At 44.7% G+C, this 71,705-nt stretch overlaps 4 protein-coding genes across 4 annotated transcripts in view; 2 read left to right on the top strand and 2 right to left on the bottom strand.

Annotated features, from left to right (window-relative positions):
- Positions 1-15,695: 15,695 nt before the first annotated feature.
- Positions 15,696-18,300, bottom strand: LOC123068342 (protein DETOXIFICATION 32). The gene is made up of 7 exons (XM_044490917.1): positions 18,023-18,300; positions 17,370-17,914; positions 17,192-17,278; positions 16,726-17,021; positions 16,512-16,630; positions 16,233-16,319; positions 15,696-15,989 (listed from the first exon to the last, which is right to left on the bottom strand). The coding sequence occupies exons 1-7, from the start codon at positions 18,221-18,223 to the stop codon at positions 15,831-15,833; spliced, it is 1,494 nt and encodes a 497-aa protein (XP_044346852.1). The 5' UTR covers positions 18,224-18,300; the 3' UTR covers positions 15,696-15,830.
- Positions 18,301-26,477: 8,177 nt separating this feature from the next.
- Positions 26,478-30,523, top strand: LOC123067198 (putative disease resistance protein RGA4). The gene is made up of 5 exons (XM_044490102.1): positions 26,478-27,393; positions 27,439-27,515; positions 28,101-28,277; positions 28,407-30,224; positions 30,503-30,523. Exons 1-5 carry the CDS (start codon positions 26,478-26,480, stop codon positions 30,521-30,523), a joined length of 3,009 nt encoding a protein of 1,002 aa, XP_044346037.1.
- A 10,480-nt stretch (positions 30,524-41,003) lies between these two features.
- On the top strand, positions 41,004-42,998 carry LOC123064469 (transcription factor MYB62). Its single transcript, XM_044487951.1, has 2 exons — positions 41,004-41,602; positions 41,704-42,998. The coding sequence occupies exons 1-2, from the start codon at positions 41,419-41,421 to the stop codon at positions 42,573-42,575; spliced, it is 1,056 nt and encodes a 351-aa protein (XP_044343886.1). The 5' UTR covers positions 41,004-41,418; the 3' UTR covers positions 42,576-42,998.
- A 24,338-nt stretch (positions 42,999-67,336) lies between these two features.
- Positions 67,337-71,705, bottom strand: part of LOC123068341 (mannose-6-phosphate isomerase 1) — a 4,701-nt gene continuing 332 nt past the window's right edge. Inside the window, exons 1-5 of the mRNA XM_044490916.1 lie at positions 71,598-71,705; positions 71,317-71,484; positions 69,089-69,301; positions 68,127-68,393; positions 67,337-68,008 (exon numbers count right to left, since the gene is read on the bottom strand). The exon at positions 71,598-71,705 is cut by the window's right edge and continues 332 nt beyond it. Coding sequence (XP_044346851.1) covers positions 67,616-68,008; positions 68,127-68,393; positions 69,089-69,301; positions 71,317-71,484; positions 71,598-71,705 — 1,149 coding nt within the window. The 3' untranslated portion in view covers positions 67,337-67,615. The remainder of the gene's footprint in view (positions 68,009-68,126; positions 68,394-69,088; positions 69,302-71,316; positions 71,485-71,597) is intronic.

The raw sequence follows: 71,705 nt of genomic DNA, 5'->3' as shown, positions 1-71,705 counted from the left end.
CTCCTCATTAAACCGCCGAAGAAACTGCTTGACCAGCTTAAATTTTGGATCAATATTGAGAGTGTGCTCAGCGAGTTCTCTCGGTACACTCGGCATGTCAGAAGGTTTCCATGCAAAGATGTCCCGGTTCTCATAGATGAACTCAATGAGCGTGGTTTCCTATTTGGGATCCAGATTAGCACTAATACTGAACTACTTGGATGACTCGCCGGGAACGAAATCAACAAGCTTTGTGTCATCGGACGATTTAAACTTCATTACTGGGCCATGCTCCATAGTGGGCTTTTTCAAAGATGTCATATCAGCCGGATCAACATTATTCTTGTAAAACTTCAACTCTTCTGCTGCACAGACCAACTCAGCATAAGCCGTGATACGTCTCCAATGTATCTACTTTTCCAAACACGTTTGCCCTTGTTATGGACTCTAGCTTGCATGATTTGAATGAAACTAACCCGGATTAACGATGTTTTCAGCAAAACTGCCATGATGTTGTTTTATGTGTAGAAAAGAAAAGTTCTCGGAATGTCCTAAAAATCCACGGAGGCACCTTTTGGAATTAATAAGAATTTCTGGGCGAAAGAAATACACGAGGGGGGCCCACGGCCTGTCCACGAGACAGGGGGCGCCCCCCTGTAGGGCGCGCCCCCTATCTCGTGGGCCCCCTGGACCTCCACCGACCTCAACTCCAACTCCATATCTTTTGTCTCGGGGAGAAAAAATCAGAGAGAAAGTTTCATCGTGTTTTACGACACAGAGCAGCCGCCAAGCCCTAATCTCTCTCAGGAGGGCTGATCTGAAGTCCGTTCGGGGCTCCGGAGAGGGGGATTCGTCGCCGTCATCATCATCAACCATCCTCCATCACCAATTTCATGATGCTCACCGCCGTGCGTGAGTAATTCCATCGTAGGCTTGCTAGACGATGATGGCTTGGATGAGATTTACCATGTAATCAAGTTAGTTTTGTTAGGGTTTGATCCCTAGTATCCACTATGTTCTGAGATTGATGTTGCTATGACTTTGCTATGCTTAATGCTTGTCACTAGGGCTCGAGTGCCATGATTTCAGATCTGAACTTATTATGTTTTCATGAATATATGTGTGTGTTCTTGATCCTATCTTGCAAGTCTATAGTCACCTATTATGTGTTATGATCCGACAACCCCGAAGTAACAATAATCGGGATACTTCTCGGTGATGACCGTAGTTTGAGGAGTTCATGTATTCACTATGTGTTAATGCTTTGGTCCGATTCTCTATTAAAAGGAGGCCTTAATATCCCTTAGTTTCCACTAGGACCACGCTGCCACGGGAGGGTAGGACAAAAGATGTCATGCAAGTTCTTTTCCATAAGCACGTATGACTATTTACGGAATACATGCCTACATTACATCGATGAATTGGAGCTAGTTCTGTGTCACCCTATGTTATAGCTATTACATGAAGAATTGCATCCGACATAATTATCCATCACTGATCCATTGCCTACAAGCTTTTCACATATTGTTCTTCGCTTATTTACTTTCCCGTTGCTGCTATTACAACTACTACAAAAACCCAAAAACTATTATTTTTACTTTTGCCACTGTTACCATTACTATCATACTACTTTGCTACTAAATACTTTGCTGCAGATACTAAGTTATCCAGGTGTGATTGAATTGAAAACTCAACTGCTAATACTCAAGAATATTCTTTGGCTCCCCTTGTGTCGAATCGATAAATTTGGGTTGAATACTTTACCCTCGAAAGCTGTTGTGATCCCCTACACTTGTGGGTTATCAAGCCGCGTCTCCCTCTTCACATTCCAAGGCTACCTTCCGACTGCCATGAACCATGATGGTTGATGTCTACTACACAACCTTCTTCTTGTAGACGTTGTTGGGCCTCCAAATGCAGAGGTTCGTAGGACAGTAGCAAATTTCCCTCAAGTGGATGACCTAAGGTTTATCAATCCGTGGGAGGCATAGGATGAAGATGGTCTCTCTCAAACAACCCTGCAACCAAATAACAAAGAGTCTCTTGTGTCCCCAACACACCCAATACAACGGTAGATTGTATAGGTGCACTAGTTCGGAGAAGAGATGGTGATACAAGTGCAATATGGATGGTAGATAAAGGTTTTTGTAATCTGAAATTATAAAAACAGCAAGGTAGCAAGTGATAAAAGTGAGCGTAAACGGTATTGCAATGCTAGGAAACAAGGCCTAAGGTTCATACTTTCACTAGTGCAAGTTCTCTCAACAATAATAACATAATTGGATCATCTAACGATCACTCAACATGCAACAAAGAGTCACTCCAAAGTCACTAATAGCGGAGAACAAACGAAGAGATTATGGTAGGGTACGAAACCACCTCAAATTTATCCTTTTTGATCTATCTATTCAAGAGTTCGTAGTAAAATAACATGAAGCTATTCTTTCCGTTCGATCTATCATAGAGTTCGTACTAGAATAACACCTTAAGACACAAATCAACCAAAACCCTAATGTCACCTAGATACTCCATTGTCACCTCAAGTATCCGTGGGCATGATTATAAATATGCATCACACAATATCAGATTCATCTATTCAACCAACACAAAGTACTTCAAAGAGTGCCCCAAAGTTTCTACGGGAGATTCAAGACAAAAACGTGTGCCAACCCCTGTGCATAAGTTCACAAGGTCACTGAACCAGCAAGTTGATCACCAAAACATACATCAAGTGAATCACGTGAATATACCATTGTTACCACAGATAAGCACGACAAGACATACATCAAGTATTCTCAAATCCTTAAAGACTCAATCCGATAAGATAACTTCAAAGGGAAAACTCAATCATTACAAGATAGTAGAGGGGGAGAAACATCATAAGATCCAACTATAATAGCAAAGCTCGTGGTACACCAAGATCGTGCCAAATCAAGAACACGAGAGAGAGAGAGAGAGAGAGAGAGAGAGATCAAACACATAGCTACTGGTACATACCCTCAGCCCCGAGGGTGAACTACTCCTTCCTCGTCATGGAGAGCGCTGGGATGATGAAGATGGCCACCGGTGAGGGATCCCCCCTCCGGCAGGGTGCCGAAACAGGGTCCCGATTGGTTTTTGGTGGCTACAGAGGCTTGCGGCGGCGGAACTCCCGATCTATTGTTGTCTTTGGTGTTTTCAGGGTATATGGACTTATATAGGTGAAAGAGGTTGGTCGGGGAACGCCCGAGGGGCCCACGAGACAGGGGGGGCGCGCCCCCCACCCTTGTGGCCACCTCGAAGCTTCATTGACTTCAACTCCAAGTCTCCTGGATCACATCCGTTCCAAAAATAACGCTCCCGAAGGTTCCATTCCATTTGGACTCCGTTTGATATTCCTTTTCTTTGAAACACTGAAATAGGCAAGAAAACAGCAATATGGGTTGGGCCTCCGGTTAATAGGTTAGTCCCAAAAATAATATAAAAGTGTATAATAAAGCCCGTAATCATCCAAAACAGATAATATAATAGCATGAATGCTTCATAAATTATAGATACATTGGAGACGTATCAGCATCCCCGAGCTTAATTCCTGCTCATCCTCGAGTAGGTAAATGATAAAAGAAAGAATTTATGAAGTGTGAATGCTAGCAGGTGCATAAGTTTGATCAATGATAATTTCAATCACCTTTTCTAGCATGTTTATATGTCATAAAAGTAGTTCATCTCATAAAACTTCTCAAGATCAAGTGACAAGCTATTCACATGTTAAAGCATAGACCATAAAATTTCTTGAAAACTAGCAGACTTCATTCTCAATCATCAAACAATTACAATTCATCTTATTTTCAGGAAGGGTCTATGTCAGAGCTTTGATTTAGCAAACTCCACATACTCAACTAGCATATAGTCTTCTACAATTGCTAACACTCACACAATAGTTATGGTTATGAAGTTTTAATCGAACACTGAGAAAGATAGGGGCTTATAGTGTTGCCTCCCAACGTATTCACCTTTGGGTGATGTCAACAATAATAGTTCATGCTAACTTACATCCAATTGGATATATATATATATATATATATATATATATCAGGATCTTTCCAATATGAGGTGCTTGCCAAAGGATAAAATGAAAAAGGGAAAGGTGAAGGTCACCTTGACTCTTGCATAAAGTAAAAGACATAAAGTAAAAGATAAGCCCTTCGTAGAGGGAAGTAGGGATTTGCAGAGGTGCCAGAGCTCGATTTTGAAATAGAGATAAATAATTTTGAGAGGTATGATCTCATTGTCAACATAACAACCAAGAGTTCCCAATATCTTCCATACTACATACATTATAGGCGGTTCCCAAACAGAATGGTAAAGAGTTTACTCCCCCTCCACCAACAATCACACTCCACGGCCATACGAAACAACGGGGTACCGTCCATACCAACAACAGTCTTGGGGGAGTTTTGTTTGCAATTATTTTTTATTTGATTTTGATCTTTTTGATCATGGGACTGGGCATCCCGGTTACCAGCCATTTTTCTCGTGAATGATGAGCGGAGTCCACTCATCTTGAGAATAACCCACCTAGCATTGAAGATACTGGCAGCCCCTAGTTGCTACATGAGCGATTCGGGCATACAAAACAGATTATTATTTGAAGGTTTAGAGTTTGGCACATGCAAGTTTACTTGGGATGGCAGGTAAATACCGCATAGTATGGTGGACACTCATGGCAAAAACTGGGTTTAAGGATATTTGGAAGCACAAGTAGTATCTCTACTTGGTGCAAGGAATTTTGGCTAGCATGAGGGGGAAAGGCAAGCTCAACATGTTTGAATGATCCATGACAGTATACTTTAACTGAGATGTGAGAAAACATAACCCATTGCATTGTCTTCCTTGTCCAACATCAACTCTTTAGCATGTCATACTTAATGAGTGCTCACAATTATAAAAGATGTCTAAGATAGTATATTTATATGTGAAATCTCTCTTCCTTCAATATTCTTTCAGGAATTGTTCAAATGACCAATATAATGCTTGCTAACCTTCAATAAATTTACAACCTCTACTTCTTAGATGTGAAGTCATTACTCCCCAAGGGATAAGCAAATGAGACATATATAATTTCAGATTTATGACATTCAACTCATTCAACCATTTACTCATAGGATATAAGTGAAGCACACGAGTAAATGACAAACTACTCCAAAAAGATATAAGTAAAGATCAATGAGTAGTTAAATAATTATGTAACTATGCGAAGACTCTCTCTCATTTAAGAATTTTAGATCTTGGTATTTTATTCAAACAGCAAGCAAAGCAAAATAAAATGGCATTGCAAGGATATCACAACTCATGTGAAGAAGCAAAAACTTAGGTTCAACCAATACTAACCGATAATTGTTGAAGAAGAAAGGTGGGATGCCTACCGGGGCATCCCCAAGTTTTGATGCTTGAGACTTCTTGAAATATTATCTTGGGGTGCCTTGGGCATCCCCAAGCTTGAGCTTTTGTGTCTCCTTAATTCCTTTTATATCACGGTTTCCCTAAATCTCAAAAACTTCATCCACACAAAAATCAACAAGAACTCGTGAGATAAGTTAGTATAAAACAATGCAAAAACCTTATCATTTTCTACTGTAACAAATTACTAACATTATTATTCAACGTTGCATACTAAATGTATCTGCATATTTAATACTCCTATCCTCAAATAGAATCATTAAACAAGCAAACATATGCAAACAATGTAAGCATAACAGCAATCTGCCAAAACAGTATAGTCTGTAAAGAATGCAAGATTCATCATACTTCCATAACTCCAAAAATTATAAGAAAAATATTAAGCTGTAGAAGATTTATCATATCTCATTATGCAAAAAGATTCAACATTATATCATTCTCTGACTTTTCTAGGGAATTTTTGCAACAGTGTTAAACTTTCTGTTTTGAAACAGCAACATGTATACTTGCAAAATAAGCATGGAAAAGGCTATCCTTGACATTTTTATTGAAAATATAGATGCAAAACATTATTATAAATAACAGAAATCAAATACTAACAGAATAAAATGACGCTCCAAGCAAAACACATATCATGTGGCAAATAAGAATATAGCTCCAAGTAAAGTTGCCGATGAACGAAGACGAAGGAGGGGAAGCCTTCCGGGGCATCCCCAAGCTTAGGCTCCTGGTTGTCCTTGAATATTACCTTGGGGTGCCTTGGTCATCCCCAAGATTAGTCTCTTGACACTCCTTATTCCATAGTCCATCGGATCTTTACCCAAAACTTGAAACCTTCAACCACACAAAACTCAAAACAAAACTCATAAGCTCCGTTAGTATAAGAAGACAAACCACCACTTTAAGGTACTGTAATCAACTCATTCTTTATTTATATTGGTGTTAAACCAACTGTATTCCAACTTCTCTATGGTTCATACCCTCCCATACTACTCATAGATTCATCAAAATAAGCAAACAACACAATGAAAACAGAATCTGTCAAAAACAGAACAGTCTGTAGTAATCTGTATCAAACGTATACTTATGAAACTCCAAAAATCCTAAAAAAATAGGAAGTCTTAGGAAATTTTTCTATTTATCTACAGAAAAAATAATCAATGCAAAAACACGTTTATATGATTTATTGATTTTTTTTTTCGTGAGCGCAAAGTTTCTGTTTTTCAGCAGAATCAAATTAACTATCACCATAGGTTATCCTATAGGTTCTACTTGGCACAAACACTAAATAAAACATGAAAACACATCTAAACATAAGGTAGATGCAAAATTTATTACTAAAGGAACGAAAACAAAAAACACAAATAAAATTGGGTTGCCTCCCAACTAGAGCTATTCTTTAATGTCTTTCTAGCTAGGCATGATGATTTCAATGATGCTCACATAAAAGATAAGAATTGAAACATAAAGGGAGCATCATGAAGAATATAACTAGAACATTTAAGTCTAACCCACTTCCTATGCATAGGGATTTTGTGAGCAAACAACTTATGGGAATAATAATCAACTAGCATAGGAAGGCAAAACAAGCATAACTTTAAAACTTTAAACACAAAGAGAGGAAACTTGATATTATTTTAATTCCTACAAGCATATGTTCCTACCTCATAATAATTTTCAGTAGCATCATGAATGAATTCAACAATATAACCAGCACGTAAACCATTCTTTTCATGATCTACAAGCATAGAGAATTTACTACTCTCCACATAAGCAAAATTCTTCTCATTCAGAATGGTGGGAGTATCATAAGAGACTTGAATACTATAAATTGTTTCCACATTAAAAGAGTAATGTTCAGAAAAAGGGTAATCATAATCATGACAAGTTTTATAAATATAATCATCACTACTTTTTATAGCATAAGTTTCATCACAATAATCATCATAAGTAGCAACTTTGTTCTCATCATAATCGATTGAAACCTCTTCCAAGATAGTGGAATCATCACTAAATAAAGTTGACACTCTTCCAAATCCACTTTCATATTCATCACAATAAGATTCAACATCCTCAAAAATAGTGGGATCATTACTTCCTAAAGTTGACACTCTTCCAAACCCACTTTCATCAATATAATCATCATAGGTAAGAGGCATGCTATCATCATAACGACTTTGCATATCAAAACTCGGGAGGCTAAAAATATCATTTTCATTAAACATAGCATCCCCAAGCTTGGGACAAACATTAATTTCAGAAAATATATTCTCAAATATTTCATCCTCATCAAACATAGCTTCCCTAAGTTTGGGCCTTTTCATATCATAAGCATAATCACTCTCATCATTAATAGTATGGATAGCACCAATAGTATAGCAATTATCATCATCGCAATGAGTAGTAGGAGCAACATCATTTGGGAGGGATACCTTTCTACCTTTGTTGCTCCGTCTTTTCTTTTTCTTTTTAACATTATGTGTGGGTTCAACCTTCTTCTTTGAGCTCCTTATTAATGAGATTGGTTGAATAGAAGGCTCCTCCTCGATACCTGATTCATCATAAGAAATAATAGGAGGATAATGGGAAGTCTCTTCCCTTTCATTAGTATTAACTCCATCTTCCATTTGCTTTCTTTTCTTTAGGTAATTGGCAATATAAGGATTTTCAATGCAATTCACCGCACAATACATATAAACTTCCTCTAGATCAAACTCAAGAAGTTTATAACGGGCAAATTCTGGGAGAAACTTAGTTAAACGTTTCATTTCTTCATAACCCATAAGCAAACTAAGTTCATTATAATGTGCAAGAGAGATCAAATCATCACAATTTTTGGACACAATTCGATCATGAAACAATTTACATCGGAGATGTAAATGACCACTTTCATTGCAAAGTTCACAAGTACGGCAAAGGAAAAATAAATTTTCAGCACTCACATTTAACCTTTCTTGCAAAAATTTAGTTTCTAAATGCTTATGCCTCTTGCAATATCTATCTTCTCTATTTTGGGTGTTCACGCAAACTCTATGCACTCCACAAAAGTCAACATGCTTATAAGAGATATTTTCATCATGACTAGAGCAATCATCATTAGTACTATGCATATTCAAGGAGTTCATACTAACAACATTGCGATCATGCTCATCATTCAAAGATTTAGTGCAAAACATTTTATAGATTTCTTCTTCTAGCACTTGAGCACAATTTTCCTTTCCATCATTTTCCCAAAAGATATTAAAAAGATGAAGCGTATGAGACAAACTCAATTCCATTTTTTTGTAGTTTTCTTTTATAGACTAAACTAGTGATAAAACAAGAAACAAAAAGATTCGATTGCAAGATCTAAAGATATACCTTCAAGCACTCATCTCCCCGGTAACGGCGCCAGAAAAGAGCTTGATGTCTACTACACAACCTTCTTCTTGTAGACGTTGTTGGGCCTCCAAGTGCAGAGGTTTGTAGGACAGTAGCAAATTTCCCTCAAGTGGATGACCTAAGGTTTATCAATTCGTGAGAGGCGTAGGATGAAGATGGTCTCTCTCAAACAACCCTGCAACCAAATAACAAAGAGTCTCTTGTGTCCTCAACACACCCAATACAATGGTAGATTGTATAGGTGCACTAGTTCAGCGAAGAGATGGTGATACAAGTGCAATATGGATGGTAGATAAAGGTTTTTGTAATCTGAAATTATAAAAACAGCAAGGTAGCAAGCGATAAAAGTGAGCGTAAACGGTATTGCAATCCTAGGAAAAAAGGCCTAAGGTTCATACTTTCACTAGTGCAAGTTATCTCAACAATAATAACATAATTGGATCATATAACGATCCCTCAACATGCAACAAAGATTCACTCCAAAGTCACTAATAGCGGAGAACAAACGAAGAGATTATGGTAGGGTACGAAACCACCTCAAAGTTATCCTTTTTGATCTATCTATTCAAGAGTCTGTAGTAAAATAACATGAAGCTATTATTTCCGTTCGATCTATCATAGAGTTCGTACGATTATAACACCTTAAGACACAAATCAACCAAAACCCTAATGTCACCTAGATACTCCATTGTCACCTCAAGTATCCGTGGGCATGATTATAAGATATGCATCACACAATCTCGGATTCATCTATTCAACCAACACAAAGTACTTCAAAGAGTGCCCCAAAGTTTCTACCAGAGAGTCAAGACAAAAACGTGTGTCAACCCCTATGCATAAGTTCACAAGGTCACCGAACCCGCAAATTGATCACCAAAACATACATCAAGTGAATCACGTGAATATCCCATTGTCGCCACAGATAAGCACGGCAAGACATACATCAAGTATTCTCAAATCCTTAAAGACTCAATCCGATAAGATAACTTCAAAGGGAAAACTCAATCCATTACAAGAGAGTAGAGGGGGAGAAACATCATAAGATCCAACTATAATAGCAAAGCCTGCGGTACATCAAGATCGTGCCAAATCAAGAACACAAGAGAGAGAGAGAGAGAGAGAGAGAGAGAGAGATCAAACACATAGCTACTGGTACATACCCTCATCCCCGAGGGTGAACTACTCCTTCCTCGTCATGGAGAGCGTCGTGATGATGAAGATGGCCACCGGTGAGGGATCCCCCCTCCGGCAGAGTGCCGGAACATGGTCCCGATTGGTTTTTGGTGGCTACAGAGGCTTGCAGCGGCGAAACTTCTGATCTATTGTTGTCTTTGGTGTTTTTACGGTATATGGACTTATATAGGTGAAAGAAGTCGGTCGGGGAACGCTCGAGGGGCCCACGAGACAGGGGGTGCACCCATTAGGGGGGCGCCCCCACCCTCGTGGCCACCTCGAAGCTTCATTGACTTCAACTCCAAGTCTCCTGGATCACATCCGTTCCAAAAATAACGCTCACGAAGGTTTCATTCCGTTTGGACTCTGTTTGATATTCCTTTTCTTCGAAACACTAAAATAGGCAAGAAAACAACAATATGGACTGGGCCTCCGGTTAATAGGTTAGTCCCAAAAATAATATAAAAGTGTATAATAAAGCCCGTAATCATCCAAAACAGATAATATAATAGCATGAATGCTTCATAAATTAGATACATTGGAGACGTATCAATGGTCCCCTTGTAACCCGGCATTTTGAGCTGCAGATAAACATAACATGGCCGTGCCATGAACTTGGCATAAGCTGGCCGTCCAAACAGAGCATCATACGGGCTCTTGATTTTGACCACTTCAAACGTTAACTTCTCTGCTCTGGAATCGTGCTCATCTCCAAAGGCTACCTCCAGTTCAATCTTGCCAACTGGGTATGCCAACTTACCAGGAACCACACCATGAAAAACAGTGTTGGACTGCTTAAGATTCTTATCACTTAACCCCATGCGATGGAAGGTTTCCTGATAAAGGATATTGATGTTGCTGCCTCCATCCATGAGTACCTTAGTAAACATGTATCCCCCCAACTTGAGGTGCCACCACCAAAGCCAAGTGACCCGGGTTATCATCCCGGGGCGGGTGATCCGCCCGACTCCACATAATGGGTTGCTTAGACCATCGCAAGTACTGGGGAACTGCCGGCTCAACGGCGTTCACTGTCCTCTTGTGAAGCTTCTGGTCCCGTCTTGCATAAACTTGTGGTGAAGACGTGATACTGCCCACTGTTCAACTGTTTTGGATGACTTTGATATCCAGATTGCTGTTGTTGTTGACCCCCTTGGCCAGATTGTTGATTGTAACCACCTTGGCTACCTTGATTAAAACCGCCCTGGTTATTCTGGTGGCCCTGAAAACCGGAATTAGAGCCGCCACCCCCATGACTCGGACCATGAAAACCATCGCCGCCTGAGCCGCCGCCCGGCCCATGATTGTCGTCAAACATGTTAGAATTCTTGAAAGCCCTCATAATCGTACAATCCTTCCACAGGTGAGTGGCTGGCTTCTCCCGAGTGTCATGCCTTGGACAGGGATCATTTAGCAACTGCTCAAGAGTGGGACCTGACCCGCCAGACCGAGGAGGTGGCCTCCCCTTTCGTCATTGATTGTTGCCCTGCGCATTAGTGTTAGCCACAAACTCTGAGCTACCATCAGCCTTACGTTTGTTGTTGCCCCCTTGACTTGTCGGGTTATGCTGCGGGCCCTTCGCGTTGCCGTTTTTCTTTCCCTTCCATGTCTTCTCCTCGTTAGACTCGGGATCATTGGTACTATCAGAGTCGGCATACTTGACTAGGGACACCATCAGCTGGCCCATGTCATTACAATCACGCTTGAGCCGCCCCAACTTCTGTTTCAGAGCTCAAAACGACAATTTTTCTCCAACATTAAGACTGCAGAGCCGGCGTCCATCTTATCAGAAGAATGTATTATGGCTTTGACCCGGCGCACCCAATGGATCGTGGACTCACCCTCCTCTTGCCTGCAATTAGTCCAGTCCACAATCGACATGGCTGCTTGCATGTGTCTTTAAAGTTCTAAACAAACTGCTCCTTTAATTTTGCCCATGAACCGATGGAATTAGGTGGCAGTCCTTTCAACCAATTACGTGTCGTTCCATCCAGCATCATGGTGAAGTACTTGGCCATTGCAGCGTCACTGACTTCGAGCAGCTCCATGGCCATCACGTAACTTTCGATCCATGCCCCAGGTTGTAAGTCGGTCGTGTAATTAGGCACCTTTCGAGGTCCCTTGAAATCTTTGGGCAAACGCTCGTTGCGCAGAGCCGGTACCAAACAAGGTACGCTCCCAGTCCTAGTGGTCAAGCCTGCCTCAATTGAAGTCGTCTGATAATCCGGAAGGGGCTGATAAGCCGCCTGCTGAGTGGCCATCTTAGCCGCTAGCTGAGCCATCTACTCAATTTGCTGACGCACTATGTCCTGATTACGCAAGTTAGGAACTCCATCGCGTGCCGGGTCGTGCCCGCGTGGCTGATCATGGCGCCGGGCATTACCTGAAATGGCCGGTGAGTCCATGTGCCTGCTGTAACTCCAGCTCTGGCTTGGACGTGGAGTTGAATGAATCTTGTCTCTACTGTAAGAATATCCCACCTGCTGTGCTAAGGCCATCTGAAGAAGCTCTCTGACCCTTCGTGTTTCAACCGCCATCGAAGAGTCGCCATCTACTAGGAGAGCCGCCAATCATGCTGCCGCAGCAATCATGTTCTCCGGTGGATTAGAATAATGACCCAGCGGCATTGGTATATGCTGATGCGGAGCCGTATTCGGATGTGAGGGTTCCATCACCCGCGGCTGAACCGGCGTTCCTACCCCAGGTGTCGCAGTCCAGTTTACCTCCGGGGGGTTACTGGGCCCTACACCAGGCGTGCAGAAAAGGTTTCTAGGCTCATACACCGTAGGTAGACGGGACTGGTGCCTTCTCCTCATGACCTCATTAGACGCGTTCTGATCCATTGTAAGCTGAAAGGCCTGCACCTGAATCTGCTGGGCCCGAGCATCTAGAGCCGCCCGTTCCGCAGTCATCCTGATGTCCTCCGCCGCCAGGTCTTCCTTAGCTTGTGTTATCTCTTCACGTAGTTGTGCCACCTCCGCATCATGCTGAGCTTGATCCGCCGGATTAACCACGGCTGTTAGCAGAGCCGTCAATTTATCCATCAGAGACATCAAAACTTGAGCCGATGAGCGCACAGGGCCTCCTGCCCCGGCTACTGTCACCGCTGCTGACTCGGAAGTCATTGTTGTCACAGTTGAAGAATTTAGCTCAGGCTAGGTACCAGCCATGAAGATCCCGACTCTGCTCGGCGGCTCAAAGGGGTCCGGAATACTACTACCATCGGAACATCCCCCAAACCCGACATCTTGTAGTTGATACAACGCATCCGTCTCACCCGTGGACGACTCACCATCAGAGTAGATGGCCGTCTCACCGCCAGACACAGATCCTTCAGAAAGTTCCCCTCCATGGATGCATCCCACAAAGGCACGCTTCACGGCGGGCTGAGCCCTGGCGGGTCTCGCACGCTGAGCTGTCTCGATGATGTTGGTGCAGATGTCCGGCTCAGGGCACGGTTCACCGATCTTGCTGATGAAGACATGTATTCCGCCGAAGGGAACCCGATACCCATACTCAATTGAGCCGACGTCGGGATCCCAGCCTGCGTCGTCGATGTAGAGCTTGCCGCGACGACTCTTGGTCTTCCAGTTCACAACGTATCCTTTGAGCCCTTCGAAGCTGCCCTTCAAGAACTCAAATCCATCGTGCGCTGGCCCCATGGTGGGCGCCAACTATCGTGGAATTGTTACGGCAGATTTCCTAGCAAAAGGATTTAGTCGTGGAGCCATCGCAACTAGGAAGCTTCAAGGGGTTAAACGGGACAAAGGACACGGGGTTTATACTGGTTCGGCCCCTTGCCGTGAAGGTAAAAGCCTACGATCCAGTTTTGGGTGGTATTGCTTATGTCTCGATTACCAGGGAGCGAATCCGCTTGACCTAATTCTCGATCTGTGGTTTCTTGTCCTGAACCGCCGTCGGGTCGTCCCTTTATATACAGAGGTCGACGCCCAGTGGCTCACAGAGTCCCGGCCGGCTCATAAATAGTGTCCGGCTCGGTGACTATCTATTCTTGCTTTTCAATACAAGTCATACATATATGGCGGTTTATCTCTACGGGCCTTAAGTCACCTTTGGGCCTTGGGCCTTTAACTGAACTGCCATCTTCAAGTATCTTCGTGGGCTTCGTAATAGTGAATCGCTATAGGTATGACCCGGCTCCTCCTGGGCGGGTCATGCCTAATAGTTATATCCCCAGCAATATTTATATTAAATTAGCATCCTTTTGGCCCCTATTTAAATTATTTTTTATTATATTGCTACACTAACCTGTTAGCCAGTGCCAATTGTTGTTTTTTGTTGTTTTTGGACTTTGCAGAAAAATAAATTTTATTGTACTCAAAACAATCCAGAAAAAATAGCAAAAGTTTCAACTCCACAAGGTTCCAGGGGGCACCGACATAGGCCAGGGGGCCACCTAGGGCTCCCACGCGCCCTGGGGGGCACTTGCCCCTGCTGCATGCCCCCTCTGGAGCTCAGATTTAACACCTCTCCATTCATGTGCCTTTATATACTTTCGAAAACCCTTAGGAATTTATTGCCCGATTTTTTCGGCCGTCGCACACCTCTGTTTCTTCGCAATTCAATCTTTATGCCCTTCTCAGTACCCAGTCGGAGGGGGAAATCATCACAGAAGCCATCTCCATCAACTTGAAGGCCATAATGATCAATCGTGACATGAGTAGTTTTCTTTGGACTATGGGTCCGTAGAAATAACTAAATGGTTCTCTCTCTCTCTCTCTCTCTCTCTCTCTCTCTCTCTCTCTCTCTCTCTCTCTCTCTCTCTCTCTCTCTTGCTTCTTAATACAAATATCACATGAGCTGCCCTACATGATTGTGATCCATCCGATGTAATTTTTGCGGTATGTTGGTTGAATATGATAAATTGTCACTTTATGATCAGATTTATTCATGAACTCACTTGATATCTATTTGGTTCTTTTGATGCCTAATTCTTATTCACATACACTCTCCGATCTATTCTCTTAGTTTTGGCTAAGTTTGGGGTTTAATCAATACAAGGAGTTTTGTATGATAGCGGGGTTCAACCATGCAAGTAAGCCACCACAGTGACAAAAAGTGGAAAAGGGTTGTATTGGTGTTGTTGCCACTGGGGGTAGAAAGATGGTTGCGTAATTGTTCTTTGCACCTACGATGAGTACAATATATCTTTTACTTCATGTCATTGTCCTTACTGCAATACTTTGTTTTACTTAGCACTCTTGGGGTGGCTACAGATGCAGTTGGATAACGATCTATAGATTTACGAAAGTGGTGCTCATATGTTAATTATGCCATGAATAATCCTACTTATAAATATTGCAATTTAATCGTTGTCCAAATGTAATTTGTTTGCCACACTATTGTATCTTTTTGACAGAGACCACTATAGTGAACCTATAGACCCCAGTCCTTTTTACTCCATAGAGTTGTGCTGCATGGGGGCCATGAGCGTCGCTGGAGGATCTGCATCCGTCCCTTCCTAGACAGCAACATGTTCTGCAGCTGGCCTTTGTCACGAGTCACGACAGTGTGCCCATAAAGGCCCGTACAACGCAACAAACTCCATAAATTCAACGCCGCAGCTCCCACCAGCTCCCACCAAAATTTACCAGCTGAACTTGATGTCTTCCTCTGTACGTTCGTCGCTCCTTGAAACTACGGCCCACCTGCCTGCCTTCGGACAAGAAAAGAGATGTCGTAGTAGCGTGACAGTGATGAAATGGGCCACCTACTCTATCCTTGCTTCTCCGTATTTGACAACTTGGATCAAATCGTTTCGAAAAAAAAAAAAACTTGGATCAAATGATCAGTGCAAGCACGGGAAAACAGACGAACTCTATACTAATGCATGTTCATTACACTCTAGCTAACTCTATACTTCTCTCGCGTGTTTGCATATCAACCCCATCATTTGCAGTATCCATTTGATCGTCTTCTCTACATGCCGTTGTGGTCAATGGGTGGTATTCATTCTTCCCTCCAACCTCCTTGATCCTCGCCGCTGCCAACAAGGCCTGTAATAGTAGTACACACACGATTCTTCTTGTTTCAGTAAGGTTTGATAACTTAAGGACAGCAAAATTCATTCAGGATATGTTTTCCGAAGTTTATCTTTAGTGGTCTATAAATGATGTTATACTCCCTCCGTCCAAAAATAAGTGTCTCAACTTTAGTACAACTTTGTATTAAAGCTGGTATAAAGCTGAGACACTTATTTTGAGACGGAGGGGTATTAGTTTACAGAGGGAATGGAGTACCTGTTTCTCCCACTCTGTTCTCTTAATGATGAGAAGAAGTATAACCATCTGTAGCAACGTGCCTGTTAGCATGCCCGTCCATACCCCCTGCATCCATCATCAGATGATCAACACATAATTTCTTCTTCTCGGTTTTAGCCCGGTTTTCCATCAATTAACCGGGCAATTCTCTTCTTCTTAATCAATGAAAATGGCAAGTCTTTTGCCTCGTTTAAAAAAAACTCTTCTTCGGTTCATCGATGAACTTGCGGATCAACAAGCTAAGTTGAACAAGCTTACCAATGCACCAAGTTTGAGCTTGAATCCAAGCAGGACACCAACCGGAATGCCCACCAAGTAGTAGCAACCGATGTTCACGAATGCCACCTGCAACTGCCACCCTGCTCCTACAGCCACGCCTGCAAATTCACAGAAGAGCAATGGCGTCGAGGTGAAGTTGATAGCCATTTCAAAGCCATGCATAATCCTTCGGAGTGTTGTGTTAATTAATCACCTGAGAGCACTGGCCCGATGCTGCTGAAGAAGACGGTGACGGCGAGCAGGTACCCCAACCTCGCCGCTCCGTCGACCACCTCCTCGTCGTCGCTGAAGAGCCTCGGCAAGCCTCTCCTCCAGACGAAGAAGACGGCCATGAAGGTGACCCCGATGAGCGCGGATGTCATGGCCGCCATGGCCACCGCGAACTTGGCCTCCTTTGGTCTGCTCGCTCCCAGCTCGTTGGACACCCTGACGCTGACTGCTTCGCTCAAGCCCAGCGCCACCATCATGGTCCAGAACTCGTAGTTGATGCTGTCAAATTAATTCTCCATGTTAACATGGTGTTTCTTAGAGAAAATTTAGCGAAGTACCATTAAAAGAAGACAAGAAGAAACACTCAAATTAATTATCCATGTTAGTATATGGTGTTTCTTAGAGGAAATAGAGAGACGTACAAAAAGTAAACAGAAAGAAACACTCACCAAACTGACATGATATCAAGCTGGAGCTGACCATTCTTGAGGAGACCCACCAGAATGAGCAATGCGGCGTAGTACCAGAACTCCAAGCTTTTCGCAAAATCAATTTACAAAATGTATGAGAACTCTTGTTGCAAAAGTATGGATCCTGCTCAACTGGAAGAAAAATTATACTACGAACCAGATCATGGCGGCGGACACGAGGGAGATCTTGACGAAGGCGGCGAGGTTCCTGAAGGCGACAACGGAGAACCCCTTCCACGCGTCGGGGAACCGGCCGCTGACCAGGTAGGCGAACTGCGCGGCGTCGATGAGCCAGTAGGAGACGTTGCCCGCGACGGCCGCCCCGCGGAGGCCGTACCTGAGCCGGTTGACGGCGACGTAGGTGAGCGCGACGTGGGCGGCGAGCGCGGCGCCGGTGATGGCCGTCAGGGCCCACACCCTGCTCTGCGTCTGGAAGAACTTCTGCAGCGGGAAGTTGGCGGCGTGCGCCAGCAGCCGCGGGATCGCCCACCGCGCGTACGGCCCCGCGGCGGCCGCGACGGCGGCCGGCTGCCGGAGGAGGGACCCGAGGATCGGCGTCGCGAAGGCGTACGCCGGCGCGAGCGCCACCGCGGCGGCCCCGCAGACGATCCACGACTGCTGCACGTACACGCCCAGCAGGTCCAGCTGCCCGGCGCCCACCGCCTGCCCGCACAGCGTGTCCAGCGCGCACCCCATGCCGAACTGCGCCGCCGCACCGCGCGCACGCACGATTCATGGTTAGTGAGATCTCTAGCGCGCACGGAGGTTGATTGAATCATCTCTCGACCTGCGGTGTAGTACTCTACCTACCAGGACTCCGTAGGCGAAGCCCTCCAGGATGCTCTCGACGACGGTGACCGCGGCGAGCTCGACGACGCCGATGTGCCCGACGAAGCTGGCGGTGACGAAGCCGATGGAGAACTGGAACACCTCGGTCAGGACCGCCGGGAAGGCCAGACGCCATAGCAGCTTCGACTCCTCCCAGCTCTTCGTCGCCAGCGTCCTCCTCATAGCTACCAACCACTTGTCTCTCCGAGAGGGGAACTGAGGGTGACGTGTTAATATCACAACTTGCTAAGCCATCTCCAACCCTCGTCCATAAATTTGCTCACGCATTTGTGCGTGGACACGGAGCGATAACCAGCCATCCAACCCTATCCGCGTGCATTTCAAACAGGATTTCAACAAACTGAACGATACAAACCGGCTGATTTTCATACAAACTGGAGCACATTCATTACAATTCAAACATATTTTAACTAAACCTGGCTATAAACCTAATCTAAATGATCACCAGCGTCTGGGTGTGAGCACCTTGAAATGAAGCGACAACTCCGCCTTCGCAGTCTCCAGCTCTGCCTCCACAACCTCCATCTCCGCAGCCATGAGCCGCGGGAAATGAAGTTGTCCGCCTTCACTTCGCCACCAAGCGGCTAATGGGCTGACGATGTTGAGACCATCAAGCTTGGCTTCAACAGGAGGGAAGGAGCGGTGGCCTTCCTGCACCCGAGCCCCAGCGACCTCCCAGGCTCTACTCTTCCTTGTTGCCGGCGGCACTCACGGAGGTGCTGACTTGGTGGTTGTGACGTTGGTGGCACGACAATGGCGGAGCTGTCTATGTCCTCCTTGTCGTTGCTCTTGCCGAGCACCGCATTCGCCGCCTCGTCCATCTCCTTGTAGGCGGCCTATAAATTCGCCTGATACCGGATGTACCGTCATCGGTCGCAGTGGATTTCACAGGCGGTGCGGTAGGAGTCGACCAACACCTCCTGCTCGGCCACACCCACATCGGACACTATGGTCTTGTCGTCAGCGAGTTGTGCCTTTGCGCGCTGCTTCTCGTCAAGGAACCCAAGGTAGTAGGCCTCGTCGGGACTGGGCCTGCCGGAACTTGGCCTCCCGCTCTTCCCGCAGCATGTATGTGTAGTGGGCACGGGCCTCGCCCATGGTGATGCCGGCATGCACTTGCGAGGTGGGTGGTGCCGGCTCGTCCTCGGCCACGTCTTCCATTGGGATGTACGCAACGCCGACCACTGTATGTTGTCCCAGACGGCTTTGGAACTCGAGAACGCCATGGCATACGTGGTGCAACGAGGAGGAAGAAGGCGGAGAATGATGGATGCGGCCATGGCCGAGCCTGTGGTTTATATAGCGGGGCGTGGCAGGGCAACAGACGACGTGATTAATGGCGGGCTGTAGAGGGACGGACGGGTGGCGCCGGCTAGCTGTTCCTTGGTAACCGCACACATGTTTAATGTAGGCAGGCAAACGAACGGGCTGTAGTTCGAACGCGGGGCAGTCACTTGCATTGGGAGGCGACTCCCAGCCGATGGGCCGTTTTGATGCCGAAGTGCGGTGAGAGGTCGGGTTGCTCTGTGCCTGCATGAATGCAGCATTTGTGCTCTGGAGTGACGTTGACCGACTTCGGGCGGGGAAGTGTGCGGGCACGGGAGGGGTTTTTGGTGGGCCAGAATATTTAGGATTGGACGTGACAGCGATCCAGATATGTGCAAAGCCCCAGTTTGCGGGAAAAAGCACGTGCGGACCAACCTACGGACCAATGCAGGCCCGCGTTGGATGGCAAAACATGTCTGAACCTCATGATTTGAACGATTGCGGGTGGTTTGAGGGTCCGCGTTGTAAGTACTCCCTCTATCCCAAATTATTTATCGCTCAAGCGGATGTACGAGATACATCTGTTTGAGCGACAAGTAATTTCGGACGGAGAAAGTATGTTATAAGTTCATGTGTTTATCAATATATGAATGATTGTTTTGAACAAGTAGAAGATGGAAAATAAATGTTGTTTATGTAGAGAAACACTTCGCCTAACGAATGTGGATAATGTTTGTGAATTTGAAAAAAGTTCATGATTTTGACTGATGATTTTTGACAAAATAATAATGAATATAAAAATGTTCGTGGAATAGAAAATTGTTCACGAATTTGGGAAAAGGTTCAAATATTTGAAAAAAGGTCACAAAATTTGGAAAATAAAAAAATTGGCATTTTTCAAAAAACTGAAAAAGTACACGAATTTGATGAAAATTCATGAATTTTAAAAAAATCAAAAGGGTTCAAACTTGTTTTAAAAAATATCATGGATTTAGAAAACTTAACAAAAACTGAGAAATATACACGAATTTGAGGAAGTTCACGAATTGGAAAAACTTTTCAAATTTTAAAAGTTCAAAAAAAGAAAAGAAAAATAAAGAAAAAGGAAATAGGAAAGAGAAAAAATAAATGAAGTAAAAATAGAAAGAAAAGAAAAAGAAGAAACTGAAAAATAGATCGAATGAAAACACCAAAGAACACAAAACCAAGAAAGAAACAACCAGAAGCTTCTGGAAGTGTCACAAAATCGGAAGAAAACGGCGCACTAGATGGGCCGGCCCATTTAATTCCAACGATCGGCTGGGCGCCATTGTTCGAAACACAAAGTACGTGATGCCACAAGCGCTGAATAGGAATTCGCGACGCTCGGAGAAGTTACAGTTGTTTTTCTTTTCTCAGTTATTTTTTTAGCTTCCTTTTTTTCTTTTTAGTTTTTTTTTCTCGTGTACAGGATGCATAGGGGTACAGCCGTACAGGTTGTACTGCGCATGAAGTGCAAATTGATTGGAATACCTCATTTCTTCGAGGCAGGTCATTTTTTACGTGGCATGTCTCTTCCCTAACCTAGCCGCCGCCATGTCAGGCGACTAGGGAGGCGATTTTCTTCCTCCGATCTCAGCCGGCCTGGGCGTTGGCCCCCTCTCCCTTTGGCTGCTCCGGCGGCAGGAGGGCGGGGGGACCCCGTTCCTCCGCTCTGTAGTTAGGTTTTGAATTTGTAGACCTTGGTGCGCCGTTGGGGTGGTGGGAGCGGTGCCCGTATGAATAAATCTGCCTCAGCTCCGCTCTCACATCAGTGGTGCCTTTCATGACGGCGTCTCGGAGTTGATGGCATCGTGTGATTGCCGATCCTTCAGATCGACGGTGTTAGGGTTCATGGATGGTGTCGACGAGGCGGCGGCGGCGACTCCATCAGGTGTGTCTCTTCTTCTGCTCTGTCCCCGTTGATGTGGCGTTGTCTCTGACGCCATGGTGGAGCAGGGAGGTTTTATAGTCCAGGAGTACGCGCAGACAATTGTCTGCGCAAGTGACAGCTGGAAGATGGTGCATCACGTGCTGGGTTTGTGGTTGGTGGCTGACAGTTCTGGTTTCCTTCTTCGACGTCGTTGTCGTGCGGGGGTGTCAGATCTAGAGTTCGATGGCGTGTCCGGGGACATGTTGCCCCGGTTTGATTCTTTCAACGGCAATGGTCTTGCTTCTGTCAAACTACTTTCGAGGTCCTTAAAGCTGCTGATCAGCGATGGAGCTGCGTCGAGCTTGGGTGAAGAGGTGATCTATTTTTTTTCCTTTGGTGGCCGCTTCGGTGGTGTCGAAGGAGAGGAACATGCACTGGTTTTTTTATAGGATTATACTATCCTTTCAGTCTTGTAAAGTCGGTGCTTACGTGTCTTGTAACTGAATCTTTATTTTATAAATAAGACGCGTATTACCACGCGCAAAAAGCCCTCATTTCTTCTTTAGAATACACATTTTCTACCAAGTGAATCAATCCATCCTTTTGTGGTGTGCATCATCACCCCACAAAAACGTGACATCACATCTTATATACCTTTGCAAATTTTTATACGAGTTCTTAAAACCGAGATAGCATAGGCTGGTATTGCTTGTGCTACCGACTTTTATGAGAACTTCATTGCGTGCTGAAGATAGATATATCTTTCTTTTCAACCATTTAACCTCTGGATTAAATGGTGCATCAAATATTTGTCGAATCCAATGTCGCCGGGATGAACACATATTTGTCATGCATAGCTTCTGCCATTATTACATTACCAAGGGTAGAAATACACCCGGGGCGTCATATTGACACGGGTGCTAGAGCTGAAGAAGATACTTGATTTGTCCATGCTAACTAGTTGCCGTATATTGATCAAATATTGGTTTCAAACATTCAACATTTTGTGTGTTGGTTTTCATAAAAATTAAAGAGTTGTCAACAAAGAGTTTATTGGCGATTACTCGTGCATCATACAACTTTGAAGTTCAGCTTGCGAGCTACGTTAAGCTGCTCGTCATACGGTAAGCTTGCAAAAGTCAATCGTAGAACATAAACTCAATGTTGCGTGCATCTCAAGGAATGGGTCATCTGGTGAGAAAAAGATCCCCAAGCAGATAGATTAATCACTTTGGCAGATTTATAAACGTACTCCGTATGGCCCTACAGATTAATCGGTCGTGTTGATCCATGATTATATATGCTGCCTTCGGTCCAACCAGATCAGAGTCAGTCGTCCATCCGTTTTCAAACTTTTTTTATCGTGACCGAGTCTCGACTAAGAAAAAGTAAGACAATTAGTCTAGTTGAAATGTAACATGATGGCATCAATTAATCGTTCGATGACCACACGGCATATATGTGTGGTGAGCAACTTCTGAATGAAAGCTGTGTTATATGACGACTTATATCTTTTCTGCTGCGGGAAATGATGATTTATATCCTTACCTCTACTTAGAAGAAGGTACATAATCCCCCTCAAAGAAAACTAATCGCTCGATGATCACACGGTAAGACCGTGCAAGTGGAAGACATGAATTACTTAGTTTCCCACTCACCTACCCGGGCTGTTTAACTAGGTCAACTTGCATATCGTTTTTTTTTCCTTTCTTTTTGCAAGGTAACGTGCATATATTTCACATTCGTCTACATCAACGTCCTTTCCCATTTCCACAAGCTGCCATAGAACAAGCCGGCAACAAGATCAACCCACCCATCTACCCACTCTTCATCTCTCCAACAGATTCAAGGTAATTTCAGCTCGCTCTATCTCCATCCACTCACTCTTTTCTTGTTAAGTAACCTGAAATACGTTCCCTGTGTTCCTCAACATATCCTCCGCAAATCTAAAATTTTACTCGCCACCACCTTCCCCCGCCCGGCCCTCGCTTCGCTTGGCCCAGAGCCCCCCGCACCACCAGCCCGCCGCGGATGTGCTTCTGCCCGCGTCCTCGTCGGACAGCCTCCGGTCCGACCCCGCGCCGTTTCGCTTCAGCGCTACCCGCCGCGGCGGGTCGTCGTTGGGCGGGCACAGCCCGCGTAGGTGCGGCGGAAACACCGGACTGGTCCAAGGGTTCACGTTGCATATCCGCGGCGCGATGCAGCAGCCGCGCAGCGTGCCGCCCCGCGGCCACAGCGAGGCGCCTTCAGGATTCTGAATCCTTTGCGATGCAAGCCAAGTTCTAGATCTGCACCTTTTGACTTTGTTCTTATACCTTACTCTATGTGTATTCAAAAATCAAAATTGATTAAAAAAGGAACTTTTTATACCACTGTCTGTCAACAATATACGTTCAGATCCCTCAATTTTTTGAAAAATATAGTATATGTTCTGATTTATCTGTGTACAAGTTCGTTCATGAATGTCACAGGTATATATAGGTTTGACCTCAGTATCGGTGTTGCGTTTTCTTCTTGGAAATTAATTATCACCTTCAGAGATCTTGTTGTGTTTGTATCTGCTTGCTGAACCTTTCAACACACACAAGCATCTGCTGACTTGGTGTCTATACAAAAGCTTTATATAGACGGCTAACTGTAATTGTTATTACCCAAAGACCTCACCAAGGGTCCCCATGGAGGCAGCTCTCCCTCCCGAGGCGCTCCCGCGAGCGCCGTCGGGAGGCAACCATCGTGCCCCCCTCAGGCCCTCCACCCCCTCTCCCCCTCCCTCGCCGCCGTCGAGGGCGCCGTCGGCCAAAGGCCGCGTGGCCGAGGCGGCGGGGGGGCTGTTTTCTTCCTGCGCGCGGATGGATGGCGTCGCGGGCCGCCTTCCTCCTGCCCGCGGCGTCGGGTCCCGGCTGGCTCTTGCTCCGGCGCTCCGCCCGGCGCCCTTGTGGCCCCCCCGGCGACTCCTCCTCCCCTACCCACCAGCGGCCCGTGGGATCTGGTGGGCACGATCGTGCTGGCGGCGGATCTGGGCATCCGGGCCCAGATCCGGTGGATGTGCGGATCTTCGATGGCGGGGGTGGCCGGCGACCCCATGGAGGTGGTGGTGTAGCGGCCGGTGTTCGCGCTGCTCTGGTACGGGGTGGCGGGGCGTCGAGTGGTGCTGACCAGGGCGTGGTGGCGCAGGTAATGTGGTGGTGGCAGGTTGACTGCGGCGGCGGCCAGATTGTTCTGGCATCGGCTCGTCTGTAGGCTGCCTGTATCGGCCGTTGACTCCTCTCCTTGGCGTCCGTCCGTTTCTCTCGCCGGAGAGCTGGCCTTCTTCCGGTTGCGGTCATCGACCGTCTTGCACCCGGTGTCGTAGGACGAAGCTGGTCTCGCGCCCGGTAGCAGGACCGGCCCATCTCGCGCCCGGCAGCATGACTACGCTCGTCTCGCGCCCGGCAGCAGGACTGCGCTCGTCTCGCGGCCGGCAACAGGACCGGCCCGTCCCGCGCCCGGCGGCAGGACTGCGCTCGTCTCGCGCCCGGTGTAGCAGGACGGCTCGATGGAGGCTTGGTGGCCGGCCTATTTGGTCTCGGCGATGGGACCGGCCAGGGGTGCGAAAGGCGGATCCTTTCCGCTCGTTTCTGCGGTTGGGTTAGCGATGGGGCTCGGGGGACTTGGTGTCAAGGTCTTGGTCTCCGGGGTGGCGGCCCTGGTGTTGGCGGAGCGGTGCTCATGGGCAGAGCTCGTGCCTCGGTGTTGCCCGGCTGCCACGGCCGTGTGGGTGGCGTGGTAGCCGGGGTGTGGCGTTCGGTGGCGGTGAGTATTGGCCGGGGTGAAAACCTACTCTATCTTCGGACGGATTGGCGACGGTGAAGATCGCTCCCTTCTTGAAGGCGTCGTTGCGGTTATCATTGCCCGTCGTGTTGCTCCAGGGGAAACTCTGATCCTTGGAATGGGCGATGGCGGCACTCCGGTGTCATATCCTTTTTGAAGGCGCCACCTTGAAGCCCACGATTCGTCATATACGGCTTCACTTCTTCGCGGTGTTCACGGCTGAAGCCCCCGGCGGCTCTTGTAGTGCTAGGGCGTGTGTTGCTGCGCTCAGCGCCTATGTATCCAGCCTTGGGTGTGTGTATGTGTGTGCTGGGTGAGTGCGGTTGTATCGGGCACTGTTGGTCTATGCTTTATATATAAAGTGGGGCGAAAGCCTTTTTCGGCATTGTTATTACTCTTTTGTGAATTAAGTAGTTTCTTAGTGGATCCCAGGATTATAACGTTCCCTTTTATCGGGTTAAAATGTTGCCATTTTCAACACGTGCGGCATCGAGGCGTCGGTAAGCAGTGTGTGTAAGTATGTGCAAGCTTATTGTACGTGCGGCTACGCTGTATTTGGAGATATTTTGTGTTCCTGAAAAATAATTTCAACCTAAGGCCATTCAAATCGGACATCTTTTTTGAATCTTTTTAACACCGATACATTTTTAGATATTTCAACACCTTCTTGCGTCGAATCATATTAGTTAGCAGCATGACCTGTAAGACTTGCATATAAATGAGTCATGTTTTAAATTTGTAAATTAGATTTGCTGGCTTGAAGGCTCGTGTTGAGCAACACGCAACTTCCAAATTCTCTCCATCTGTCTAAGCTCCACCCTCTGGCGCTTCCACACAAGTTACACTAAGAGCAGACCGGAGGAAACTTTACCCATCCATCTCTGATCTGTTCTTGTTCTGTTGATTGAAGTTAAGTTCGCTAACTTTTTGTAGTTTGTTCCGTGTGCCGAGATCACTAGCTCCTACTCCCTCCATTTCCATCTCATAATATAAGATGTTATTACAACCAATATATGAGTACATTAGTAGCATCTTATATTATAGGACAGAGGGAGTAGTATATACCATATTACCATGCAGAAAATTTATGGGCTTTCTACTCTTTATTTTTCTCTTCTAGTAATGGTGTGCTTGCAGTGTAATTGTAGATCTTTGTCGTTAAAAAATATCTTTGTGTTCTTTTCTCGGAAATGGGGAACCCTTTGCTTTGTATATGGCGTGCATGTTTGAATTGCCAGGGATTCAGAAAATAACTGCAATCAGACTACATTTCAGATACATTATTGGTGAACGAATTTATTATCCTTTTTCTCTAATTATTAAATGAGATAATGACATGTCGTTCAGTTTCAAGCATTCATGGGATTGTATGGTGATCATTATGATAATGAAAGAGTAATTTTCTTTATCTGTTTCGTTCTGGCAGCAAAAACAAAATCCTTCCTGCTGATGGCAGGAGTTTTGGATGCTTTGGCATCTTATGTCAGCAACATGCTCACTGAGATGGCAATTGAAGAAGTGGCCATGTTGATTGGGGTCTCTAGCGGGATTGATGACCTAAGCGTCAAGCTCAGGGACCTAAAAAATGTCCTTGCAGATGCCGATAAGAGGAACATCACAGACGAGAGTGTGCGGGAGTGGGTGGAGGAACTGAAGCACGCCATGTATCGCGCCACTGACATCCTCGACCTGTGCCAGCTCAGAGTCATGGAGCAAGGTCCATCCAGGGACATGGGGTGCCTTAACCCACTCCTCTTCTGCATGCGACATCCCCTCCATGCCCACGAGATCGGGAGCCGCATCAAGGTGCTCAACCAAAAGCTAGATGAAATCTCCAAGAGGGGCGGTAGTTTCAATTTTATCAAGCTGGAAGCCTACCAAAACCGAAAGACAACCAACCCTCCTCCTGTCAACCGCAAGACAAATCCGCTGCTGGAGCGATCAAGTGTGGTCGGGGAGAAGATTGAAGATGATACAAGGGCACTTGTCCATATGCTCATGATGGAGTCAGGAGACAAGAGTGATAGCATCATGGTGTTTGCCATAGTTGGTGTCGGTGGAATTGGTAAGACTACCCTCAGCAAGAAGGTCTTTAATGATGAGGCCATTCAAGACAAGTTCACCACAAAGATATGGTTGAGTGTCACACAAGAGTTCAGCGAGGTTGAGCTGTTGCAGACGGCCATCACTTCCGCCAATGGAAGCTTGCCAGGGCCAGGTTGTGGGTCTCAAGACAAAGCTTTGCTTGTGCCAGCTCTTGCGAGCGCTATCAGAGACAAGAAGATATTTCTTGTGTTGGATGACATGTGGAGCACCAATGAATGGACCAACTTGCTGAAGGCTCCCTTTAGCCACAGCGCCCCTGGTAGCGGAGTCCTCATCACATCAAGACATGAAGCCATTGCTCGAGGCATGAAAGCTGTGCATCCTTACCACCATGTTGACAAATTAGAGCCTGAAGATGCTTGGTCATTGCTCAAGAAGCAGGTGAGTGTATGGCTACTAGAAACCTCTGCTCTATCTCAAGTAAATAATCAATAGTATATTCATTTATTAGCACAGGTCATAGCCATATTCTCCTGACATAGCCATATTGTGCACCCGCCGTTTATTGTGTCTATGTGTATTATATGTTCATTGTTGTTTGATGAATGATGCTGCTAGGATTCGATTAGTTTGTTTACCACGGAAAATTTGTTGCACTCTCCATGCAAGTAATGATGTAAACCTTATTGTTCTTGTTAGCTCCACAACTAGCTAACTAGACTTCCCCTAATTAATTATTCTAGAATTAATTACACACATTACTTGCTGTTCAAGTGGCATGTTCATGGATTACTTTTTTGTTGAGAGTAACTAGTTCTGTTAGATTATCATTTTGATGTTTCGTAACTGTAAGACAAGCAGAGAAAAGGGCACATCTGAGACATCCCCGTGAGTGGAGCATCCACTCAATTATTAATCAACAGATAGTTCTATGTTTTTGTTTGGTAACTTAGCTTTTCAGTAGCCACTCCAGTGTGTTTGTGTGTGTGTTTCTTATTTAACTCTACATGCTTAAACTGCTTGCAGGTACTCACAACAGAGAATGCTGAACCTGCAGTTGATATGCTTAAGGATATAGGATTGCAAATCGTAGAAAAATGTGACGGGTTACCGCTTGCCATAAAAGTGATGGGAGGACTCCTATGCCAGAAGGACAAAGAACGGCGTGATTGGGAAAAGGTTTTGCATGATTCTACATGGTCAGTAAGTCGTATGCCAGAAGAGCTAAACAATGCAATATATCTTAGCTACGAGGACTTGTCTCCATGTTTAAAACAATGCTTTCTGCATTTCTCCCTTAAGCCTAAAAGGATAAGTTTTACCCACACACAGTTTGTGGGAATGTGGATCGGTGAAGGATTTGTTCATGGGGACTCTGATAGATTGGAAGAATTAGGAAATGAGTACCATAAGGAGCTAATATTGAGGAACCTTATAGAGCCGGATCCGATGTATTCCAGTCAAACTATTTGCCACATGCATGATGTTGTTCGATCATTTGCTCAGTTTTTGACTAGAGATGAAGCACTAATAGGTCATAGTGGAGAAATTCTTAATAGCAAACTTAGCCTGCCAAAGTTTCTTAGGTTATCTGTAGAAACCAAAGGCGGGCAATCTGATGGATTTGAGTGGAGATGTTTACAAGAGCAAAAATCGCTAAGATCGATAATAATAATTGGGAATTTCAAGATTCAGTCTGGTGATTCGCTGATGAGCTTTTCAAGTCTTCGAACTCTACATATAGAGTCTGCAAATTTTGCTGCATTGACCGAATCTCTATATCAGCTCAAACACCTGAGGTATCTAACACTACAAAACTGCAATGATATAAACAGCCTGCCAGAGGACATTCACAAGGTAAAATTCCTACAGCACCTTGGTCTTGAAGGTTGTAGGAGTCTGGTGAAACTTCCTGACAGCATTGTCAAGTTAGAGGAACTGCGATTTCTTGACCTTGACGACACATGTGTAAATAGTATGCCTAGGGGTTTCTGTGCCTTGACAAATCTAAGGGAACTATATGGGTTCCCAGCCCGCGTGGATGGTGATTGGTGTAGTTTGGATGAGTTGGGACCTCTTTCTCACCTCATTCATCTCGGATTGAAGGGTTTGGAGAATGTAGCCGTTACCTCGTCCGCCTTGAAGGCCATGCTTGTTGCAAAGGTACATCTTACGTTAATGAAATTACACTGCACCAATACACTTGACAACAATAGAAGAGTACCCTCTGAGAAGGAACAAGGAATAATTGAGGAGGTGTTTGATGAACTCTATCCTCCGTCTTGCATCGAAAATATTAACATCCAAGGATATTTTGGTCGCCAGCTCCCAAGATGGATGATGTCGATGGCAACATCGCCTCTCAAGAGCTTGAGGTTTCTAACAATGCATGAACTTGTTTGTTGCACCCAACTCCCTGATGGCTTGTGTCTGCTCCCACGTCTCGAGCTCCTAGCAGTCGACCGAGCGCCAGCTATCAAGCGTGTTGGGCCTGAATTTGTGCAGTCCCCGGACCACCGTCATCATCCTTCATCCCAGGCGACAACTTCTTTTCCAAGACTGCATCAGATGAAGCTAAATGCATTGGTGCAATGGGAGGACTGGGAGTGGGAGGAGCAGGTGCAAGCTATGCCCCTCTTGGAGGAGCTTAGTATCGTAAGATGCAATTTGAGGCGTATCCCTCCCGGCCTTGCATCCCATGCAAGGGCTTTGAAAAAAGTATATATGAGCAACATCAAGGGCCTTGACTCTGTTGAAAACTTTGGTTCCGTCACTGAGCTCAGGCTGTCTCGCATGCCGGAGATGACTAGGATCTCTAATCTTCCCAAATTGCAGAATCTTGAGATCAGCTTCTGCCCAAAGGTCGAGTTACTTGAGCAGGTGCCTGCACTCAGAAGACTTGTGCTGAATCTATGGCACAGTGAGAAACAACTCCCGTTATACCTGCAGGCTGTGAAGCCAAGTCATTTTTTGTTGAACTGCAGCCGAAAGGTACTCACCTCCATGGCTTTGGGAAAATCTGGCTCGGAGTGGTACAAGTTCAGCCATATCCAGCATGTTGAGGCTTATGCAAAGGATGGGGGCAATGAAAAAAAATGGCACCTACTGTACACAAGAGAGCCCTACAAGATCGATACAAATGTTGTGCAGGTGATAATCCTGTTGCTCTTTCCGAACATAGTAGTTAGTATATACTCCCTCCGTTCCTAAATATTTGTCTTTCTAGACATTTCAAATGACTACTACATACGGATGTATGTAGACATATTTTAGAGTGTAGATTCACTCATTTTGCTCTGTATGTAGTCACTTGTTGAAATGCCTAGAAAGACAAGTATTTAGGAACGGAGGGAGTATGTTTTAATCTCCTTTTGGAGTAGAACCTAATCGAACATACTGCACATTGCTTTGTTTCGCTTAAATTGCAGGATTACTCAAATGAAAAATAGGACGTACCATAAGGAGAGGAAGGAAGGAGGCAAGACAACATCATCCAAGGTTATGTGTGATAGAAGGAAATGTATGTCTTCTGCTGCTACTAGTACTTCTCTACTAGCCTTACTTACATACCCTTGAGTATTTCATAGGGGCACTGCTACAGTTGCCGTGAATAGTGGTACTTCTTTTTTGTTAAATTAAATTGAATTGTGATCTGGATCTGTTGTTAAGCTACAAAATGTTATAGATGTCATGACAAGCTTTTCAACTGAAAAGGAGTTTTTTTTTCAAAACTGAAAAGGAGATTTGGTAACTGTCACTATATGTGTTATAATTCAGAACACATATTCAGCTTGCAATTAGGCATGAAACTAAACTTCCTATGAAGGGGGATTTATAACTGTTTTGATCAAACACATGCAGGTGAATGGCCGGCAGCCTCCCCCTCTTCCTGTAGCCAGGAGCTCGCTCATACATATCAAGTGTGCGCGTCCATGGAAACAACGATACAGTATGAAAGCGTGATCGAGAAAATGATACTGAATTTTATTATTTTTTGCAAGGATGCGAAGGCCATGCATTAAATTTATCCAACCCTTGCAAGTTGCAAGGCCATCCTTGCGAGAACAGAGTACTGTAGATTTGTTCTATATGAGCCCCTAGTCTCTTGCTTTATTACTGAAGATGTGATTTTTGTTAATCTTGTAATCATAGATGAGCCCCTGGTTGTACAGACTCATTTGGTGAGCAAATGGGGAAGAGAATAGTATATATATATGGTGGCTTTTACTGTTCTGAAATGGAACTTGATAGGCCAAGCAGCTGTATACAGTTTGTGAGCACATAGTGTCGTAGATATTCAGAGGGTCACTGAAGGAAACCAAATGAAGTTGGTCTCTGGATTATTGTTTGTTAGGAAGCTAGTAATTCAGGTTAGTTGAAGGTTCTGAAACTGCAACTGAATACGATGTGCTCTGCTTCAGTCCAGTTCAGTTCAGTTCAGTTCAGCAAGATGTTGTTAGTCGAGCCGTGTGGACCGAATTGTTATACCTATGCGAGCCCATCTGAGACGAGTCTGTCACTACGGGTCTGTTTGGAGCAGCCCATTTCTTCCGCTTCCGCTCACTCAAAATCTCCACCGCAACTGATATGTTGTCGCTACCTCAAAAAAAAAAACTGATATGTTGCCGAAGCTTTCCTGCCGGCTTTGGTAAGCATCCGGGCTGTTTTAATTCTTCTTTTATCCTGTTGTTTTTTACTGCATTCTTTCTTTTAGGTTTCATTTTTAACCATTTTCCTATTTTCTTCTTCTTTTTTTTCCTCAAAAAATCATACTTTCAAAAATTGTTCATGTTTTAAAAAAGTGTTCGCGTTTTTAAATTTTTTGTAAATTTTCAGAAAATGTTTGGAATTTCAAAAAAAAATTACAATTTCAGGAAATGTTCACAAATTTCAAGAAGATTTCAATTTTTACAAAAACTGTTTGGAATGTCAAAATTTGTTCATGATTTGGGAAAATTAGTTCACCATATATTTAAAACAGTTCATTGTATATAGATAAAATGTTCACTGCATATTAAATAACTTGACAGTGTGTATTTGGCAAAAATGTTCGCCGTATTTTCAAAAATATTCAGTGTGCAATTGATTTTTTTACCATATATTAAAAAAAATCATTGTGTCTAAATAACATGTTCATCATATGCGTGTTAAATAATTGTTTAGTGTGTAATTTCGAAACAAAATCACCTTACTTGAAAAATGTTTAGTGCGTAATTGAAAATTGTTCACCATATATTGTAAAAAAGTTGATTGTATTCAAATAAAATTTTCATCATGTATTAAATAATTGTTCAATGTGTTTTAAAAAAATGTTGACCCTATTTTAAAAAATGTTCAATGTGATATTGAAATTGATCAGCGCATATTTACAAAATTCATTTTATATAAATAAAAAATTTGTCGTATATAAACATTTGTTCAGTGTGTATTTTGTAAAATGTCCACCAGATTTGAAAATTTGTTCATTTTTTAAAAATGTTCACCTTATTTAAAAAATTGTTCACATATTCGAGTTTGCAAAAAATTTCTCAAATTAAACAAAAGTATTCATGTTATTGCGAAATTAAAAATTAAATTGACAGGAAAAGGCAAAATGAGAAATATGAAAACAAAAAAGACGTGCGCCGTCTGGCTTGGCTAGGCCCATCTGGGGTGACAAAAACGAAGTTCTTCCTACTTATGCACGGGAGTGCCCTCTTAGAAAACCCACCAGAGCACCACTCAAAAGGGGGGCAACTAATGAGCAGGTACCCCGTTGGGGGGCTTACGCGGCGAAGGCACGAGGGGGCACGCCGGACACCACATGGTGAACCCCACATCACCACATGGTGTGTCACAGCGCCACCACGTGTTGTGCGCTGGCCGCACCCTGCGTGAACGCGTTTTATTCTTTTCTGTACACGTCTTGGAGTTTTTACGGGTTTTTGGATTTTGCTCGGTTTGTTCTAGGTTTTCTAAGATGGATTGTTTTTCTCATGTGAAGCACATCGTGCCAAAAAAAAACATAGGTGTGCTTCACGGTGTAGCATAAGTATGCTTAAGGGGAAGCGCAACTTTTCAAAAGTGAAAATTAGAGTTGTGCTTCGGCTTGAAGCATATATGTACTTCACAAAAAGTGAAAAGCACAGTTATGCTTCCTAGAAAGAGAAGAGCACATGTATACTACACTATGAAGCACATTTGCTCTTCCGCGCGAAGCACATCTGTTCTTCACAGAAAGGGGAAAGTACATGTGAGCTTCATGCTGAAGCACAACTATGCTTTTTGGAAAGAGAAAAAGCACACTGTGCTTCCCCAAAAAAGTGAAAAAGCACAAATGCTTCCGGGTTTTTTTTTCATGTTTTTGGTCTTTTTTGCTTTCATTTTTTTCAGTTTCCTGTTTACATTTTTTGTTTCATTTTATTTTTCTTTCTATTTTTTTAAAAACATTAGTCCAAACCTTATTTTTAACCCAAGTAAATTTCATTAATATGCATGTACAAGTGAGGAAAGTAAATAGAAGAGTAGAAGGAGGCTTATCTAATGCCTGTTTTGGGTATCATAATCATTGTTAGAAAAATTCTGTTAGTACAAACATCAAAGATGTGCATCCCCAGTCCTTCGAGATCTCCAAAAACTTGCGCTTGATTCTATGCTCGAGAAGAGAAAGGTCATGTTTGAGCATATATTTCCACGTGTTGAGACAGTGGGCTTCTCTCTTAGAACCTATTGATATAGAATCTAGTTTGTAAGATCTATGCTAGAAACACAGCTGGGAAAGTGGTTCGTGATTTTGACGCACGGTTCAAGAGATTAAATGTTTTGAAAAATTGAATCTACAGAAAATCACAAAACTCTCAAATTGCCACATGCGTCGCACATGCAGTGCACGCCTTGTCACTGCAAGAGGTGTGAGAATGACCTTTGCAAGGAGTATCCTCTAACCAGTGATTTTGGTCAAAAAGGAGATAACGCCCTCACATTAAATAGGTGGACAAAAATCCCACAACACCCTTATAGGCCCATGGCATGGCCCGTTAGAATCTGTGTTTTTTCTTTTTATTCTAAAATGTATTTCACTTGATAAGATTTTAAAATGTTATAAATCAGCAAAAAGGTTAAAAAATTATAGAAAATGAAAAATCTTCCCATGCGAGATTTAAAATTGCATATATTATATAAACTGTTCATCGCGTATTAAAATATGTTCATGTACATAAAAACCAATATTCACATAACAAAAAATTATGCCTTTAAAAAACACTCCATAGTTTCTTAAATAACTTACTCCCATAAATTTGTGTTCATGTACTATAAATGTTTTTTGCACATACGAAATAAATTTTCTATCATGTATTGCAAAAAGTTCATGTATACAAAAATTATAGATTTTAAAAATTCTTCATACTCGTACAAGTATATGTTCACGTGTTGTTAAAAAAGTTCAAGCCTGATAAACAAGTAAAAACCAAAAACTAAATCAACAAAAGAGTGATATAAGAAATCAAAGATGAAAAGGAAAAAAGGGGGAAAATCCATTGAAAATCGCAAACTCGTGTAGCGGGCAATTCTTTGTTGCCCCGGCAAAAAGGAATATGCTATTTGTACCGTTACACATGCCCTAACAAATACTCCCTTCGTCCCTAAATATATGGCATATAAAGTGAATCTAAAAGTAAGTGCTTTCAAAAGTTTGATCAAGCATATATACAAAAATATTAAGATAAACAATACCACATCAATATCCACATATCTATCACTAGATATATTAAAAAATGTATTTAGTTGATATTACAGTTGTTAACGGTTTCATCTATATATTTGGTCAAACATAGAAAGTACCGACTTTATGACTCAGTTTATATGCCATGTATTTGAAGATGGAGGTAGTACACTTAATTTTTGGATGTCGTGGACGTGTGTGCAATCCGTTAAGTTAACCCAACGTGATTATTTTCCCGCAAAAAAAACCCAAGGTGATTATTTTGGAACTGACGAAATTACTTGTAGCTACTTGCCTAGTGGACTATTCATTTTTCTTTTGGTTCTGGCGGTATATATCATGATTGGCCATTCTTTTGCCGGAAAAACTTTCAATGTATCATGAATTGTTAAGTTAATATAAGACATTAAAAGTAAAAAATACATCTAGATCCATAGATCATCTACCTATTATTATAAGCACTGAAGCGAGCCGAAAGAGAGCCCCATCATCGCCCTTTCTTCATCGAAGCCGGACAAACCTCGTTGAGTAGGTAGTCAGAGAGCCGTCGTGCTAAGGCCCATAGGACCAACGCACCAGAATATCAACCGCCACAGATGAAGAAAAGTGTAGATCGGAAGGATCATGTAGACACACGAACATAGACGAACGAAGAACGGATCCACATTGATCCATCGAAGACAAACGTCGACTGAATCCCGCGAGATCCACCGAAGACAAACGTCGACTGAATTCCGCGAGATCCGCCGAAGACAAATCTTCACACGCACTCCGACGACACTAGAAGCACCACCACTCAGACATCACGATTGGCCATTTGGCCTGTCGACTGTGTCAACACAATTTATTTGACAAGCTAAAGTAAAAAAAAACGATTTGTTGAATCAAAAACCATTCTTTGCCTCGGTTTGCCGACTAATCACGTACTGACGCGGTAGGAACAAGTTGCATTTGCTAGGCTACACAGTGCATATACTGACACACAAACTAGCTAGGAATATATGAATCTCTTTTAGGTGGTATATATATTCTAAAGCATATCTTTCCAGCTAAGCAACAACTCTTTTTTCTTTGTGATGAAAGCTACTACGGCTCTCCTTTTTGCTCTACTAGTTACAAGATTTTGTTTGTGGAAAGCCCTTTTGGTTCATTTTCATTTCACCTAGCTAAGCTAGCTACTACTCTAGCATATGGCTATATACTTACCTTTTATTCCGGCTTTATCCTAGTAGCTAATTAATTCAGTTCCGTGTGAATATGTCACGGCATATATCATTCTCGCAGAATATATGGAAACGTGCCGAATCATCACCGAGAGAATCAGATAAAAGCAGATTAATAGCAGCAGCCCAAGGCTCTATCGGTTAACTAATAATTATTTATGCCCTAAACATTATTTGTCACGATCGACGCCATATATATTCTCTTGCAAGAGCTATATATATTCGCAACAGCTAGCTATAGCCGGTGTCCATGGAAGTCAAGGAGGAGTGGCGTGTTCCAGTTACGATCCTCGGACTTGTCACCTCAGTTACAAGAAGCATGCATATGGACACGATTCAAACAATCAGTAAATACGCCCAATAGCAAAGCGAGCTACACCCCCGTTGCCGGCAGTCGCCGTCGCCATGGTCGTGGTCGCCGACGGACGGCGTCGTCGCCGCGCCAGAGGGGCACCCGCGTCGGCGTCGTAGGCCGGCGACCTACCCCTAAAAGGGCATAGGCTTAATTAGACGACTCTCGCGCGCCAAGTCGGATCAGGCTAATGAACCTGCTGCTGCTGCTGCACGCTTAGCGAAATGGAAACATGACAAGGACGTCGTCGATCACCATCATCCATCTGGCCGTGGATTATGGAGAAAGTGAGCCGGGCGAAGGCGGAAAAGAATGGCGCACGGCGATCATGGACGGATGGATAGATAGATGGATGGTATAGATCATGGTGACGATGAATTGGTGTTGCATGCGCCAGTGGGTGAACGGGAGGAGGAGGTGGTCGATGGGGATCGCCGTCAATGGCGGTCGCTGTCGGACGGAGGGGCTGGAGACGGATGATGGGACGAGGCGGGAGGCTGCGCGCCATGTGTCGACCGGAGAAGCTGCGTGCCCAACCCCGACCTCAGCTGCGCATGCACGCACTGTGGGACACATATGTGCTTGCTTGGTTGCCAGCTAGTGACGTGAGGATGTCGCCTTCGTACGTGTACACGTGCGTATTCGTACGTGCCTCAGCTCGACACGTTTGTAAGTTCTGTACCGTGTGGTGGGGGCTGCCGTCTTTTTGGGCGCGTGGGCGTTTACATGCAGGAGTATTGTTTTTTTTTTGCGAATAATGCAGGAGTATTGTTGTTAGATGACTGTCGAACAAAGTTGCACTAAACCTGCGGCAATTCATTTGGATCGTATGGAGTAGAAAAATACAGTCACATGAATAACTATTTTTGCAACAGTAGCTGAAATAAATATTTAAGTTGAGCATTAAAATTTTAACTTATTCCAATTGTGCGTTCATGAAATATGAATTTATGAAATCGTATCTTTTTCTGGAATATAGTTACTATCACTTTTTTGAAAAAAGTGAAATCTTTTTGGAATAAATGAAGTGTAATCAACCGGTGTCATTGGTGATACTAGACCACCAATATATCCACCGTTCCTTGTTCCTCTTTCTATTCGACTGCCAACGAGAGTGACATGTGCTTAAGACCGCAAATCACTTGCACGGGACACTCGCATCACAGATACCTGTTTATGTACGCTAGCTGCATTGTCAAGCATTTAATACCGTACGAATTTTTAAGGAGAATTTTAGTTTTTCAAGTTGAATTCCATACAATGTCCTCCTTCTTCTCCTCCTTTTCTTCTACCCGGCCGCTCCCATCCAAAAGAAGTGTAACTAAAACCAAAACACTTAATTTTGGATTGGAGGGAGAATCAATTTTCAAGGGGAACTTTATCTTTTAAGGTGAAGTAATAGCGAGGACACTCCAAAGATCTATACGCCCACATAGAGAACTGTAATATATACTAATCAAGGATAATAGTGCTAACTAAACATCAAAGTGATGATAGCTAGCACTATTATCACATTTTAGGAAATGCAAAATCTTTTTGGAATAGTTCAAAAATAATTTTGAAATAGTTAAACCCTTATTTTGAACAATGAAATGCCTAAAACCAAACATTAAAAAAGATATCAGGAAAAGGTGTTTTCGAAATTGTTGACTTTTTGAGATATTTATTTTAGTTTTTTATAAATAGTCAGCAATAATTATTTTTAGTGGTGGATAAAATAATTATTTAGAATTTTGAAATCTTGAAATTATTTGTGATTCTGTCCAAAATGAATTAATATAATGTTATTCAGTATTTCTGATATATGAAATACCCCAAAAAAATATTTATTACTTAACAAAAATACAAAGCTTTTCGGCGGTCACCCTATAGAAAGCTTTCTAGAGGTACTTTTAGACAAGTCCAACTTTTTAGTTTTTTAACTGGCCCTATTCCACTTGTATTCTCTTTTTTATGAATTTCTAGTTTTGGACTGGTACCTCAGAAAACACGTTTGGTGCTTGAGCTTGGTTGTTTTGAAAAATTGAAACTTCGCATTTCACAATATCCAAAAATTCTGGAAAAAATTACCCACTAACGATAGATGTATACTACATGTGTGCAAAATTTCATGAGAAAATACATTGACATGCAAGCTACACAAAGATTTTAAAATCATTGATTTTATTTGTAGTGAGCATTACACACAGATCACTGTTTCAAAATCGGTATTTGTCATTTTTGTGTAGCTCGCGTCGCATGTCAATGTATTTTCTCATGAAAATTTTCGCACATATATTATACATCCATATATTGTGTAATTTTTCTCAAATTATGTTTTTAATTTTTAACTATTTTAAAGAAAAACAACTTATATGGGAGAGAGAGGAGCCACATGGTGGGTCCTTAGACCTCTCTCATCTTGTTGTTTTGCTTACGGACATATCACTGTATATATGCATATCTATAGTGGTGTATGTAATTAACCCGACATGTATATAATGGGTGACATGCACATGGTAGAAACTGGTTAGACATATCGCTTAGAAAGAAAAAAATATAATAACCTTTTCACGCGTAACCGATTTATGGGTGCGTGCATATCACTAGATGCAGTGTCCCGGGACACCCCCTCCCTTTCAGGAAAATAGTTTACTCTTTGGCATCGATAGCTCAGTTATATTGATTATATGAAACTTCATAAAGTATAATACTGAGTTACCGACGTCCAAAAGCACACATATCTTTGAATCATTGTTTGTGGTAGTTCAGGAGCTAATGCAATGATCATTACGTGGCCTAGTGTCACTTGTTAGCCACGCTAGTGCATACGTGGTCCATATGAAAAGCTTACCGGCCAACAATACTTACATGTGTAATGCAGCACCGAGTGTTGTTGTTGTTTAACTATAACAAGTGTAAGAATTTTCTGAGGATTCGACAATAGTATTTGATTAATTGACAATCTTGTTTTGCCCATTCGAATGAATATACACAACATACCCATGTTATGATACTCTCTCCGCCCCAAAGTAGTGTCTGAGACACTTATTTTGGAAAGGAGGGAGTATATAACTACTACCCTAACTTATTTTTCTCACTATGTAATGCAAACATGTATGGAAAAAGGTTCCTCCGTTCTCATTATATTATGCTACTTACATTAATAAGTATTTTACAACTATATAATAGCCCCGCAATAAGCTATGCATTTTTAGTTTCAGTTATCGTATTATTAATACGAATATGCATGTTCTACATAATTAGTTTCATTGAAATAATACTAAAATAAATTATGACGCAATGCGCGGGTATCTTCTACTCCCTCCGTAAGACGTTTTTTGACACTAGTGTAGTGTCAAAAATGTCTTACGTTGTGGGACGGAGGGAGTAGTATATTATATGTATAGTTACATTGACCATAAACTTGTTGGACATAAACAGGGATCAATGACAAGGGGGCCAGTATGGGTATAACACATGATTAGTAAGTATATATGATGTTACAACAACCCTACTAGCTAGCTAGCTATCATCAGTTTTGTTTGAATGATTGATATTTCAATTAATTGACTAGTATATTTTAACTACGAGACCCGTTTAATAACTACAACTAGTTCCTCCCTTGCAACATAATTAACAGTGACTGTACTACTGAGAATTAATTCGGTCAAGGTAGCTGCAAATTGCAAGCTAGCCGCAAAGCAGCCACTCTTCTCGCTTAATCTAGAACCTATGCAGCACAAGGATTAATCGATCAGCTGCAAGTATTTGACCACATGTCATGCATGCAACTGTGGCAACATCATGCAAGGCTGTCTAAGCTAAGACACCTAGCTCTCTTTGGGTTGAAAATTTTCACCGGCCAAAGCAAGGCGGCCGTGAGTGTTAGGTCAAGAATCATTAGGTTTTAGGAATATTTAACATGATTATCCATCCTAGGGATGGAGCTACACAAGCAAGCACGCCCACCTAATGTTTGCTTACTTCTCAGGGCGCTGTCTCCAAAGTTTGGTGTTTCACAGGACTGGCTTTTTGGGGGAGAGAAAGTACACAAAGCTATGTGTATGCTCGGTGAGCTGAAGTCTCCTTGATTGATTGCTTATTCTTTGCTTCAAGTAGACTTGGTGTGGCCACATAACTCCAGCCCAAAATCAGCACAAAAGGCAACAAAATAATACTACAAGTTGTTTTTTGTTTCTTTGCTTTTCTTTTCTGCAAGCAAAGACAACAAAAGAATTATTCTGATGGAATAAAAAGGCTAGCTAGGTGTGCATATATATACTTATTGATTACTGAGGTGTTCTACCAGAGGAAGGATAAAGAGGCATCAATGTACATATGGTGTACATGTCTATAATTTGGGTTTGATCTTATCACAAAAGGCTAGCTATTCCTTCTAGAATTTATATTCTGCTTTATTTATCTTTGTTTCTTAGTGCAAAAGGAGGTGGTGGTTCACAATGCACATATGTGTACATCCAACAATTTGCCCATCCCCTCCCTCTCTCGTCTAATCCTAATAGTGCAAGGGTGACAAATTGTTCAGTCAAACACGCTTCATGTAGGAAAGAATCTAAACATCACTAGGCCACTATTTCTTCCCACGAAGCCTCTCTCTCTCTCTCTCTCTCTCTCTCTCTCTCTCTCTCTCTCATCCCCATTAAAAACGAAAGAAGCTTTGAAACATCTCACCAGCTTTTGATTTCCAACTACACACTTGCCCTGCTTCTATCTTCCTCCCAAGAACCAGACTGCCAAAGTCCTTGAGCCTTTGGAGGAGCATGCATGCAGTTGCCCTAAAAAAAGATCATCCTCCATATGATTGCCACAAGTCCTTATAAAAGGGTAGCTAGCCACCAATAACTTGTCTCTGCAGCTAGGCCCTCTTCTCATCTCATCTCCTTCATCCTAAATCCTAACCCCCTACACACACAGTACACTCCAGCACTCTGAGCTAGTAGTAGTAGTACTTGTGCATGGTCATATCCAAGCCCATCTATCTATAAGGTAAGGGAGCTACCTAGCTGTGCCCTCAGAAGGGTTCATCGATCATACTCATATATAGTAGCTACGAGGTGACCAACAATGTCACGGAGGAAAGGAGCAGCAGCAGCAGGAGGAGGAGCTGGGCCCATGGCGATGGCGGCCATGGAGGAGGAGGCAGCCGAGCTGAGGAGAGGCCCCTGGACGCTGGAGGAAGACAACCTCCTCATGAGCTACATTGCTTGCCACGGCGAGGGCCGCTGGAACCTCCTCGCCCGCTGCTCCGGTGAGTTGATCTCCCGCCATAGCTCTCTGGCCTTGCATCATGCATGCATGTCGATCGCCATGAATATTTTCTTACTGCTGTATATATCTTTGCCATGTCAGGGTTGAAGAGGACGGGGAAGAGCTGCCGCCTCCGGTGGCTGAACTACCTGAAGCCGGACATAAAGCGGGGGAACCTGACGGCGGAGGAGCAGCTGGTCATCCTGGAGCTCCACGCCAAGTGGGGCAACCGGTGGTCGCGGATCGCGCAGCACCTCCCCGGCCGCACCGACAACGAGATCAAGAACTACTGGCGGACCAGGGTGCAGAAGCAGGCGAGGCAGCTCAAGGTGGACGCCAACTCCGCCGTCTTCCGCGACGCCGTCCGCTGCTACTGGATGCCGCGCCTCCTCGACAAGATGTCCATGGCCGCCGCTTCCACGGCCGCGCCGCCGCCGCTGATGGAGCAGCACGGCCAGGGCGTCCTGTCCTCCTCGCAGTCGCCGCCGATCGGCAGCGACCAGCTCTGCTGCTACGGGCCTGCCGCCGCCGGCTTCGACCCGAGCCCGAGCGCGTCCACGTCGGGGTCGACGGCGGCGGCCGCGCTCCAACCGGCGCCGGTGCCCTGCTTCTCCGAACTCAACTGGGAGGACCAGTACTGCTACCCGAGCGGAGGCGACCTCGACGGCGGCGCCGGCGGGATGGAGCTGGACTCGGCGGCGCTGCTGGGAAGCCTCGGCCTCGACGGGCTGGACCTAGGGCCGGCAGAGTCGTACCTCCCGGACGCCACGCTCCTCGACTACCTCAACTACTCGAGCTGCACCGCCAACGCCGCCATGAACATGATGGCGATGAACGGCGGCAGCTACAACAACAGCAGCTACTGTGGCGGCGGCGGCGCCATGGTCGACGGCGATCACCACGACACGACGACGGCGGCGACGACGTGCCACGCGGCGAGGAAGCTGGCGGGCGAGTGGGGAGGAGGAATCTAGAAAATTCTAGCTAGCTAGCTAGTGATTAATTAAGCTAAAATTAAGCCCAGCCAAGTGGATGGATGGATGGATGGCACTCTCCTACTCCTAGCTAGCTACGTTGCTTCTTGCAACGTCTCTCTAGCTATATTAAAGCCAGATGTCACATTGGCTAATGGAGCTCATCATCATCAGCATCGACCATGTAGCTAGTAGTGAAGTTGCCGATTGATCGAGATTGCTAGCTCTAGCTCTCTTTTACTCGTTGATTCTAGTGTAGTCGATGTGGTGCATGCATGATCAATGAGGTGTAACCTTTTAGATCTACTAGTAACTACGTACGTGTGTGTGTGTGTGTGTGTGCTCTTTCTTACTTCCATCTTTCTCATGCTACTTGTTTGTTGGTGTGTGTGAGTGGTCGTTGTCTCCAAGTGATATCGTTTGTGTTGGTGAGGAGGTGGTGCACTTACATCTGTGGATGTGTGAGACATATGGCTCATCAGCTTGGCAATGACATATTGACATGTCGCTCTAAGGGGGGGCTTCCCAGGGCTTTTGAAACTATTGCATGATCATAACAAGAGATGATCGATTGTCGTCGGGGGGATGATAGATGCGTTCGCCGTCATAATTCGCCACAGGTACTGGCTAGGTATGGACACTCCCTCGAACAAATCTCTAAAAGTTGTGACTTTGGACAATATTTGGGTGTAAGACCCAACTTTTCGTCACCCTCTCTCGAGGGCAGCTGGAACCCTAGCCACCCACCCCTATCATCCTATTGCCGCCTCCCCGAGATGGTTGTCGAGCAAGCATGTATTGTTGGGGGAGGGGCTCCTTGGTTGAAGGAAGCAAGGTGGACGTGGTGTCATCACCCAAATCCAGATATGGAGGGCCCTAATCCAATCATGGAGGCACCTTTCATCAGCGATGCCCATGGACGCTCTTCTGAAAAGGCATCTTCATCCAAGTGGATTTTCCTGTGTGTAGCAAGTGATTAGGGGACTAACGATATACATGATTTAGAAAGTGAGCCTAGATCACTTATTTTGCAAAAATGCTACACCTACGTAATGTTTTACGAAGCCTTACGTAAATCCTTTGATCGCTAACTAAGGCCCAATATAAAACAGCCACCTCAGATCGTACGTAAGTTACGTAGAAGTCGTTACGTAGGTGTAGCTTTACTCCTTATTTTGGGGGTGGATATACAAATCCTGGCACCTGGTTTCAAATTTCACCAAGAAAGCATTTTTGGGTTCCCATTTATAGTGTAGGGGTGTCCCTTATAACCTTGTTCCGTACAAACAAATGTTATACATGAATTGTATGAGCAGGTTTTACACTCATGGAAAAGCAAGAAAGCTAGTCAGATCCCCCCTAAGCAAATATAGGGAAAAGAAGAAGTTTTATTTAAATTTGCGCAGTGTTTTCTCTCTCTATGCGACTATGTGTTTCGGAAAAGATATTTGGTGAACGTTCGCTGGGGATGGGATCCCAGCGAACGCCCTAGAGCCATCTGATCAAGATCGAACGGTGGCAGTTTTCTCCCCCAAGCTCCCGCAATTTAAACAAACTGCCATGACAGTTTTGCAAAAATGCCAATAGCCAGAGATTGTTCGCCAACAAGGATGGCATTTGCAAGCGACGCGGCTGACAGTTTGTGAAGGAGGGCATGCTGGAACCTAGCCACCCACCCCTATCATCCTATTACCGCCTTCCCGAGATGGTTGTCGAGCAAGTATGTGTTGTTGGTGGAGGGGCTCCTTCGTTGAAGGAAGCAAGGTGGAAGGGGCCCAGTAGTCGCCTAAATCCAGATATGGAGGGCCCTAATCCAATCATGGAGGCACCCTTCATCGGCGATGCCCATGGACGCTCTTTGAAAAGACATCTTCACCCAAGTGGATTTTCCTGTGTGTAGCAAGTGATTAGGGGACTAACGATATACATGATTTAGAAAGTGAGCCTAGATCACTTATTTTGGGGGTGGATATACAAATCCTGGCACCTGGTTTCAAATTTCACCAAGAAAGCATTTTTGGTTTCCCATTTATAGTGTAGGGGTATCCCTTATAACATTGTTTCGTACAAAAAAATGTTATACATGAATTGTATGAGCGGGTTTTACACTCATGGAAAAGCAAGAAAGCTAGCCAACTCCCCCCTAAGCAAATATAGGGAAAAGAAGAAGTTTTATTTAAATTTACACAGTGTTTTCTCTCTCTATGTGACTATGTGTTTCGGAAAAGATATTTGGTGAACGTTCGCTGGGGATGGGATCCCAGCGAACGCCCTAGAGCCATCTGATCAAGATCAAACGGTGGCAGTTTTCTCCCCCAAGCTCCCGCAATTTAAAAAAACTGCCATGGCAGTTTTGCAAAAATGCCACCCCCCCCCCCCCCCTTCACAAACTGTCAGCCGCGTCGCTTGCAAATGCCATCCTTGTTGGCGAACGATCTCTGGCTATTGGCGTCCATTATGTTTATGTTAGAGATAAGGAGGTAGAGTTAGAATATGTTTAAACCACATGTAACTTGTCTTGTACTCCAAGTCTCCATCCTACCGTGTACTCCATATATACCACATATGAGGGTTATATCAGTATAATAGAAATATTAGCCTATTAATAATTCTCACATGCTTGTGGCATATGAATGTTGTACTACCAAGAAGTTTGGATGAAAGCTAATGAGTTGGACCAGTGTCTAATCATGTCTCATGATACTCAAAATTCTTAAAGAAACATCCACTAAATTGTACCTCAAGGAACTGTTGGTTGTGTTGTGTTTGAGCCGTGGTGGAAACCATAAGGCTTTGAGACGTACTCCAGACTATCCAATTTGGCTACTAAATACCTTAAAATATTAGCCAGATGCGCCCGAAACTCCAGACCCTTGAGTGATCCCTAAGGCTACAGACTTACTTTGGGACATCTAGTTTCATTACTAGTGAGGACGAAATAATGCATGGAACACTCTACTTCACTTGGAGGATCGACTTCTAGATGTGAGATTTCCGCCATTAAAAGAGTTTGAAGCTCCTCTCCCCGCCCCCATTCTTCCATCAAACCGGGGGAAAGTGGGACTAGTACCTAGACCAAAGAGCAATGTAGAAAAACTAGAACCCCCCTTCCATTTCTTCATCAAGCTTGTTACTTGTGGAATTTTTTGGGACTCCTAGACGGATGGAGTCACCTGGGAGCATCCTAGATTTAGTATTCGTCTCGAGAAGTTTGTGAATGCGGAGAACACCTCAAGATCTACCCTCATTTTTTGTGATCATTGAGATTTAGTATCCAAACCTCTCCAACAGAGACGTAGAATTCGACAAGGATTTGAAAACCGGGCATAACCTCATCGTCATTGTACTTCCCTTTAGCTATTTCTACACTTGTGCCCTACTTACTTTCCCTGTGTTAAGATTTTCTTATTTATCTTGTTAATCACTTTGCTATATCATCTACGGTTGTTTCACATAGAGTTGTGCTTTCGTGAACACTTTACATATGAGTGTCGCTAACATTAGTTAATTAATAACAATTTGTAGTGTTTATGCACCAACCCTCTTTTCCCGATCCTTTAATTCCCCCTTTTGATGTTGTAGTGGCTCCACCTCTTTCCCCATTCAAGATATGAGTTAAAACCCTATAGTTCAATCTACGAGACCACATGGTGGCGGTGGTGGTGTTGCACATCATGAACTCCTTTGATGCCTCCACGTTCTTGGGAACTATGATCCAACATGGGGTTTTTCATGACACAACCGGCAAGGTGGATGGTGTGTAGTTATGCCATGGTCGGTGATATGGAGTGGAAGCTACTTGCTTTATGTGTTGCCATGGGTAAGCGTCGTGGTCCTGGACATTCTGTTTACCGATAGGTTCAACGCTCATCGGTTGGGAGCGAGATGGTTGGGGAGCCTCTCTAGCAGGGTCCTTGTTGAGCAGTGCCATGGCATGATCTTGCAGGTTGGGAGTCTTTTTCTTAGGATTGGGAGTCTCTTTTTTTGCGGATTGGGAGTCGTGGGCATGCTTCTCTTTGTTTTCTTTGTTTACTCCAAGGTCTAGTTCTTTTTCATATGTTGTCATCAATGACATCAAAGCTAGTTTCACATGTGTTCTCCAAAACGTACGCAGTAGTACTTTCTAACTAACTAATTAATATGGCATTGCTCAATTTAATTCAATACAAGCTTTATCTTTAATTATGTGTGTGAATGTACTACTAAATATTTACCTTTTTATTTTTAGTTGTGCATGTAAGACACTCCATCCGATCACAAAAAAAAAGAAGTTTTGGACAAACACAATTTTAGTTATTCAGATTGGATATTTGAAAATCACATGTAAATATCTCTATCAATTTGTTTTGCCAAAATCTGAGGATTTTCTTGGTTTATGACAATTGAAATTAGTGGTTAAAGCTACATCTTGAAGACTATGTCAATGATGCCACTTACTTGTAATATGGAGGTAGCTAGTAGCCAGGACCTTATCAAAGGTGCACTAGTAGAAAAAGAGGCTTCCGTCCAGCCCCATTAGTCGCGAAACTGTAGGAACCGCGACTAATGAAGTCTTTAGTCGCGGTTCGGCAGACGAACCGCGACCAAAGGCCTGGGCCCAGGGCGCTCGGTGGCCAGCTGGTGCACGTGAGGGGCTTTAGTCGCGGTTGGCCAGGCCAACCGCGACTAAAGGTGCGCAAAGGCCTTTAGTCGCGGTTGGCCAGGCCAACCGCGACTAAAGCTCCTCCCCTATATATACCAGTTCAGCACGCTCACTTAGCCATTTGGTGCCACTTCTCTTCACAAGCTTCACAAGGGGGTGTAGGTTTGCTTTTGGTTCCTCTTATGCACACAAGGTGTTTGATGAAATGCCCTAAGAGGGTGAAACAAACATGATATGAAGTGTTGGAGCCACACTTGAGGTTCCTCATTTATTTTTTCCTCCTCGATCGCGGTTAGCAACTTGAACCTTTCATGCATGTGTGTCATTGATAAAATATGCATGTGTGCAGTTCATTGTTTAATTTATATTGTTTGTAGCTAGTTAGTTTAACAAATGCATGATGGTTAATTATATATTTTATATTATAATAATGCAGATGAATCGGCAATGGATGTACGGTAACCGACTCTCCGGCGAGTTCACTACGGGTTTGAAAGATTTCCTCGTAGTGGCTAATGCGAACAAGCAGGGGGGTTTTGTTATCTGTCCATGTGTTATCTGTAAGAATCAGAAGGGTTACTCTTCCTCAAGAGATGTTCACATGCATCTGCTTCGGCACGGTTTCATGCCAAGCTATAATTGTTGGACCAAGCATGGAGAAAGAGGGGTTATAATGGAAGAAGATGAAGAAGGGGATGATTTCATCGATGAAAGCTATCTTGCTCATTTCGGTGATACTTTCATGGAGGATGCTGAAGGTGAAGGGGAAGGTGAAGAAGAGGCACGTGATGATCCCGTTGATGATCTTGGTCGGACCATTGCTGATGCACGGAGACGCTGCGAAACTGAAAAGGAGAGGGAGAATTTGGATCGCATGTTAGAGGATCACAGAAAGGCGCTGTACCCCGGATGCGATGATGGTCTGAAAAAGCTGGGCTGCACACTGGATTTGCTGAAATGGAAGGCAGAGGCAGGTGTAGCTGACTCGGCATTTGAAAACTTGCTGAAAATGTTGAAGAATATGTTTCCAAAGGATAACGAGTTGCCCGCCAGTACGTACGAAGCAAAGAAGGTTGTCTGCCCTCTAGGTTTAGAGGTTCTGAAGATACATGCATGCATCAACGACTGCATCCTCTACCGCGGTGAATACGAGAATTTGAATGAATGCCCGGTATGCACTGCATTGCGTTATAAGATCAGAGGCGATGACCCTGGTGACGATGTTGAGGGCCAGAAACCCAGGAAGAGGGTTCCCGCCAAGGTGATGTGGTATGCTCCTATAATACCACGGTTGAAACGTCTGTTCAGGAACAAAGAGCATGCCAAGTTGTTGCGATGGCACAAAGAGGACCGTAAGTCGGACGGGGAGTTGAGACACACCGCAGATGGAACGCAATGGAGAAAGATCGACAGATGGTTCAAAGATTTTGCAGCTGACGCAAGGAACATAAGATTTGCTCTAAGTACGGATGGCATGAATCCTTTTGGCGAGCAGAGCTCCAGCCATAGCACCTGGCCCGTGACTCTATGCATCTACAACCTTCCTCCTTGGTTGTGCATGAAGCGGAAGTTCATTATGATGCCAGTGCTCATCGAAGGTCCGAAGCAACCCGGCAACGACATCGATGTGTACCTAAGGCCATTAGTTGATGAACTTTTACAGCTGTGGGGTGGTGTCCGTGTGTGGGATGAGCACAAACAAGAGGAATTTGACCTACGAGCGTTGCTTTTCGTAACCATCAACGATTGGCCTGCTCTTAGTAACCTTTCGGGACTGTCAAATAAGGGATACAATGCATGCACGCACTGCTTACATGAGACTGAAAGTGTACATTTGCCAAATTGTAAGAAGAACGTGTACCTTGGGCATCGTCGATTTCTTCCGAAAATTCATCCAGTAAGAAAGAAAGGCAAGCATTACAACGGCAAGGCAGATCACCGGCCGAAGCCTACGGAACGCACTGGTGCTGAGGTATTTGATATGGTCAAGGATTTGAAAGTCATCTTTGGAAAGGGTCCTAGCGGACAATCAGTTCCGAAGGGAGCTGACGGGCACGCAGCCATGTGGAAGAAGAAATCTATATTCTGGGAGCTAGAATATTGGAAAGTCCTAGATGTCCGCTCTGCAATCGACGTGATGCACGTTACGAAGAATATTTGCGTGAACCTCCTAAGCTTCTTGGGCGTGTATGGGAAGACAAATGATACAAAGGAAGCACGGCAGGACCAGCAACGTTTGAAAGACCCTGATGACCGGCATCCGGAATGGTTTCAAGGTCGTGCCAGCTACGCTCTGACCAAAGAAGAGAAGGTCATCTTTTTTGAATGCCTGAGCAGTATGAAGGTCCCGTCTGGATTCTCGTCCAATATAAAGGGAATAATAAACATGGCGGAGAAAAAGTTCCAAAACCTGAAGTCTCACGACTGCCACGTGATTATGACGCAATTGCTTCCGATTGCTTTGAGGGGGCTCCTGCCGGAAAATGTTCGAGTAGCCATTGTGAAGCTATGTGCATTCCTCAATGCAATCTCTCAGAAGGTAATCAATCCAGAAGTTCTACCACGGTTACAGAACGATGTGATCCAATGTCTTGTCAGTTTCGAGTTGGTGTTCCCGCCATCCTTCTTCAATATTATGACGCACCTCCTGGTTCACCTAGTCGAAGAGATTTTCGTTCTCGGTCCTGTATTTCTACACAATATGTTCCCCTTCGAGAGGTTCATGGGAGTATTAAAGAAATATGTTCGTAACCGTGCTAGGCCAGAAGGAAGCATCGCCAAGGGCTATGGAAATGAGGAGGTAATTGAGTTTTGTGTTGACTTTGTTCCTGACCTTAAGCCGATTGGTCTTCCTCGATCGCGGCACGAGGGGAGACTAAGTGGAAAAGGCACGATCGGAAGGAAATCAACGATATGTATGGACGGCCATTCTCTGACTGAAGCACACCACACTGTACTGACCAATTCCAGCTTGGTGGCTCCGTACTTTGAGAAACACAAGAATATTTTACGCTCGGACAACCCGGGGAAGCCTGAATCCTGGATTAGGAAGGCCCACATGGAGACTTTCGGCAGTTGGTTGAGAAAACATTTAATGAATAACAATGATGTTGTAGATCAGCTGTACATGTTGGCCAAGACACCATCTTCGACTATAACGACTTTCCAAGGGTACGAGATAAATGGGAATACATTTTACACGATCGCCCAAGATAAAAAGAGCACCAACCAAAACAGTGGTGTCCGCTTTGATGCAGCAACCGAGAATGGGCAAAAGGTCACATATTATGGTTACATAGAGGAGATATGGGAACTTGACTATGGACCCTCCTTTAAGGTCCCTTTGTTCCGGTGCAAATGGTTCAAGCTAACAGGAGGTGGGGTAAAGGTGGACCAGCAATACGGAATGACAATGGTGGATTTCAACAATCTTGGTTACCTTGACGAACCATTCGTCCTAGCGAAAGATGTCGCTCAGGTTTTCTATGTGAAGGACATGAGTAGCAAACCGAGGAAACGGAAAGATAAGAAAACGATCAGTGCATCATGCGATGATCCAAAGCGCCACATTGTTCTTTCAGGGAAAAGAAACATCGTGGGAGTGGAGGACAAGACAGACATGTCAGAAGATTATAATATGTTTGCTGAAATTCCGCCCTTCAAAGTGAACACCGACCCAAGCATTAAGTTAAATGATGAGGATGCTCCATGGATACGGCACAATCGTAAGCAAGCAGGGACACAAGAGAAGAAATGATGTGTAATAATTTATTGTATCAAACCTTTTGTCAAACCTTCAAGGGGTTTTAAAATGAATTAGTTTTATTTTTCTGATTTTTTTGATATATAATTGTATTTTTAAGATTTTAAAATGAATTAGTTTTATTTTTCTGATTTTAAAAGGAAAAAGGAAGAAGAAGAAAGAAGGAAAAAGGAAGAAAAAAACAGAAGAAAAAAACAGAAGAAAAAAGGAAAAACAGAAGAAAAAAACAAACAGAAGAAAAACATAAAAAAACAGAAGAAAAAAACAGAAGAAAAAAGGAAAAAGGAAAAAAGGAAGAAAAAAAAATATGCCACCTACTGGGCCACCACGGCCTGAATACGACTAGAAACCCATTAAAGGGCCAGGATTCAGGCCCGCAGAAGGCCGAGTAGGCCCACAGGCACATAGTGACAGAATAGGCCCGTAAGCCTGCATTTGAGAGGAGCTCGAAGTGGTGAGCGCAGCCGCGCTTATAAACCACTGTCGAAGCCTCTCGGCTAGCGAGGTGGGACTAAACATCCCACCGCACCGCGCCAGTTCTAGCAGACCTTTAGTCGCGGTTGGGGAGGCGGACCGCGACTAAAGGGTACCTTTAGTCGCGGTCCGCCTCTCCAACCGCGACTAAAGGGTCCTTCTGCGCGGGAACGGAGGCGGCGCCAAAACCCTTTAGTCGCGGTTGGGGAGGCGGACCGCGACTAAAGGGTACCCTTTAGTCGCGGTTGGGTTGGCGGGCCGCGACTAAAGGGTACCTTTAGTCGCGGTCCGCCTCTCCAACCGCGACTAAAGGTGCGTCTATAAATACTGCACTTAGCAGTTTTGCCACTTCCCATTCTCCTCTCTCGACGCCGAAGCGCTGCCCCGGCCGACGCCGACGCCGACGCCCTGCCCCGACGCCGACGCCGACGCTGAAGCCCTGCCCCGACGCCGACGCCGACGCCGAAGCCCTGCGCGCCGCCGCCCCCGTCCCCAGTGAGCGCCGCCTCCGCCCGTGCCCTGCCCTTGCCCGCCGCCCGTGGCGCCTTGCGCCCTTGCCCGCCGCCCGCCGCCCGCCGCCCGCCGCCCGCTGGCCCTGCCTGCCGTCCTCCGGCCCTTGCCCGCCGCCCGCTGGCCCTGCCCTTGCCCGCCGCCCATCGTGGGAGAAGAAGAAGGAAGAAGAAAAAGGAAGAAGAAGAAGAAAGAAAAAGGAAAAAGGAAGAAGAAGAAGAAAGAAAAAGGAAAAAGGAAGAAGAAGAAAGAAGGAAGAAGAAAACAAAAGAAAAACAGAAGAAAAACAAGAAAAAGGAAGAAAAAAGGAAAAAGGAAGAAAAAAAGAAAAAGGAAGAAAACAACAGAAGAAAAAAGAAAGAAGAAAAAAAAGGAAGAAGAAAAAAAGAAAGAATTTTTAAAATTAAATACGTGAAAATACGTGAAAGAATTTTTTGTGTCTAATAAAATCAATTTTTTGAAATACACGAATAATTTTTAAACGGAGAGGGGCGGCGAGGGGGGCGGCGATGCGCGCGGTGTTTTTTTAGGGATCGAGAGGGGACGGCGAGGGTTATAAATGTGTTGTCCTCGCCTCCCCTCTCGCGCTCTACCGCGACACCCTCTCCCACCCCTTCCTCGCCCCCTCCTTTCGCCACCGCCCTTTCGCCACCGCCACCGCCACCGCCCCCCTTCTTCACTTAATGAATTTGTTTTTACTACATGTTTTCAGGACTGACATAATGGCGGACGATAGAGCTGACCCGATTATGGACAACTATGATCCGGACGGTGAAGCACATATGTTCGGCATCATAAACGGCGATATTCTATATGTGCCGACCGGAGAAGAAGAAGATGATATCTCTTCTTATCTGAACCTTGACGGTGAAGATGAAGGGCGCCGTCAGCAAGATGATGCCGAACAAACGTCGATAAACGACGATCTTCAAATGGAAGTAGCAACCACCTCCGGCGCCGAGGTATATATATACATTGAGCCTCTGGTGATACAAACTAACTGATTTGAATAAATATGTGTGTACTAACGCGCGCGACTCTTTCTTATTTTAGCCCTCGGCCGGATCGTCGAAACAATCGAGTACGTCGTCAAAGCGTGGCGCAACCAAGACGATGAAACAAGGAGAAACATGCACCATCGAGGTTGTCGACAGTGCAACCGGCAGGCCGCTGGAGCCCCGCAAGAACGCCACCAAGTTTGTCAGCCAATGCGGAGCCATTGTTAGAGACAACGTCTCGATCACCGTCCAGGAGTGGAATGAGCCAAAGAAGGCACGAAATGATGGTTTCACTTTTGTCGATAAGAGAACAAAAAAAGATTGCTTCAAGAAGCTTATGGAACATTTCGTTCTACCTCCGGAATACAACAAATTCGATGAGGAGGGTAACAAGATTGAGGAAAACAAGGAGAGGAGGAGGCTAGTCAAACAGTTCGCTCTTCATAAGATGGCCGACGCATTCCGGAAATTCAAGCAAAATCTAGCCCATGACTTTGTCAAGCAGAACAAGACTCCGGATTTCAAAGGACAATATGAGAAACTGAAACATGATTGGCCAGAATTTGTGAAGCAAAAGAAATCGGAGCAGTTCATTCAAATATCGAAAAAAATAAGGAAAATGCGGCTAAGAAGGAGTACAATCATGTTATGGGGCCAGGAGGGTATCGCCTTTGGGAGCCTAGGTGGGAGAAGATGGAGAACGAGCTGAGGGCGCGAGGAATCCGTCCAGGTACGGAGGGATGGGACCCAAGGGCCAAAAGCTGGTGGTACGGGCATGGGGGAACGCTGAACCCGGAGACAGGGGAGTGTGTTTACCGGGGCAAATTAATTAAACCCACCCAAGCCCTTATTAACGCAATGAGGGATGCTCAACAGGGGAAGATCAAGTTCAACAGAGAGAACGACGCGCTGACAAAAGCCCTCGGGAATCCTGAACACGGAGGACGTGTACGAGGCATGGGGCACATTCCGTGGAAAATAGGGTTCCCCCAGAACGATGACCCGTACGGTTACAGAAGCCGTAAGAGAAAGATGGATCAGGAAGCAGATGTTGTGGCGCGGTTGGCATCGGAAATGGATGTGATGAAGAAAACCATGAGTGTACTAGTAGCCGAAAGAGATGCAGCTCGGGTGCAGCATGAAGATCATCCAGCGGATCTCGGAAGCCAGCAGCGGAGAAGCAGCGTGGCTTCCACGGAGGCCCCACCGGCTGGTGCAGATGCACCGACGATCGAAATTACTGCACCGGAGCCTCTGGTGGTCCAAATTACTGCACCGGAGCCTCTGGTGGTCGAAATTACTTCACCGGAGCCTCCTCGCTACCCCGTGGACGATATAAAGGAGATGAAAGAATGTCATCTGTATTATCCTATCGGGAACATGTCCATGAAGGTAGCCATCGGCAGTGCTTTACCATGTTTACCTGGAGCACTCCACCACAACAACCCCATTCAAGATGGCTATGCTCGTGTCACGGTGGAGGACATAGTCCAAGGGTTTGAGGACCTGGAGATTGACATTGCTACACCTGAAGGGGAGAAAAGACTTGGAGATGTCAAGCGCCATTTCATTCTATGGCAAAAGAAGTTTATCAAGTTTCCAGGCGAGGCGCCAAGGACAACAAGTCCACCCCCCTACGGTGGTGGTGGTGGCGGTGGCGGTGGTGGTGGTGGTGGTGGTGGTGGTGGCGGTTCACCTACACCTCCGTCACGTCAGCCGACGCCGCCCCCCAGTCCACAACGTCCGGCGGGTGATCAGCCGCCGCCCCCCAGTCCTCGTCCGGCGGGTGATCAGACGCCGCCCCCCAATCCACCTCCGGCAAAGAAGCAGAAGCAGTCCTGGATTATTAACCCGGACCCTTATGTACCTAAGACCACAAAGGTACCGGAGCCATCACTGAAGCCTCTCCCCACAAGGCCTTGGGAACGTAGTGCCGAGGAAGTCGACGCGGCCGCGGCTGCTGATTTGGAGAAATGGAAGGCGGACTGCAAGAAGAAAAGAGAGCCCGAGCCCAAGCCAGTATTTTCTGATGAGCAAAAGAAGTGGGCTAAGTCATTTTTGAGCACACCGTCCCAAGCCGCGAAGAATCTGCCTAACGACTATGCACGTGAACTTCGCAGGCAGGCACTCATGTTCAAGGAGAACAAAGAGCGGGAGAAGGCCGAAAGTAAAAAAAGCGGGAAACAAGTTGCCCAGCTCGGGGAACAAAGTAAACAATCGATTGCCCCGCTTATAGTGGAAGCCTTCTGTCCTGATGCCCCCGAGATCATACAAGCTGCGGCAGCACAGGGATTGACTGTAACGAGTGCCAGAGAACAAGCGGCCAACTTAGGTATTACTCTTCGTGAACTGTTAGGCCTTGATGAGGCGCCAGTGAAGGAGGTAGTAATTACATATGTCAAGAATGGGCCTCTCGTCGAGCCTGCGGAGGAAAAGGATCTACCTCCACAAATGAAAGGTCTGCTGAAATGGTACAAGGGTTACATAAAAAATAAAAACGCCAAAGAATATATTTATGCGGAAGTTAGACATGAGCATCACTTCAAACATTACTATGTACAAATTGAACTGAGTGAATTGTTCCAGCTTTTCAATCTGCGCGAGCTCGATAAATCTATCATCAGTTGCTACGTTCTGTAAGTGATTTATTAATTTCTACCCCATCTCGTTCATATTGCCTGCACTATATATATGTCCTAACTATATTGTTGTGTCCGCTATTATACATGCAGAATGAAGATTAAGGAATGCAGAGTAAGGAACATCCATGATGTTGGGTTCATTGACCCACACATCGTTAATGGACATGTGTTGGAGCGTTACCCCGCCGACGTGGAGGCAGACCTGTGGCAGTTTCTTACAAAGCAGGAACTCAAAAGTGATATTCTATTTCCTTACCATTTTGAGTGAGTGTTTCTGTCTTGAGCACATTCTCTTTTGTTTACTCCATGCATGGTATGTGGCCGGCTAATCGATGAGTTATGCATGACGTACTGTGCATGTATCGTGTCCGCAGGTTCCACTGGATTCTGCTAGTAATTAAAGTTAACACCTCAGAATGTCTCGTCCACGACTCTGTGAATATGGATCCAAAGCTTTGGGGCGGCATGAGAAGAATGCTGCAGAAGTAATTATTTTCATTCATTTGCGCTCTATATCGATCGGCCTATTTCGTTCATTTCCTAATATCAAGTAACTAATTAATAACTCTCTTGTTCATTTAATTTTCTTTGCCTCGTAGGGTTTGGAGACGGTTCGTAGATACAAAGGTCGGTGAATTCAAAAAAGAGCTAGAATTCAAAATGTTAAAGGCTAAGAATGCTGGGGATATTCAGCCACCGGAGACCAATCTATGTGGATACTATGTCTGTGAGATGATCCGGAGATACACCTCTGAGCGGGTTCCGAGTGATACCAATGCTAAGAGGAATAACCTCCGGTGGATGCTTAGTCCAGAAGCTCGCTTCCGACCACTTCAAGAGGAACTAGCTGGATGGTTCAGCAGGGAAGTCCTCCATCCTAAAGGAGAACACTATTACGAGGACGTAGAACTTTATATGCATTAAATCATGTATGGAAACTTGTTCAAAATTGTATATGGTCATCCGATGATATTGAATATATATTGTATATTCCTCTTGAATTCTTTTTGGTTCTAATTTCAAATTTATTTGAAATTGTACATTCATATGCATGTATGTAGTACCGTAGAATATATGAAACTCCTTCAAAATTAAAATAAAGCACAAAAGAAATAAAACAATACAAATTAAACAGAAAACAGGTTTAAGGGGGGGAGGTTTAGGGGGGGGGGGGCTAAAACCCTAAACCTGCGGCGGCCTTTAGTCGCGGTTGGCCAGAAGAACCGCGACTAAAGGTCCTCCGCCCCGACGGCCACCTGGCGCCCACGTGGACGGGCCTTTAGTCGCGGTTCTTAAGCAACCGCGACTAAAGGGGGGGGGGCCTTTAGTCGCGCCCGGTCGGTCGCGGTTGCGCAACCGCGACTAATGGCAGTTGCGAACCGCGACCAAAGGCCTTTTTTCCACCAGTGGTGGCTGAGAAAATGACAAAACGATAGTGCAAATTGTACTTGTTGAGGCAAATGCCAAACGTAGTCTGAATGGGAAAATGAGGGAAAATGATGTGTCATGTCATCGCATCAAATCTGATGGGAGAGAGAACAATCTTTGCATTCGTAACCATCCATTTGTCCTTTATTATTAATCGTGTTCTCTATGGATGGAGAAGGAAATCATGCATGGCCAGCAATATGCAGAAAAGATGACTTGATAACACTCATGCAGCTTTCAAGGACACTGTGCCAGTGGACTTCCTCTTAAAGAAAGTGGGGTATGGCATATCTGATAGTGAATGACAAGAACTAAAGTTCTTCCTTCAAAGGAAGAGTGTTGTGATCCAATGGGAAACGTTCCTTACAACAAAGAAGTAGTCTTAAAGGCATTATTCCTTTTTTTCTTTTCTTTTCGAGGGAACTGCAGCAAAAGTTTATGCTTTATTTTTTTTATTGAAAGCTAGAAGTTATGTAGAAATAGAGATACCGAGGAAATGGCATCTTCCTTGTTGTGAAGGCTAGAGATAACCCCCATGTGAATAGATTGAAATAATATAAATATTGGCTTGTTGATTTATCAATATGTGAATATCTACCTCTTTATCAATAGGTAAAGAGTTTCCTAGGAGTTTTGAAGAGTTCTGTCACATAGGGAAAAAAATCCTTTAGGGTCTGCTGTTGGACTAAAACCATACGATTGTTTCCCATGGTCTAACTTGTAAGCAAAATTTTATAAAGGAGGAAACTCTACATAGTAGGTCTAAAGTAAAGGAATAAGCAGAATCTGAATCCTTCTCAATGGAGCAATGACTAAATCAAGGATTCTTGTACAGTGAGTTTTATGGGCTGCACTTGCTGTATAGTCTACGTTTCGAATACACATCATCTGGTACTACTACCATTTTGCACAGTGCCGGGCTGTGTGGTCGTCCATCGGATTCCCAGCTTGCACAGTGCCGGCTTTGCATTGCATGCATGCACGCCCCTAGCTACTCTCTCGTAGGACTCTCCGTGAATGAATGCATGCGTGCGTGCTCCCGTCCATGGAGCAACACGATCGAGAGAGAGAGAGAGAGGCCGCAACAGAACCTGGCCAGCTGCTGCTGCATGGGAGGAGCTGACCTGATGATGATCTGACAAGCTCAGAAATGTTCCTGGACTGGACGTCTGGACTGCAATAACTTTGGGGCACTTGATGGATGCATCGGCCACTGTTGGCAGAATGGACGGAGGTAGACCTGCTGCTAGAGGCTTCAAAGCCCGGCCATGTCCCCCTGCTTGTTCCGGTTGACCGCCACGGACAAGCGCACACGTCCAAAATTTTCCACAGCGCTCTGCACAAGTATGCTTGGCCATAGCTAGAAGATGAAAATGCACTAGAAGAAGAAGAAAAATCAAGAAGATTTGTACGCTTTTGGTTAGCATACGTTAGCTTCATTACACTGTGGGCGAAGCCGATGTTGTACAGTAGAATGTGCGTATGTGTATGCACCATGACAAGGAGGCACGCACGTACGTACATGGCGCCCAAATCCAAAGTAGAAAAGGCGAGCTTTTCTTTTTGGTTCATCGCGTGGAGGAGGATTGTTTCAAAGTCTCTGTCAACAGAAATTATTCAAGCTTGATAAAGTCGGGTTTTCTTTCCACCTACCAGCACATGCCTCCAAACAATTAATTAAAGCCCGCCTACAGTGTCGTGCTCAGCTTGGTACGGTTTTGCTAGGTCTTAGTTGAATGAGATTTTGATAAGACTCGATTGACTCAGAAAAATGCAATTTTAGTTTTTTCTCTCTCTTGGAAACCGACGGAGACTCTTTCTATTCATATAGAAGCATTGTTGAGGAAATTGTTAACTGGTGGCTGGCGAGTACATGATTAATAGGCTAATTGGCTGATTAACTCGGTGACCCTATAAGTAGGGATTAATCTGCAAGCTAAGTGGTTAATCAGACGCATTCTTGAACATGGTATAGAAGAAGAGAATTGTCCGTTATATTATGAAAAGTTGGATGAAAACCAGATACAAAGGGCACATAGTCCCCCATCAACCACCAAAGCCACGGAACCCAAGACAAAATACCATAAACAACAACACCATAAACACCGCCCCTAATGAAGGGAAGATAAACCATACTCATATGAGCGGAGCGGGATGTGGCCACCCTGACATCGGTGGTGACGAGAGCACGCCCCAAGAACCACGCGTCGTCTACAACACCTGACACATCGACAACCAAAACAACTTGGGGCCGCAGCCCGAGCATCCACCTAGCTATCTTGCCCTACATGTATCTATATCTATGTATGCACCATGAGAAAGGAGACAGAACACCTAAATCAAATGTAGAAAAGGGGGATTCTTCTTTTTGGTTCATTGTGTGGTAGAGATTTATTTTGAAGTCTTTGTCGACAAAAATCCATTAAGTTCGATAAAGACGTGTTTTCCACTTACACACATGCCTTTAGCAATTAAAGTCAAGGATGCTACTGTAGTCTACAGTGTCGTGCTCCCTCAACCTTTATGTTATGGCGTTTTGGACACATGCAATGTTACACACTTTCCTCGAAGGGGAAATGGTTAGATCTATAGGAATCACAACAACGTCTCATGCCATCAATGCCATCATAAAACAACAAGAGTTAGATCTAATTTGCATCCCGATGCCGAATATGGTTACTCTTACACCTAGGGTGACCAATCCTAGCTGCCACCTTCTCTCCAATCCGGCATCGTAGCCGATCTCCCGCCATTGAGGTTATGTGACCGTGATGGTGGCATGCAAAGGCGGAGCTAAGTATTAGTAAAACTTGGCCATCACACACCCAACTAGGAGGATATCACATGGGTGTGAGAGCAAAATTGGGCCATTTGAGGAAAAAGAAGTCTGGGCTTCCCTATAGGCTAGCCCACCCCCGACCGACCCGACATATCATACACAACTGCCCCATTGATGGCATGGAAGCTGGGGTGATGACTTAGGTTGCTGGTTGCGAGGGCACATAGCCGTCAGGCTGGTGCGATACCACCTAGGGGTGGTTTTGCCATTTTGTGCACTTGGTCATTCTGCAATACTATAGAGAATTCGTGTGGCTATAGTTTCATCGAACCAATTTTGATAGTTGACAAATCATTTGGTTGCCGATCTAACATGAATTGGTTGAGTTAAGTAATTTCAGACTTCGAGCTTGGGCCAAAAGTCATATGATTTGGTATTCATTGGTTGCATCCGACAACAGCAACACACATACAACATATCATTCCTAGAGGTATAGTCTTGGAGTACCGTGATGCCTCGAAAGATCTGGTAATCGATAGCTAGGTCAGGCCAGTAGTAGAGGAGTGATCTAGGGTGAAAACCCTTATTTGGCCTTGCTGGTTCATTCTTGAAAATGTTGTCATGCTATGATGCTCCGAGAACTGCTTGTGTTGGTTGGTGTCTATATTTTTGTGGTTGGCTATAAGAGTACTGGGTAGTTGCGCTACCGGTGGCGGGATTCCCTGATGTTAATTTTCCCTTGTCGTAGGAGCAAGCACGTCATTGGTAAGGTCCTCCCACTTGGTTAAAAGGAATTCGTATGAATTATGGAGGATTCCATTCTTTAAGAATTTCTCCTATCAAGCTTGTTTGGTTTGTGGGAACTTTGCATATGATTCCGAAGGATAATTTCCATCGAGTCCAGCCTCATGGAAGTTATTCTTTCCCCCTATTTCTAGAGCATTTTTGTTATGGATCCCGATTTCTAGAGTAAATTACACCGACTCCAGCAATTGGGTACCACTTGCTGACAAGTGGGCCCGACGCTCACCTCAGTACAACGTCCACATGTGTGCTCCGTTTGCAATATATTCACTTAATTTATCAGGAATTCTAATTGTTCCCTCAAATGGATCTTCATTGGAGACAGACCAGACGGGGGCTAGTTATTCTCTGCTCCACCGATAAACACTACTAGACGCATCCCGTCCAACAGGGAACCCATCCCGTCCAATCAGGTCGGTCAGGACCCATCGTATCCGGCAAATCGACCATTCCTTGTCATGTTGCTCATCGATCGTGCCCTGCCCCTATGATTTGAAACGACTTGGCTCGCCTCCAAAGGAAGAGAAACCCAATGGAATGGGCCACACGTACACATCAAGTCTTCTTGGTGCCGATGGATGGATGTAGCGACCCAATCAGGCCAGGCTAACGCCTTGACGTGTTGGTAGGAAGCTTTGTATCCATGTGGCTACGAGTACCACTGGGGAACTGTTGGAGAGCAACCATGACAGCGCTGCACATACGTAGGAGTACATGTTTTTTCATGGTGAAGCATGTCGACTGGAGGTGTCGAGCTGTGCCGAATTGAGGTGTGTATGGAGTAATGCACTGTACCTTGCGATGCATGCATGGCATATACTCTCTCCGTTTTTAAATATAAGTCTTTCTAGAGAATCCAATATGGACCACATACGGAGTAAAACGAAACGAGTGAATGTACACTCTAAACTATGTCTATATGCATCCGTATGTAGTTCATATTGAAATCTCTAGAAAGACTTATATTTAGGAACGGAGGGAGTAGTAGTTTCCAATATATACATGCATGGTTCTATTATCGACCAGTTGTGGTGTTGAGTTTTCCCCCCCTTTGTTTTAACTATTTCGAATAGTTTGATACTTGTCAAACAAGTTGGATGTGTACATCACAATGATGGGAAAGCCGGGGTCATCCCTTTTAAGAAAACATGGTTCTTGCATTTGCTACTCTTCACGCAACTCTAAATTTTATTTCAACTCAGCCGATTCCATGACAGGCACCAATCGGCCAAGCAAGCAACGGGACCATGGCCGACTGCGGTGTCATCGACGGGGGTGGGCCGGGAACAAGCTGAAGAAGACGACATCGTTGCCTTATCGGCGAAGGGTCGACAGTGGGGGAGGGAGGGTCGCCTGTAGGGCTAGAATTTGAGTCAAGTCAAACCAGCTCGGATCGACTCGCTAGAGGTCATTAAGATAACGAGTTAGCTTGGCTCGGCTCGCTAATATAACGAACATAGATTCAAACTCAGCTCGACTCATTTAACTCATGAGTTCTGTCTTTAACTTGTAACAAACATGAACAACAAAGTATATGTATTATGTATGCAAAAATCATACAAAATATATTCATGGCCAAATATTTTTAACTCATGAGTTTTGTCTTTAACTCGTTATAAACATGAATACCAAAATATATTCATGGCCAAATAATCTATACAAAATATATGTACGCAATAATCTATACAAAATATATTCATGGCCAAATATTTTCCTCCATACATCATAAGAACCAAAATCTTAAATAAAAGGGGCACATGATGCACTCCACTAATGACGACATTCGACTTTATCTCATGTCCCCTTTTATGAGCTTAACGAGTTACTCGTTTAACTCGTTAGCTCGACTCGTTAAGTTCGTCTTGATAACGAGCTCAGACTAGAACTCAGCTCGACTCGTTAGTCAACGAGTTCGAGCTTAGTCACAAGCTACTCGTTTAGCTCGCGAGTTCTGAGAATTAATTCCAGCCCTAGCCGCTAGCACCGAAGATAGGGAGGGGAGGGAGGAGGGTAGAGAAATGTCATGGGTGTAGGCAGAGGTGTCGACTTGGGCAGGACGGAGCGGCAAGGCTGTGGGACAGCGATGCCGACCGCGGCTTGCGGGGGGCGGGGTTATGCCGGTGGCGGAGGGCGAGTTGACGACAGCGAGAAGAAAGGACGGGAAATGAATATTTGCTTTCATTCAACCGATGAATAGTTGGTCCCCGCCGGCGGTTTAATAAGAAGAGAAGTTGAACAAAAGACATGTACTCCAACCTCAGGGACAACAGTCAATATGGGAGTCGTCTGGTGCGTGCCCATGGTTGGGTCAAATCGAATGGTGTAACGTCGTAACGATCAGAAACAGGTGTGTGTGCAATGAATCTAAAGCAGCATGCACCACGCTACCACCGCGTAACATGGAAACATGCTACTTATCCAGACACACGGTGTCTGCTTGTTTCTCGTACCCTTTTGAAGCACTCTTTGGCTGCCGGCCTAACTATTGAATGTTCCATATGATGTATACTAGTAGTGCACAACTTAATCTTATCTCGTGTAATATTGCACTGTTGAACACGACCTGGATTAGTTGGTACATGCTACCACATCCTAGATCTTAGGAATCCATTGTATAATCTTCACCAGACCTTAGTCTATAATTTTATGTTTGTTATTGTTATTTGTCTACCAGGATATATGTCTGCCATGATTTCTAGGATAGATGTCTTCTGGGCCACACGCATCAAGTCTTGGTGCCCCATGGATGGAGCAACCTGATCAGGCGGCTAAGCCGACGAGGCGACGACTTGACGTGTTGGTAGGAAGCTTTGTATCCTACTAGTACTGGCAACTGTTTTGGAGAGCAACCATGAGCCCATGACAACACTGCACATACCTACATGATTCTTCATGGTGCTGAAGCATGTCGACTGGAGCTGTGCCGGCCGGATTGTGATGTGTATGTATGGGGTGCTGTACCATAAATCATTACACACAAAAAATGATGGTGATCCGTGCGAGTTTGAGCGGATCGGACAAAAAATCTGGACGAAAACCAGCTAGCAGAAAGATCGCAAGGCCCGCCTGATGGAAAATTTCATCAACTCACACACTGATTACATATTTTTTTTTTCTTTTTTACCATATGTGTACTCATCACTCTCATTCAAATTAATTGACGCCAACTTAGCACAAATTTACACCAAAGTTATACTAAGTTAGCGTCAATTAATATGAATAAGAGGGAGTACATGGTTTTAGAAGACAAGTTGTACTCCAGCAAGAGACTTGTACTCCAAAACCATTGGGACAAGAGTCAAGGCAGGGAAGATGGAGTCGTCTGGTCGTATGAATGACAGTAGCTGTGTGGCCATGGTTGAGTCAAATCCAGTGGCATAACGATCAATGTGCAATGAACCTGAAGAAGCATGCACTGCCCTATTTATGCCATCGTGCCTGTAACATGGAAACATGCTACTTATACCAGCATACGATGTCCAACTTTAAAGTAGATACTCCTTGCTGCTGGCCTAACTTTGAATGTTCATATGCTTCACAGCACCGAGTCCGAAAATGAACCGGAATTAGTTAGTAGAGCAGACTCTCGGAAGTCGTTCCCCTCGATCGATCTCCAAGTCGTAATTCATCGCCATACCCTAGAGGCTAGGAATCCATTATATAATCCTCACCAGACCTTGTCGTATGACATATATTGTTATTTGTCTACCATCACCAAGATAGCAAAAGCTTGGATGGTTTCAGAGATATCTGAAGCTTTTGTCATCAGAGCGGTGGCAATGACACAGACTGCTCCAGCATAGACACTCTCCAAGAACGGTCCAAACATATGGTCATGTCTTCTAGTGACCCACTACACATAATCTTTGCAATTTTCAAAGTGAAAACTGCTTTGTCCATGTCTTGTAGCGACCCGCTTCCGATTTCCAAACGAAATCCGGTTTCTCCGCACATGCCGGAGGATGATAGGTTGCTTCGCCCGAGTTTTCCTGCTAATAAATACATATTGCCATCGACAGAAAGACAAAGAACTAGAAGAAAACAAGTGAGCAACTGGGAAGTCCAGTGTGACATGACCATGCATGTTATCAGACCAAGCTCCAAGCTTCCCTCCTTGATGTGCCAGATAACTAACGCGATCACAACAACAGGGAGGAGATTATTCTACTACTAACAGTAAGCACTGTCGGCCTTCAGCACCATCCACTCGTTCTTACTCCCAGTTCGTGTTAACAACTGTTAACTGTTAAGTAGTAGTAGTACTAGTAAAAAAAGAGCAGTTCAGCAGACCTGTTGCTTCAGCCGGCGGAACTCTCTGAAAGTCTCTGACGGTCCGAACACAACACGTTTGCTTTAATAAAGCCAGGCACCGGCAGCAAAGGCGGGGTCCCTGAGAGAGACCGTGGCACAGCAAGAGAGAGCGCGACGTGTTCAGTTGCTTACCTCTCTTACCGTTGACGGAGACCGGCGGGTGCATCAGCAATTCAGCACGCGGACGGCCAGCGGCGACGACGACGGTTTCTGACCGGTCCTCCGAGGCTGCTTCAGTTAAACTAGGCGTGCTTGCCGGTGCAGCCGGCCGCTGGGACTAAGGTTTGACCAATGGAGCAGGGACAAATTCAGAGGGGTTTTGGTAAGTATACTTGATGTGTGTGCGCCCAAGTGGCCAGGGTCCACGCCATGGAAGAGGGCTTGCCCATTTGTCAAGGAAGGAGCCCAGACAGCAAACCCACTCAAAATAAGAAGAAAAAAAACGGACGTCAAACAGGGGCTTTGGCAAGAGCTTTTTTTTCGAAATGCCAGGATTCCGAGTTGCTCGGGTAATTAGGGAAAACCGGGCGAAAACCAGATTGACCAGTTAATTATCGAAAACCGGGCAGAAAACCAGATTGGCAAGAGCCTTTCACTGCTGAAAGCAACACAAGCGAACAGCAAAAGAGCAACAGGGCAAGTGGTGCAAATAGGCATGCATTGGACTAGAGCGAGGGGGTGGATCATCTGAAACCCGAAACTCCAGTGAAGGAAGCAAGAGCAAAAACCTTCAGTATGTAGACACGGAGAACCACGCCATCGACAGCATCCGTCGTGCCGACAGAGTTCTTTCGCCCAGGCCTGGTAACCAAGAGGAACAAACAAAAATAATGCAAATGTACTGGTACTGGTATCTCAGCATCTCCAATCATCTTTCTGAAACTGGAGCGCTGCACCATTTGCATTTGGTTACTGAACTAATACAAAGAAACGGAATGACTGAAACTTACTATTAACAGAATGACTGAAACTTTTAGCATTCAACTAATAACTCCATCAGTTAGTTCTGTAACTTCTGCATCTACCTATTAGTACTGAAGACTCACAGTTGCCAACGTTCCTAGTCCAAATGTAATACGTATATCCAACATGAATTGAGGGCTTTCAGGCTTTGGGAGCAACACCCTCAGTTTGCCTGCTATACTAGCCATGTGTAAAATATATCATGTTAACATCTTCCATATTTATTACATATAATATCTTAAATGCAGCGTACTAAACAACATTTTTTTTCTAACTTTTGCCCATGTCTTCTAGTGACCCACTTTCTCTATGATCTTCCAATTTCCAGACTAAAACTGTTTTTCCACACATGCCGGAAAACAACGATAGGTTGCTTCGCCCGAGTTTTCCTGCTAATAAACACATAGCCATCGACATGAAGACAACAGCCGGAGGAAAGAGAAACCAGTGAGAAGAACTGACAAGTCTAGTGTGGCATGACCATACATGTTAGTGCCAGGCCAAGTTCCAAGCTTCCCTCCTTGATGTGCCAGGTAACTAATGCAAGCACCATCCATTCATTCCTGCTCTCAGTGTTAACAGCTGTTAATTACTCCCTCCGTCACAAAATAAGTGTCTCAAGCTTAGTACAATTTTACACTAATGCTAATACAAAGTCGAGACATTTATTTTGGGACGGAGGGAGTAGCAAGGAGCAGTACAAAGCAAGAAAGGAAAGCAGATGAGCAGAGCTGCAGCTTGCTTCAGCCGGCGAAACTCTCTGAAGTCTCTGAAAGTCCTGACGGCCGAAACACCACACGTTTGCTTTAATAAAGCCAGGCAGTAGCAGCAAAGGCGGGGTTCCCTGAGACCACGGCAAGAGAAAGAGAGAGTTGACGGAGACCGGCGAGTGCGTGCATCAGCAATTCAGCACGCGGACAGCGGGCGACGACGACGACGACAAGTCCCGGTTTCTGACCGGTTCTCCGAGGCAGCCGACCACTGGGACTAATGTTTGACGAGTGGAGCAGGGACAAATTCAGAGGGGTTTTGGGAGTACTTGATGTGTGTGTGCGTGTGCCCAAGTGGCCAGGGTCCACGCCATGGAAGAGGGCGTGCCCGTTCGGCCAAATCGGGCCAAGGAAGAAGGAAGGAGCAGACCTAAACCCCAAGGCCCTGCTTGCTCTTGGTGACACGGCCCAGAGGGCAAACCCACAAAAAGAAAGAACAGGATTTCACTGATGAAAGCAACACCAGCGAACAGCAAAATGGCAACAGGACAAGTGGTGCAAATGGGCCAGCACTGGACTGGAGCATCTGAAACCCAAAACTTGGGTGAAGAAAGAATGACAAGAACCTTCAGTATGTCGTCGACGGATCGGATCCGTCGTCCCGACAGCGATCTTCCACCCGGACCTGGCAACCAAGAGGAACAACCAGAACGCTGCAATGTGCAATGCACAGGTACTGGTATATCAGCATCTCCAATTATCTTCTCAACTGGAGAACTGCACGGTTTACATCCGGTCACTGAACTTTTACAGGTTAGCAGCAGGACTGAAACTTCTTATTCACCGACCCCATCATCAGTTACCCAACAGCAGAGAGCATGCCAGGGTACCTCTATATGCAAGGGACCTTGTTCTAAAGGCATCAAGGACCTTATTTTTACTCGTCCATTGGACTATACATATTACATCAGCACTTCCACCCATCGGCCTATACTGTATGTATATCAGCGCCCCGGCTAACTCGCCATGTCGCATATGTTCTGCAGCTGGGACCTCTTCCCCGCAGCAGCAGCAGCAGCAGCGTTGGAGGAATACAACACTCTGCTGTTCACCCCAGCTCTGTAGAGTTGCATCGACGCATGGCCAGAAGCGGAGAGGCTAACCTCGGTGTGCGCCGGCACGAAGAAGACGTCGCCTTCCTTCGCCTTCTCGCCGCCTGACATGGAGTCTGCCTGAACCTCGCCCTCCCCGGCCATGACAAGGAAGATGGATGGGCCTGGTACCGGTGGCATGACAGCCACTTCGCCTGGGGGCAGCAAGCAGCAGTCGACCTCGAACTCGTCGGTCGGAGGGGTGTAGCGTCGTACGTGTGGCTGCACGGGCACCCCTCGCAGTATTTCAGGGAAGATCTGCATACAGGAAATATACTGTTTAAACATCAAAGAGAACATCGATAACCTAGCACACGCAAGCTCTAACCTCTTAGGACCACCGTCGACAGTCGGCGCAATTTCAAGCTAAGCTCACCTGTTTGTATGTTAGCATGGAGCAGAGGGTCTGCACATCTCTGTACTTAGGTGTCAAACCAGCGCGAACAACGTTGTCCGAAGTAGCCATGCACTCGATGCATTCCCCGGACAGGTACGCGTGCGGTTCGTTGGCGCCGATATAAATTGCTTCACCGGGACTGAGCTTGACATAGTTGAAGAGAAGTGCGGCTAGAACACCAACATCTTCTGGATACTGTCTCTCCAGCGACAAAACGAGTTCTTCCTTCTCTGTTAAGGTCCGAATCTGAACATATTCATCAGTAGAAACATAATCTCAGGCTTGTCAAATGGCATTAATATTCTTTTCTAAAATACGAAAAGTACATTGCTGAATAGTTATGCACCATATTGCTGAACATCATCTTCTGTCAAGGATCGTTCCATATAGTAAGGAAATACCGTGGAAATTTTATCCAAGTAATGTAAATCTTAGAAAAACTATGATTTGGTATTATGATCTTCTACCAGCTTTATCTTCCCTAGTAGCTCGATATCATTCCAACCAATAGGTCTTAGCAATTTAATCTAGTAATCTATCAGGTCAACCACAACTTTTACCCTTATCTGACAGTAAAGACGATACAGAGTTCTTATAGCTTTTGCATCTACCTATCAGTACCGAAGACTCACGGTTTCCAATGTTCCTAGTCCAAATGTAATATATCCAACATGAATATAGGGCTTTCAGGCTTTGGAAGCAACACCTTCAGTTTGTCAGCTATATTAACCATGTGTAAAATATCATGTTAACATCTTCCGTATTACATATAACATCTTAAATGCAGCGTAGTAAACAACATAGTTTTTTTACTTTTGCTTTGGAGGCAACAATGTCACTTAGCAGGTTACATTCAGTACTATGTGTTGTGTGGTTTAACAGATTGCCATCATAAGAAAATACAAATGACAACATACGTTCTAGATTAAGAAAGCTTTTACCTTGCTCTCATCATTCAGGCGACCCTTCAATTTATTAACTGCTTCGGAAACTGCTTCTTTACTCGCTGTCATTAGCTTAGCGAATGCTGATTGCAGACTGGATTTTATATCATTACCCCCATGATACTCTTTGATGGTCATAAGCTTGTCAGCATCTTCATGTCCGATCAGCCCTGCGACTTCAGGTACAGTCCTTATAACATCCTTGAGCTCCTTTACCATGGTATAAACAGCATATTAGTTTATAAGAAAATTTACTAGAAGACATCAAAGAGAATATTGCTGCCAACAAAACGGTGCCTGTTCTTGAAACAAATGATTTATTTTTGTATTAAAAAAATGATAACGTCCATGCAAGAAAATATGTGATCTGCTCCTGATCTCATCAAGCATATATATGCAGCTAAGTAGAAGACAACAGCCAAAAAAAAAAGTTAAAGCAAATGTAGAACGGAAGTATAAATTTGTACAGCTTGATCTCCTATTGATCTAGAAACAGTTTCTAAGATACCTGTTTAAGCAGTTGAAAAGGCAAATATGTACTACTTCCGTGGCAATATCGAAGAACTACTAATCCGAGTATTATTTCTGGTGGATGTTCTTCATCAAACGCAACTATAAACTACATTTGTATTTACCACCTTCCAATAACCAATTGGAAATCAACTAGATAGGAATGAACAAGTACTAGATCCCGAGTTTGATCCAATTGGTCCCACGCGACATGTCGGTCTTATTATAAAACAACCCCTGTAATTTTTTAGGAAGCAATCAGATCCCTACAAATATTTTTTAGAAAAAGCAATCGGGTCCCTGCAATATTTTAAAAAAAAATCTAAACATGTGGCATGTTGTCTTTGAAGAAACTGGGGAAGATAGCAATTTTGGCTTACATTATTACTTGACTTGAAGAAGTCAAGGCGTGACTGCTCCTACCGAGATTCAGTTGAGCCTAAAATAGTCTGACAGTCCAAGCGCACACGTTTGGCTTCGCGCATATACTCGATGGTGTTAGTTATTATATACATGGATTTATATGCAGAGGCGCAACAGAAGCGGACTTGTATACGCGGCGGCGAAAGGGGGCAAAGCAATGCGCACGCGGTGAGCGGTGAACTGTACTTACTGTTTCCAATTTCATTTCAGTTGTCCTCCTATAAACTACTACCTCTGTAAACTTTTATAAGACGCTTTACATCACCTCAAACGTCTTATAAAAGTTTGCAGAGGGAGTACATTTGTATTTACCGCCTACCAATAGCCAATCGGTTACATATGCCCCTGTACAGAATTCAACCTTTAGTACTAGAATACATTTACCATAGAATTCAACTTGATAGGAATGAACAAGCACTAGATCCTGAGTTTGATCCACACACACATAGGGGTGAGAAACACCTTGTGTGAAGAGCAAAAGGGTATAGATTTGAAAGCCGGATACCGGTGTCCAGTTTTATCTTATTTTTCTGAATCACTAACCCCAAATCTGCCTCCTGTTCCGGCACTAGTGTCTATCTCCAAGCAACACCAGCGCATGCCGACAATTTCTTGGATTGGCGATAGGTGGACAGGCGGCTGGCCCGCGTGTCGCATTTATGTGTTTAGATAGATCCTCGTATTTACATGTCAGCAAAATTGGTTGTGGGACACCATTATTTCGTGCCTGATATGCAGTTTTTTTTTCCAAATAAATATGTGATTTTCTTGATGTACAGCTTGGTGAGTTAGCCTAACGAAGCAGGAAGTAATGGGCATATAAATGTATAATCAACTAGGAAAGAGTTGAAACAAGCCATTTGCCTGGTAAAAAAATAACGGTAAAGGTATCTGTCGAACGTTCGCTGGGGATGAGATCCCGGCGAACGCCCCCAGAGGCACACGATCTAGATCCAACGGGTGGCAGTTCTCGGTGATTTTTGAACTAAAAATAAACAATTGCCATGGCATTTTCTACTCCAAAAATAAGGTGTACTCCTACATTGTGAGGAATTAGCATGGGATTTTCTTCTGGAACACGCATCTAAACATGTGCCACGCATCCTGAAGAAGTCAAGGCGTGCTTGTTCCTAGCGAGATTCAGTTGAGCCTAAACTAAAATAGTCTGACAGTCCCAAGCTTACACGTTTGGCGCATAACAAATATGTTCAGAGGCACAACAGAAGTGGACTTATCTAGGAGGTGGCGACAGGGGACAAAACAATGCGCACGCGGTGGCGGTTGGGACGCACCTGGATGCCGGCGAAGCCGAAGAGCGCCCGGAACTCGGTGACGGCGACGGCCATCTCCGGCTTGTGGTTGGCGTCCCGGTACGTGGCCGGCCGCATGGCGTGCAGCAGCTCCGCCAGCCCCTTGTCCGGGTGCGCCTGGATCGACAGCGGCTTCGCCACCGACAGCACCTGCACGCGCAAAAATCGCACGCGGGGTAACAGACAGACTCAGCTTCGCGAGCACGTCATAGTAGTTGACGAACAGAGCGGGCGAGCGAGCAGAGGGCGGAGGCGGCGGTCACCTTGAAGAGGAACGGCAGGTCGCCGGCCCAGCGCGCGGCGACGGCGGGGCCGAGCGCGGCGGGGTGGCGCGCGAGCCAGGCGCCGAGCGGCTCGCCGCCGGGGAGCAC

This window comes from Triticum aestivum, chromosome 3B, assembly GCF_018294505.1.
Source record: "Triticum aestivum cultivar Chinese Spring chromosome 3B, IWGSC CS RefSeq v2.1, whole genome shotgun sequence".
In the NCBI taxonomy this organism is placed as follows: domain Eukaryota; kingdom Viridiplantae; phylum Streptophyta; class Magnoliopsida; order Poales; family Poaceae; genus Triticum; species Triticum aestivum.
Note: the sequence above shows the minus strand (reverse complement) of the source record. Positions and strands in the feature narration are given on the sequence as shown.

Excerpts from the sequence above, each read along its gene's own strand:
- LOC123064469 (XM_044487951.1), top strand. The coding sequence starts at position 41,419 with ATGTCACGGAGGAAAGGAGCAGCAGCAGCAGGAGGAGGAGCTGGGCCC. Across the intron at positions 41,603-41,703 it reads CCTCCTCGCCCGCTGCTCCG|GGTTGAAGAGGACGGGGAAG; the intron begins GTGAGTTGATCT and ends TTGCCATGTCAG.
- LOC123067198 (XM_044490102.1), top strand. The coding sequence starts at position 26,478 with ATGGCAGGAGTTTTGGATGCTTTGGCATCTTATGTCAGCAACATGCTC. Across the intron at positions 27,394-27,438 it reads CTTTAGCCACAGCGCCCCTG|GCATGAAAGCTGTGCATCCT; the intron begins GTAGCGGAGTCC and ends CCATTGCTCGAG. Across the intron at positions 27,516-28,100 it reads GGTCATTGCTCAAGAAGCAG|GTACTCACAACAGAGAATGC; the intron begins GTGAGTGTATGG and ends AACTGCTTGCAG.
- LOC123068342 (XM_044490917.1), bottom strand. The coding sequence starts at position 18,223 with ATGAGGAGGACGCTGGCGACGAAGAGCTGGGAGGAGTCGAAGCTGCTA. Across the intron at positions 17,915-18,022 it reads GCTTCGCCTACGGAGTCCTG|TTCGGCATGGGGTGCGCGCT; the intron begins GTAGGTAGAGTA and ends GCGGCGGCGCAG. Across the intron at positions 16,631-16,725 it reads CATCGGGCCAGTGCTCTCAG|GCGTGGCTGTAGGAGCAGGG; the intron begins GTGATTAATTAA and ends GTGAATTTGCAG.